Here is a 72,089-nt window from a genome sequence, read left to right as displayed (position 1 = left end):
GGGCTAAATACGATAGTTATAGGGCCAATCCCCCTTTTTAAAGTTTCTTTGCCATAGTTGTAAATGCTCTATTCCAATTAATAAAACATTCGAGTTTGGCAATTTACTTTGTTTATTTTCTTATTCTTGCTTCTTTATTCGATGTTTACTTCATACAACGTTGGCTTATACGTTTTTAAGTATTTGTCATTTACCGTTATTTGTCGATTTCGACCTCCTAATTCTTTAATCGAATAAGCGTTGTGTAAAAGTACTTTCTCGACTGTGAAAGGGCCCTCCCAGTTTGGGGCCCACTTCCCATAGCGTTTATCCCTTTTATCGACTGGTAATACAACCTTCCATACGTAATCACCGGGCATAAAAGATTTAGCTCTAACCTTTTTATTATAAGCTTTAGCAACGCGATCCTTTTGCCTGGTTAAGGTATCCAACGCCAATAGTCTTTCTTCGTCGAGATTGACTAATTCATCAAGCATCATATTCCAATAATCTTCACTTGGAATTTCCTCTTGCCTTTGAATTCTGCATGATTGTAAATATACTTCTGTTGGTAACACCGCTTCTTGGCCGTACGCTAATCGAAATGGCGTTGCCCCGGTAGCTTCTTTAGGTGAATTCCTGTAAGCCCAAAGCACTTGGCCCAATGTTTGATGCCATCTTTTAGGTTTTCGACCAATATGTTTTTTAATTAAGGAGATCAATGTTTTGTTGGCCGCTTCTACCTGACCATTCGCTTGAGCGTAATAGGGAGTCGAGGTTAGGAGTTTTATGCCCCAAGATTCCGCGAATGATGCCACTTTTTGGCCTACAAATACTGTGCCTTGGTCTGTAGTAAGTGACTCAGGTAACCCGAAACGATACACTATGTGATTCTGAATGAAATCGATCACCGTGTCCTGGGTAACATTTTGTAGAGGAATTGCCTCTACCCACTTGGTAAAGTAATCTATAGCCACTATTATGTACCTGTGTTGCCTTGAAGAACATGGGTTAATTTCGCCAATTAGGTCTAAAGCCCATCCCCTGAATGGCCAAGGTTTAATGATTGAGTGTAATTCACTTGCTGGCACATGTTGTATCCCTGCGTGTCTCTGGCAATCTTGGCACCCCTTGGCATACTCCATACAATCTTTCATAATAGTAGGCCAATACATCCCTTGTCGAAATAGGATCCATTTCATCTTGATCCCTGCCTGGTGGGCACCACATAACCCATCGTGAACGGCCGAGATTGCTATGAGCGCGTCGTCTTCACTTAAACACTTCAGTAGTGTTCCGTCGACGTTTTTCTTGAATAGCTCGTTTCCCATGATGACATAGCTCATTGCCCTGTATTTCGTCTTCCTGTCTGTGGTACCCACAGGATTTTGCAAGTAATCGACAATTGGCTTTCTCCAATCCTTAGGTGCCATGTTGTTAATGACTAGGACGTTGAGGTCAGAGGGGTTTAGTTTTTCTTTGACTTCGATAAGCTCTTTTAGCCTATATTTATCGACCATATATCCTGACGCGATTTGTGCCAATTCATTGGCCTCTTGATTGTCTATTCTGGAAACATGGCCTAGCCTAGCGTCGTCGAATTTGGCCAACAGATTATTAGCTTTCGTGTAGTACTTAGCTAGATTTTCACTGATGCATTTGTATTCCTTGGTGAGTTGCTTTATTACCAACTCAGAGTCTCCTTTTACGACAACGTTCCTTGCCCCCAAGGCTATTAGGATTTCGAGGCCTGATATCAAAGCCTCATACTCGGCCTCATTGTTCGAGCACTTCTTCTTAATCCTAAACTTGAACTTCGTGGGGATGCCCCCTGGGGATACTATGAACATCCCGATTCTGGTGCCATTTTTATGGCTGGAACCGTCGAAAAATAGCTTCCAAGGTTGGACACCCATATAGGTTACAATTTCTTTAGGCAAAGTATGATCTACTAGGAAATCAGCGACTGCTTGCCCCTTAACTGCCTTTAGTGGGGCATAAGTGAGTGAATATTCGGTTAGGGCCAAAGCCTATTTGCCAATTCGACTGTGCAAGATCGGTTTAGATAACATGTGCTTTATTATATCATAATGAGAAAAAACCATTACATCAATTGGCTTTATATAATATTTCAGCTTTACACAAGAGAAGTACAAGCATAAGCACAATTTCTCGATCATGGTGTATCGAGTTTCTGCATCATTCAACACCCTACTTAAGTAGAATATGGCTCTCTCCTTGCTATCTTCATCTTCTTGAGCCAACATGCTTCCAATGGTTCCATCTGTGGCGGAGATATACAGCTTCATTGGCTTTCCCCCTATAGGTGGTGCCATTACAGGTGGACTGGACAAGTACGCTTTGAGTTCATCGAATGCTTTCTGGTGCTCTGCTTCCCAGCGGAACGTGTCTTCTTTCTTGAGTCGAAGAAGTGGGGAAAATGATTTGGTCTTCTCGCTGAGGTTGGCAATAAATCTCCTTAGGAAGTTAATCTTTCCTAACAATGATTGCAGTTGTTTCTTGCTGGTTGGTGGATTTGTGTCGAGAATGGCTCTGGCTTTGTTCTTGTTGATCTCGATGCCCTTTTTATGCACCACAAAACCCAAAAAGTCACCTGCAATAACACCAAAGGCACATTTAAGGGGATTCATCTTCAAGCCATATTTTCTCATCCTCTCAAAGGATTTCCTTAGATGCAACAAATGGTCATCCCTTGATGGGGATTTCACCACAATGTCATCAATGTAAACCTGCATGAAAGTTTCGATAAAATCATGAAAAATGGTATTCATTACCCTTTGGTAGGTCGCGCCAGCGTTTTTCAATCCAAATGGCATGACCACCCACTCGTATGTCCCCAAGGCACCAGGACATCGAAAAGCTGTTTTCGACACGTCCTCTTCTGCTATGAAGATTTGGTTGTAACATGAGTAACCATCCAACAAGCTTAAATATTCGTGACCAGCAGCTGAATCCACCATCATCTCAGCAATAGGCATGTGATACTCGTCTTTTGGAGTGGCAGCGTTAAGATCTCGGAAATCGATGCAAACCCTCATCTTTCCATTCTTCTTGATCACTGGAACCACGTTGGCTAGCCAGTCCACATATCGAGCCGTTCTGATAAATTTACACCTGAGGAGTCTTTCAATTTCTTCCTTGATTTTCACCAACACATCTGGATGGAACCTCCTGGGCAATTGCTTGACTGGTTTCTTGTCTTCTTTGATGGGTAACTTCAATTCCACCAATTCTCGACTGAGGCCAGGCATTTCATCATAATCCCAAGCGAAACAGTCTTTGAATTCCTTGAGTAATTTCACCATCCTGTCCTTCAACTCTGGGTCAATGAGAGCACTGATGTATGTTGGCCTCTTTTCTAAGCCATCTCCCAAGTCCACTTCTTCCAAAGGGTCTTGTGCTTCCATTTTCTTGGAAATGTCGACCACTGGCTTTTCGAAACCTAATGGACCGTCATCATAGATGCAATCCAGTCTCAAATCGCGAAGATCCTCGAATTCGCATTCATCGACTCTCTGCTCGTTTTTTCTTATGCACGTGTTATCCTTATTTGCTGTTGCCTCCTCTTGGGATGTCATTTCGACAGGCAGAATTGAGGCATTGGTTTCTTCAGTAGCCATTTCTTTGGCTATTCTTGCGGCTTCTAAGGCCGTCCTTATTCTGTTTTCGGCTGCATAAGCCGAAATTCGAGCTAGGCTCGAATTAATCATCTTTAACCTCATTTTGCCACTCAGTTGTGGCATCCTTTTCTTCATCGCTGTGCCATCCACTCATGGCATCAGGTTTGTATGCTTCATTAAGGTTCAAACCCCTGATGGGATCTAATGTCACTGAGTACTCCGAGTACGGGTTGAAATATTGAGAGGCCACTGTGTCGAGAGGAGCAATTGTGGCTAAACTTTTGTCGAAATTCTTTTTGCTGACGTAACCTGTCTCCGCTAAGTAGTAGCTCTGATCTGCTTGCACGTTCTCGACGACTCCATCTGCTTTCCAAATGGAAATACGTTGGTGAAGGGTTGAGGGCACTGCCCCCACGCCGTGGATCCATTCTCTCCCCAATAGCAGGTTGTAGTTGGCTTTTGAGGGCACCACGATGAACAATGTGGAACAGGCCACCGTTCCTACGGTTATGTTTAACATAACTGCTCCTAAAGAAGAACCTGTTTTCCCTTCGTAGTCGGAAAGGACCATGTCGTGAGGGATTAGGTCTGCTTCAGTTTTGCCCAACTTCTTGAGCATGAACTTAGGCATTAAATTGATTGTGGCTCCTCCGTCGACAAGAACTTTATTGACTCCTTTTTCGTCGACTTTTGCCCAAACGAACAACGGCTTCAAATGGCTTTTCATCTGCTCCGTTGGCCTCTGGAAAATAGCTCTTTCGTCTTCGACGGATCCTTTTTGCATCACGTAGTAGCACAAGGGGTTGTCATCCGGCTCTTCCTCGTCGTAGTAGTCCTCTTCATTCTCGGTTACCTCCGAGATTCTATCGAATTCAGCGGGTAAGATAGACACTATGCAGATGATGTTAAGATCTTCCCCATCACTGTCGTCGAAATCGTCGAGCATGTCTTCATCCTCATCCTCAACCACATCTTTCCCTTTTTCTTTGGCCGGGTTTGGTGGCACAACTGTTCCTTGTTTGATGGCGTGGTCGAGCTGGTTAATAATCGACGCCACACTAGGTTCATTGCGAGGGTTATCTTCTGGCTTTATGTCCCATAAGGAACGGAACTTGCCACCTCTTTCTCTCTCAGCTTTTCTTTTCCTCAGGAAACGTCTGAACTGAGTTCTGGTCATTTGCTCAGGGGCATAGTAGTTTCCAGAGCCATAGGAGTAGCTCCGTGATACGCGGGAGTTATTAATATAGGAAGACCCCTGGCCCAAATCGATCTTCGACCACTTCTGGTGATGCTTCGGTTTTGGGGGTGCTGGCCTGAACCATTGATTCTTCGGCAAACCCGCATCAGGGACATAAGTCTTGTCCTTGATTCTTGACTTTTGGCCTCTATTGCCATCGAGTCCTTGATCCCTTTCAATCCACTCCTCGTGGGGATATTTCAACCTTCTGGATACAGGCATTTTGCTATGGTAATACCTCTTCATCTCAGAATCTTGATAGGCTTTAGCTGCTGACTTGTCGAAAACGGCACTACATCGAGGACAAAGCATGACCTCTTTCTCGCCATCTTTGCTTCGTGACAAAAACTCAACAAGAGTTTCTCCTACCTTGGGGTAAACCTCCTCTAGGCTCACCTCTTTCGCGACCTCTGGTTCTTTGACAGCCATGTTTTCCTCCTTTGCTTCCTCGAGTGTTAGGCCCAGATTTAGTTTCTCAGAAATGTCGACCATGCCAATGTAGAAAGGTTCCACGTAGTTGGCTTCAGCTACCTGTAGTGGGTCGGAATCAATCTTCATTTGGCTTTTGGCTTTCTCGTCATACTTGAGCCTTCCCGAATCCAATGCCCCCTGCACAAGATCCCTAAAACGAACACATTGTGAGGTCCAATGACCAAAAAAGTTGTGATATTTACAATATTTCTTCCCTTTCCTTTGTTCAGGAGAAGGAAGTTTTTGGTCTTTAGGGACCACAAGCAAACCATCAGACACAAGTATATCATAAATTGCATCACATTTGGTCACATCAAAAGTATAAGTTTTCACAGCAGGAATCGTGTTCTTGGGGTTTTGCTCCCCAAGTTTGTTTTCACGTGGTTTCAATGCTTTACAAACATAAGGATCCCCTGGCTGAAGTTCAGCCAGATTGACATCATTTAATTCGACGTCTTCAGGAACTTCTCGATAGACACATGAACTTTGACATACTGGATCCGCATCTATGTACGCTACCTTCTCCTTCTTTGGCCACTTAGTAGTCTTGGCCCTTTCCTCAGACTTTTCGGCCTTTAGCAATTCGATGTGCCTCACTCTATCTGCGAGTAAAGACATATCTCGAATATACTGAGTGTCGATTTTCTTTCTAATGGAATACTCTAGACCACCAGCGGCTAAGACAACTAGCTCGTGTTCAGGGACATGGGTGAAACATCGAGATTTAAGCATCCTAAACCTGTTTAGGTAATCATCAATTGACTCTGCTGGCTTTCTTTTAACACTAGCCAAATCTTTCAAACTCACCTTGCACTCTCCCCTAAAGAACTGTTCATGGAAAATCCTTTCCAATTGGGCCCATGTATGGACTGATCTAGGAGCGAGGGTGGTGAACCAGGTAAATGCATTCTTGGTTAAAGAACTCGGGAAGTACTTCATTTTTAAATTTTCATTGATGGCTAGGTCACCTGCTTCGATTTGGTACCTGGCTATGTGTTCTACAGTGGACTCTCCTGAATCCCCCGAGAACTTAGTGAATTTGGGGACCTTCCAGCCTCGAGGAAGTTCTGATTCGAGAACCTTCTCTGTAAAGGCTGACACAAAATGGGGTCTATTCGCGAAACCCACGTTGAAACCATGTTGGTTCAACAATTGCTCTACCACAGCAGCAACATTTTGTTGCCCCCCAGCGTTCTGGTGTCGAATTCTTTCTAGCACACCATCAGCGTGTTCTTCCCTGTTTACCATATATACATTTTGCAATGGCGGCTGCACTGCCTCGTACAAAGGGTTTACCCTCATCTCTTGGTGTTGCGGCGCCTGATAGCGCACAGGGGCAGGGACATGGTTAGGCAACGGGATTTGGTTAATCCCTGGTGCCGGTTGGATTTCGACTGGTGCCCCCAGGGCTGTCGCCAAACGATCCATCTGTCGTGCCAAATGCTGGTTATTGGCATTATTATTTTGGAGCACAGGGTTGATTAGCTCGCCTATCTGTCGAGATAACATGTTAACCATTTCATGGTTACTGTCATCTACCTGTTGCCTAATGGCTTGAAGTGAACCAGTATTCATACCTGTAGATAAATAAACTTGTGAACTAGATCCAGGAATAGGAGGGCTAACTCGACTCCCCAAATTTAGCATTGTTCCATTTGCCCCAAAAGGGGGTATGCTGAATGGGGGAACATTTTCAGGGAACGTCAAATACGTGCCTTGTATGCCTTGCATCATGGACGTAGGCATACCATAAGGCATGTTTTCCCTCGTAACTGTTGGAACAATTTGTGCCTGCACTGATGTAGATACAGGCATTTCTGCAACTGCAGAAATTGCTACATTCTGGGTTGGCATAGTGGTGCCATGCCCCATTCCAGTAGACACTTCTTCATTATTGTTACCACTACTTCCCCCAGGGCTGCTCTAATTACCCACGTTAGACCCTTGAGGAGAGGTTCTTCCTCGATTGCTCGCCATACTTATAGTCTTACCATTTCTCAGGTGCATATAAATCACAATCAAGGCAAGTAACAAATACCAAATAGCATGCAGCAAACAAAACACACGAAACGCTTCTGTAAAACTTAGTTTTCACAAAAACGGTCCCACTGGGCGTGCCAATTTGTTTACGGGGTTTTTTGGTAAACAAATATCCTCTTAGTTCGACTAAAGGAAGTTTAGATTCGGGGTCCTTTTGAGAAAACGCTTTGCCAAAGTATTGCGTGTGTGAGTGCTTTTTTGACAACACCAAGTTGGTTTAAACAGAACTGAATTTCATTAAACACGGGTCAATTACAAAGAAGTCACATACATCAAAATAACATAAAAACTGCAAGAGATGAGGATCTCGACAGGGAAATGCATAGAAAAGTTGGGGAATTAACAAACTTAAATGCAAGAAAACTAAAGCGTTGGTTCTGCAACATACTCCTCCATCATCACGTTTTGCTCTCTGAGTCTCATTGATGCAGACGTTTAGAGCTTTTTGGTGAACTTTCAGAGTTTTGAGTTGGGAACCCTTCTTTCTGCTGCTGCTTCTTCTATTTATAGTGCTGTCCTTGCCCACGTTCTTGGCGGTTTTTCTTGGATGCATAATGGCTTCGTGGGTTTTGAATTTTGGCGCCATGCCCCACGTTTAGCCGCTGGTCTTCGAGCACGTGACTCTATTGCCACGTGGATGGTTCTGAGTCGTGGGCAACCATTGCTATTCGTGGCATCGTGGGTATATGCACGTGCTTATAGTTGCTTGTTACTCGGTAACTGCCTCTTCCATTAAGATGATCGAGATTTCTTCATCTGCTGAGTTTGTCGAGATATAACTCTTACTAACTTGACTTTGAGGGGCACCGTATGCTGAGTTGCCGGTTTCGCCATAACCCTTGCTGTCAAGAAACCCCCCTTTGCACCATGATGTCGAGAATCGTAGTCCTCGTAGTTTTTAGCTTAACACAAAGATAAGAATGAATTGCAAGAGATACCCTCCAGGAAACTGTTGGACCCATGAGCCACGATGAGATATATAAAAGCTGTAGTTTTTGCCATGGGCCCAACGGCCTTAACCCACTCTTCTTTCAATCACAGTGGAAGACAATTGGTCATTCTGTGGTTAGCTTCATCCAGGGGTGTGTCCATAGCCCAGAGAAGATCCGTGAGGTCAATGACACGTTGATAGTGCTTATTCCCAAGCTTGACAAGCCTCACCTTCTTTCTCAGTACAGGCCGATTGGACTATGTAATGTGATTTATAAAACCCTTACTAAAGTTTGCTAATCGCTTGAAGGGAGTCCTTGGAGATCTAATCTCTCCTAATCAGTGTAGCTTCATCCCAGGTAGACAGAGCTCTGACAATATTATTTTGGCCCAGGAAGTTCATCATTCTATGAGATCCTTGAGAAGGAAGAAGGGATGGGTGGCCATGAAAATTGATTTGGAAAAGGCATATGACAGAATTGATTGGAGTTTCCTGAAGGACACTCTTTTAGAGGTGGGTTTAGATCATAATTTTTGTGATTTAATCCTTAACTGTGTTTCCCTCAGTTCTTTTCAGGTTCTGTTCAATGGCAGTAAAACTGAAAGATTCTCTCCTACCAGAGGCATCCGCCAAGGAGACCCTCTCTCTCCTTATTTGTTTGTGCTTTGTATTGAACGTCTGGCTCATATCATTCAGCAAGAGGTTGATCAATCCACATGGAAGCCAATTGTCCTCTCAAAGGATGACCCACCTATTACTCATCTTTTCTTTGCTGATGACCTTCTCCTCTTTGGGGAGGCCTCCACTGGTCAAATGGAGGTGATGATGAAATGCTTGGATGGTTTTTGTAATGCTTCAGGCCAGAAGGTCAGTAAAGCAAAATCTCGTATCCTAGTTTCAAAGAATGTTCATCGAATTAGTAGGCTGTCTGGAATTTCTCTTACCACGGACCTTGGTAAATACCTAGGGTTACCTCTCCTTCATAAAGCTCATACTCGAGCTACTTTTGATTTCATTCTAGACAAAACCCAGAAGAGGTTGTCCGCTTGGAAGACTTCTACACTTAGTCTTGCCGGTAGAGTGACCCTAGCTAAATCTGTTGTGGCAGCGCTCCCTTCTTATTGCATGCAGACTATGCTCATTCCCAAAGGAGTTTGTGATAAACTTGACTAACTCCAAAGGAACTTTATTTGGGGCTCGGAAAATGGTTCTAGGCGTCTTAGCCAAGTGAGCTAGGACATAATTTGTAGCCCAAAGAAGCAAGGGGGCCTTGGGTTCCGACGCTCTTCTGATTTTAATGAAGCTCTTCTAATGAAGCTGGGATGGGGCTTGGTTCACAAGCCTACCTCTCTGTGGGTTAGAGTTCTTTGAGGTTAATATGGTTGCAGCGATGGCACTCTTCCGTCAGTCAAGCGTTGTGGTAAGGAGTCTTTAGTTTGGAGAGGCATCAGATCGACTTGGAATCATGTTCTCTCAGGCTGTCGATGGCTCGTGGGTTATGGGAACTTAATCCGCTTCTGGAAGGACCCTTGGGTCATGTCGGGGCATGTTCTCCAAACGTTGGCTACTCGCATGATACCACAAGCTGACCTGGAGCTACCCTTATTTCACTTATATGAGCACGATAGAGGTTGGAAATCCCACTTATTTGAGTCGTCTCTCCCCCCTAACATGGTGCAGCAGATAATCGACTTTCACTTTATCCCTAATGATGGTAGCAAAGATGAAGTATCCTGGTATGGGACTCCCTCCGGAGTCTTCTCTACCAGCTTGGCTTATACACTTATCACAGAGAGTCAGGTTCAACGCCCAGAGGATCCAATTTGGAAGGCTATATGGAAAGTCCAAGGCCCCCAACGTATAAGGGTGTTTCTGTGGAAACTCTGCAACTCAGGGATCCTAACTAATGTGACCCGTGTTAGACGACACATGGATTCTTGTGACATCTGCCCTCTTTGTTTAGCAGCTGCTGAAAGCTACCTTCATCTCTTTAGAGATTGTAGTGCAATATCTGACTTCTGGGCAGCAACTTTGAGAGACTCTGGAAGTGGCAGTTTTTTCAGCGAGGACTGGGATACTTGGCTCTCCAATAACATCACAGGCAGGTTTCGTGGGGTGGTAGGTACATACTCGCCTCGCTTTTTTGCATCAGCTCTCTCCACTATTTGGAGAGTGAGGAATGACTGGGTTTTTAACTACATTCCTCATAGCACAATGCGTATTTGGGGTTTACTGAGATCTTTGGGCCTGGAGAACTTGTCAAACACGAGTGGCACTATGGCTCCTTTGTCTCGACTTCAAGGGTATACTCCCCAGGTCTTTGATGCTACAGGTCCAAGACTCCACAACTCTGGTTGGATCAAGCCGGATGAAGGCTGGTTAAAGGTCAACGTGGATGGTGCAGTCAGCCATGCTCTTGGTGAGGGCTACGGTGGTGTTGTTCGCGACCATGAGGGGAGATGGGTAAAGGGCTTCTCTCATAACCTTGGCCACCTCGAGTCTACTAATGTCTTCCTCATAGAGCTTCTTGCGGTGAACAGCCATGGAGATGATCATGGGTCTCGATTTACCTCAGGTAATTATTGAGTCAGATGCCTTGGAGGTCATTCACCTCCTGACATCCAGTGTTGTGCCAGGCCACCGATATGAGCATTTGGCTGAGGAAATTAGATGTATGCAAGCGGCCCATGAAGCTCTCTTACGCCAACATACACCTCGTGAGGCCAATTCTCTTGCTAATTTTCTAGCAAAATTTGGCTTGAATCTCCACTACGGAGAACACTGGTTTGACTCACCCTTTGGAGGGTGCCACTCCCTGTTGCTGATTGAAAAGAATTCTAGTCCCCATCTATTTGATGGTCTTGTAGTGCCTTAGTGCTTGTGGTTGTTTTCTTCCACTCATTGTAACAAAAAAAAAATATAAGAATGAATTTTATTAAGATCATTTACGGTGATAGCTCTTTATGGGCTATTGTAGATTTTATTCTAGTGTCATCTATTTTAATAGATGTTTCATTATGCCTATATTGTCTTTTTTTTCTTGAGCTTTTTATCATGAGCCGTTTGACATTTTCAACTCTGATACCATAATATAATTTTATGTTAGAGTCGTTTCCCCATAAAATCTTAAAGTACTCAAGGCAATGAGTGAATTGCTCTTTAAACTTATGTACTATTAGATTATGTACAATGGTTTTGCCATTCAACATCCTCCTTTTTCACTTTTTACACTCCACATCATCTTCTCTCCTTTCTACCTAATAATTTAACACACATTCAACTTTTACTCATTACAATAGTTTTGTTTAATACAATTCAACACCCTACTCCACCATTTTTATTTCATATTCGTATTTTCTTTTATGTTTATGTTTTTGTGATTATATATTAATAACAATTATCATCGATTTAAATAAATTAAAATAATTAAGGGTTTTTTTTCTTTCTAGTTTAGTTTTTTTTAATTTTTATTCTTAATTAATTTTTTCTTGCAAGTTTAGAGCAACAAACAAGAGTTTATTGGAGGCTAAATAGAAAAACTAGAGGGGGAAAATGTCTTTTCCAAGTCTCTATTTATAGACAAAAAAAATGATGAATTTTGGTGAAAAAAATTAATTTACTACGAAATAATTGACCCAAAATAATTAGAATGAGATAAAAATCTGAAAATTACAAAAACCAATGAGATTTTGTCAAGTGTGTTGAGTGTGCTCATTTACTATTCATTCAACTATGTTGAAAGTATTCAACATGTTGAACATTAAACATGCCATTCAACTATCCCATTGCACCTATTCTTTTTTTTTTTTTTGAAATGTGTTCAAATATATTGAAATCAAGCCGGCCTAGAGGCCAAAATGTCAGAACGAACTAAAGCATCAAGACCAGGAAGTCCCTCCTCTATCCAAACCAAAAAAGAGGAAGCACCCCGGGCCAACAAGTCAGCGGCACTGTTGCCGGATCTACGAATAAAAGAAACATCCAAATGTGAAAAAGCTAAAGCAAGCGTACGACAATCAGAAATAATTAAATCAAGGTAAGATGACCCTCTGGTTCTGCGGCGCCACCACTGGAATAGCTTCAAAGAGTCAGTCTCAAAACAGACATGGTGAAACCCCAAATCAATGGCTAAACGCAATGCCCATCGGAAACACAGAGCCTCTGCAAGTCTTGTTGATTGCATCAGAACCGGTGCCAAAGTTGCAGCTGCAAGAACTTCCCCCTCCTCATCTCTCGCCAAACAACCAAAACCAGCCACCTTGTGTCTCACCGACACATCAAAATTAATCTTGATCCAACCTGCCGGTGGTCGTTTCCAAGCTGTCGTTTCCTGCATGCGTGGCTGCGGGAGCCGCGTGGGCCTGGGAAGAGCACGGAGAGCTTCCAACCTGGGTAAAACGTGAGACACCTGCACCTCCTTCTGATAAAAAAACAAGAGCATTCCTAGCTTCCCAAATAACATAAACCAAAGTGAAAACCATTCCTACTAGCTCTTCATCCAACTGTGCAACAATACCATCCATAACCTCATAAAATGATCCAGTCCCGGAAACACGCAAGCCCAGCGCTGCAAACTAGAGGCACGAGACCACTGGGCACAACAACAGAATGTGACTCGTTGTTTCGTCCTCCGGCCCACACCACGAGCACGTCGGGTCAACATCAACTCCACAACGCTGGAGTCTGCTACGAACAGGCAAGAAACCAGAAGTCGCATGCCACACCAGCTCTTTGCACCTAGGTAAGGCGGAAGAGTGCCACACCTTCCTCCAAAACACCGTCGGAATCACCAGAGCAGTGGACGAGGATGTCGTCCCGCTAGCATGGTACCTACAGATAAACTCATACCCCGACTTGGCCGTGTACCAGCCATCACTAGTCTCGGGCCAGAAGAGAAGATCATCACACGGCTGAACCGGTAAGGGAACTGCGAGAATGCACTGAGCGGTGGCCGGGTTGAAGACATGTTCAATCAGGGCCACGTTCCACCTTCCATGAGTCAACAAATTAGCTACTTTATTCAGCTGCAAATCTTGCATGACATCCTGTCTAAAAATCAAAGGAGACCCATTAGGGAGCCAAGCATCATCAACATAGTAATAGATTCACCATTTCCCACTCGCCACCTACCCCCTCTCTCAAAGATCCAACTTGTCTTCAACAAGCTTGACCAAGCATAACTAGGTCTATACCCTTTTTTTTCCCCAATGAGATTGCCACTAGGGAAGTACACCGACTTGAACACCCGGCTAAACAAAGAGTTCGGGTTATTGTAAATTCTTCACCAATTCTTAGCAACAAGAGCTAAATTAAACGACTTGAAATCCCGAAAACCCAGCCCACCATCATCTTTTGTACGACATAGATTGTCCCATTTAGTCCAATGAAGACTCCGTTTAGAAACATCACCCCCCAATAAAACCTACTAATCATGCTCTCAATCTGATCACAAAAGCCATCTGGAAGAACAAAACAAGACATGACATAAGCAGGAATAGTGCAAGACCCTAACCTTTACTATGTAATGTTAAGTGATTTATTCAATAAAAATAAAGTTTGTAGTGAAGTTTGACTTTATTGCTAATCTGCCTGTGACCTTGTATGAATTTTTGAGAGGTCTTAACGACCTTTTCTGGAGAATCTTCCTTCATGAGAGTTGTAGCTCTCTGAGTTAGCTAAATTCTTCAATTGGTTTCGTGTCAATCCGATATCTGTAGCTCCAGATAATTGAATTTTAGTGAGCGAAGGTCTGGCTGTACAGTGCCAGCGATTTTTTGTTGAAATAATAACTTTTTAATTCCGAATTTACCTTTGATTTTAGAGAAAGGGGGAGGGTTTTATTTGGGTTTCAGGTCTGATTACTTGGAAATTAGTGGGTCAAGAGAGTTGACTTGGATTGGGCTTGGAAAAAAAAAGAAACCCTAGCCCATGAAGAGGGGGAGGCCGCGGGTTTATGAGGGTTTTGGGGGGTGGGGGGAAGGGTTTTCTTTTCACACAAATCTGAAGATAGAAACCCTGTGCACCTCTGCAGCACGTAAAACAGAAGAGAGAAAGTGAGAGAAGTCTCCTCCTTGCACCATTGCCGCCGCCGCTTGCACCCTAGCCACCGCCTGCCGTGTACGTGCGAGAGAGAGAAGGAAACGCGAGCGAGAGAGAAAGAGAGAAGAAGGGAGACGCGTGGGAGAGGAAGGGAAAAACCAGAATTCCACACTTCATCTTTCATCTCTTTGCACCACCCAAATAGCAAGGTAAGGGCTGGTCTTAGGTTAGGTAGAATGATTAGGTTTTTGCTATGAGAATTTTCATGAGAATAGATGTGTTATTGATTGTCTTGCATGAGTTCTATGATCATAAATGTTGCTGGACCTTTATGCTTGAAAATCATGTTTATTAGGGATTCTTGGCTTAGAGTTTGAATCAGGTTGAATCAAGTAGGAACCCTAGACTTGAACATACGTAAAGAAATTTTGAGGCCGAAGGGACGCTGCCAGTTTTCTGTGCTGGAAAGCGAACTTCGAGGTCCAATATCACTCAGTTCTGGCGTTCAAATGAAAATTCAGTGAACTAAGAAGTTGTATGAGTTTTAATCAGCTTTCCAGGCGTATAAAGAACGTAATTAGTAATGAGTCCTGGAGAACGTTTTTAGTAACTGATGTACCTGCTGTTTTTCCTGCGCTGGACAGTAAACTCTGTGGTCCAATATCACCTAGTTCCATTTTCAAACGAAAAAGTGGTCAACTAGAAAATTGTAGGATTTTAAATTCGCTTCCCAGATATGTGTAGAACGTAACTATTGGTTGTGAAATGAGTTCTGTAGAACATTTTTAGTGACTGTGGTTTCTGATGTATTTTTTTAGAAAACGAACGTGATATTTAATTTCAGAAAAACTTGTATCCATCTGCTATTTAGTTAGTTGTCCGTTGAAATTCTGAACATTTTGCTCAATGGTACTGTTTAACGTAATTGCCTGACTGAGATTTATTTAAGAAGGTCGTTCATCCAGCTGTAATCCCTTCTGCTGTTGATTATATTTCTTGTTGTTTATGTTTTATCCGACGTTGAACTGTTAAGACTCTAGGATGACTTTAGAGTCGGTAACAAAGAGAATGTGATTACTCGCTTGCAAGTGAAATGAGAATTAATAGAACATAGGTCTAGGTGAGACTATGTACCATGAGAACGATGATGCTGTTAGAGACAAACAGTAGCTTGCACGCGAGGGAGATTTTGTGGATCATTGCGGCTCCACGTGATTTGGTTGACTGCGGTCACCTTGGGACTTGTGTTTGTGGATCATTGCGAATCCACGTGATTTATACATCTGCGGATGTATGTGATTGGCCAAGGAGTTTTGGTGGGTTGTGTGATGTGAGGATGCGTTAGTCTAACTAACTAACTGTTGTAAAAATTATCCCATAAGCGAATGATTTATTGCGTTTAATGATAAGGTTTGTGATTATGTTATTTTTGTGACCTGACCCTTGCGCTACTTGTTTATTTGTTATTTGTGGGGGGTAGATGGTTGTGAAGATAACGGCGACGACCCATTCTTGGGAGCTGATACTCCGTGACGAGCCACTACCGGATGACGACTACACTCCTGATGAAGAGGAAGAAGATAAAGAGGAAGAGGTCAAGGAATAGGTTTGGGTTGAGAGACATCAATTTTCTCTTTGGGTTGAGAGTACCGAGTTCGGGAAGCATTGAACAATTATTTTGCTTTCATTTGGATAAATAAAGTTGATGTAATTTACTTTGGTTTTAGATGTATATTTCATACTTATTTTATTTAATTCAAAAGTTTTGGGATGATGTTTACTTCCGCGAGATTTGCAAAGGTTAATCTTTCAAGAGTTTCGCAATTAATGAACCTTTGTCATTAATTAAAGATTAATAATTGAATCGACGAAAATTCTTTACGAAAATTGGATTAATTGGTTACTGTGTGACACTCGAGAAATCGGGGCGTTACAAATAGCCTGAACTACAGCTTTAACAAGAACCTCCCTACCTGCTCGAGATAAAAATATCTCTTTCCACCCTTTGAGCTTCTTCCAAACTCTATCCTTGACAAAATTAAATATTTGGGTCTTAGACTTTCCAATGATCGTCGGAAGACCCAAATACTTATCAAAGCTCTCCACTGCCTTAACCCTCAATAGCTGTCTCAGCTCATGAAAAGAATTTTGTGGTACATTGCGGCTAACTGAAAGCATTGACTTGTCAAGATTAATAGCTTGTCCTGAAGCTCTCTTTTAAGAAGAGAGAATGTCTCGAATGCACTCCGCCTGTTGAACATCTGCTCTAGCAAATATAACACTGTCATCTGCAAACAGTAAATGTGAAATAACAGGAGCAAACCTGGACACCTTAACCCCTTGTAAGAGGAATTCAAAACAGCTCTATTAATCATAGCAGAAAAAAACTTCCCCACACAAAATTAAAAGATATGGCGATAGAGGGTCTCCTTGTCTCAGTCTCCTATGTGAGACAAACAGAGCCTGTCTATTACCATTAAGCAGGATGGAAAAATTAACAGTTGATACGCATCGCATAATCAAGTGCACCCAACTAAGTGGGAATCCCATAGAGATCATAACCTTCTCAAGAAAAAGGCCACTCAACCCGGTCGTATGCTTTAGACATATCCAGTTTGAGTGTCATAATGTCATTCCGGCTTTGAATTCGTTTCTTCATCTATTAAAGCATTATCCGTTATTAACCACCCCAGAACAAAAGCACTTTGAGACTCACAAATTAAATCAGGCAAAATTATCTTCAACCTATTTGCTAAACACTTTGTAATAATCTTAAAGATAACATTACAAAGGCTCTCATTGCACTTATTCAACAGTTGAATATGTGATTCAACTACCCCATTGCATATAATCTTATACCTTGCTTATCTCTAAAATGTAGGACTTCATTTAGTCATACTTGTTTCTTTAATAATGCATTGTCGTCTGACAACCATACAACTTTATTCTAGAGAACAATCCCTTAAATTAAAAATTGAGGTATAATCCTATATTTTAAATCTGTGATTGGAGGTTCAGTTCTTAATTATTGTGAATAAAAATACTCATTAGTCTCTGCTACTGGCTTATAAAATCTATTAGCCAAGTGGGCTTCTGCTTTTTTTTTTGGGCTTATTAAGAGCAAATGGATCCAAGTCCACAGAACACAAATGGCGCGGTGGCGGCCCATTGGAGTTCCTTCGCCGCGGTACTGTGGTGGTCGCTGAAAAGGAGCATGGAGGTTGGAAGCAAAACTATTTGCCAAAATGCAGAGGCTAGAGGTTCAGAGTTATTTTTCTAAAGGTAGAATGCTCATAGCATCACATTGCCAAAGCAATTCATCTAGTTCTGTGATTACTATATGAATTTTTTGCATTTGAATGGTGAATCAGACTATAGAAATGACCTATTACTGGTTTTCGTACAAATTATATTGATCCAGTATCTGTATACAACTCTTTGTCTGTTATGAAGATCACCTAATCTACAAGAAATATAAATATTTGTGAGTGCTCATTTCAAGTTCTGTTTAACTTGACTCTGCTTACTTCAATGTACTGTTGTTGGCCCATTTTATGAAGTGCTGACTAGTGCAATTCTACTTGATATAATTACTTTATTGTTTCTCCCATCATGATATCTTGAAGAAGCAAGATACTTAGATACAGATTCATGGTATTTAAACAACATGATATATCATGCAATGCACTTGTTATGTTTGAACTCTGGCTTTCAGTTGGGCTAAATTTAGGACTCTGTCTCTGATATTTGCCTACCTTATCTCTTTTGCTTTTCTAGGTACTTTTACTCAAACCTGGGAATGTTTTGCGTTGATTTCTTTGATGCTATTCTGGCACCTGGAACTGTGAGTGATCTTAGTTTGTTCTAATTGTGCTAGAGGTTGACTGTTCAAATTTGATGTAATGGGAAACATGAATGTGATCATTTTCTGGATTTATTTCTGTAGCGAGCAATAATGGCGGTTGGAGCATACGCATGAAGAACCAAATGCAGGTATGGTTTATGCAAAATAGAGGTCCTAAATCGGTGACTTCAAAGTTCAAACTACTCAAAATTTTAAATTGAACATATAATTTACTTTGTTGAGCAGGTATCAAGATTTCAGTAGCATCATAGGTTTATCTTTTATATGTTATAGATTATCCACTTTTGATTTGTTCTAAAGACTTAAGAGTATTTAGTTTCAGTATCTTCATGCTCCCTAAACAGTCAGCTTAATCACACATTAGTCATGCCTTGTGTAAATAATGTGTCTGGTTAATTCTGTTTTCACTTTTGTTTTCTTGCTTCCCCTGTAGACAAAGATAGGAAGAACTGAAACTGCGCTTGAAACATACCTGATTGTACTTTTGTGCCTGTGACAAGACACTCATAGTTTATTGTGCCTCCATTGTAGGATAACTTTGATCTGGACCAAAAAGTTTCAATTAAAACAGCATTGTTTATTGGCATACTTTTATGGTGAAAGAAATGAGCCCATCACCCCTTTACAAATTTGTGAAAAATCTTAAATACATACGACAGAATTATGCAGATTGAGTGAGTCATCATCTTAAATGTGTATCACATATTGGTGTCTATTTCATCTCAATAGTTAGGAGAGGGTGTAAAGAGCATTTTTTGCACATAGTCGTCAACTGTAAAACCGCTTTTATCATCTCCATGTTGATATATAACTTGAGCAGTTCTGGCCATGTTAAGAGAAGCTTTCACAATTGATGGAGGAAAAGAGATTGCGTTCATGGCAAGACTATTGAGCTCTGGCCACAAGTTCCCAATAAGGCTCCTTATATGTTTTCTGGCTTCATTTTCATCTGAAACATTATTATCTTTCATGAGGCATTGTATGCTGCAAGCATTATCCCCTCTTTCTTGTTCCTCCTGGACACAAAACATCAAAATTTCTCATCACAAAGTCCAATTTCTTGTTCTAATTTATCTATAATTAACTCAATTTTTTAGCATAAATACTATTGGAAATTTAGGGAATTATAAGAGAGATGTATGTTAATGTCTAAATATGATGAATATGGAGATACCGTTGAGGTTCCTAAGTCGTCCCATAGTCGAAGAATTTCCCCAGAGCAAGAGAAGAGCCTAGGATTTGACTTCATCATTGAAATGGTTTCTTTTGAGAGACTATCCCCAACAAGGAATGTTGCATGAACCATGGCCATGTATGATCCTGCAGAAGTAACCCCATTATCCAAATATTCTCTAAATTTTGGCATGTATCCACTGTTGAACCATTTGGCTTCTTCTAGAAATGCTTCGAATATGTCTATCCACTGCACAAATTAAACGCAGGCTCTCATTAACCTCTTACTCTTATAATTTCTTATGTACTTCAAATAATAGTTAGGATATTTATATTCTTACCGTTTTTTTCAAGTTAGAAACAACAGTTATCCCATGCTCTTTTTGAATTCTGTATGCAATTTCATGGGTGGTGTTATATAGTGCCATATAGCATATCTTCATATATTCAGGCAACTGCTCCATCGCCTCAAGATCCCACCTGTAAGTAACAGTAATTTTACATTTTGATTATAATTGTCAAATTAATTTTGATAATTAAGTGTCTATACCAACAAATTCTAGAAATATACCTTTTGATTGCCTCGTTAAAGAGAATAAGTTCATCGAATGAGCCATAAGTGTCAAAGATGTCATCCATAACTAGCAAAATGCAAATTGTTTTTGTAAGCTCAATGCGGCAATTTGAATGATGTGCTTCTGGAAAAATCCCTACTGTCCATAGGAAGCACTCTGATGGTCTATCTCTGGCAAAACCAAGTTTGCCAACAAGTTCCAACTCTTTCCACCACCTAAAGAAATCCAAGAAATTATGGTGTGTTTGTTGAGAATCAATGTTGGAGAATATAATTTTGAAAATAAAGTAATGATTACTATATGCTTGTTGAACTAAATTTTTCTTAGTCCAAGGTAGACTATGGTCATCATGTGCAGGAAAAAGTCACCTGGAGATTTCTGCTAATTCTCTTTGGTGTAGTGACTGGACCATGTCAAAGTCTAACTTTGCCAACTCGAGAAGAGAGGGTATTTGGCTGTTTGCTTGATTGTATTCTTCCATGTAATTTCTTGCTTCTAACCTGGCCATTCTTAGGTGCCTTGGAAGGGTCAGGGCTCTAGAAATGTGGCTGCCAACTTCAGGACTAAGGTGTGGGATTAACTGATGAAGATGAGCCCTAGAGAAGTGCATGGCTTGTTGTAATACTTCTTCTTCTTGGTCCCTTAGATATGATGCCTCATATAGGCTTAAAATTCCCCAAAGATCTTTTATGATTGGTTCCTTGAAGTTCCCACTCTTGTCCAAAAAAAATTTGAAAATGTCTAGCACCAATCAACAACACTTAACAAAATTAGTAGGCTTTTGTAGCAAGGAAGCCACCTATACAAAAGCTAGGTCAGAATGCTGGGAAAAAATTAATTTAATTCCTATGTTCATATAGTAGCATATATAAATTGCATATGTGTAAGAATATTATTTTAGAGTCTAGTAGGTTGACATGGTTTTAGAGTCTTTTTTTTTTATTTTGGTAAATGGTTTTAGAGTCTAGTAGGTCTCATGAATTGGACCAGTCCCACTCATAAAAAATTAACATGGTTTTAGAGTCTAGTAGGTTGATAATCCAAATAAAGTATCTGAGTGGGCCTATGAGATTCAAATGAGAGCTTAAGCCCAAGACAAAAATATTAAATTACATGGGTTTTGATATCTCTATTCTTTTTAAGGAAACAATGTAGATATGGTTTTTTGACCAAAAAAAAATGTAGATATGGTTCTATGGCTATGTTTGGCATGTTTAGCTGATAAGCTAGCTGAAAGCTGAAAAGCTAGTTGAAAGCTTATAAGTTAGCTGATAGCTGAAAGCTGATAAGCTAGCTGAAAGCTGATAGCTGAAAGCTGAAAAGCTATGTGATTGAAACAAAAGTGTTTGGTAAAACTAGCTGTTAGACAAGCTGAAATTGTAAAAAGACATAAAATGACATACTTGTATAATTATTTTTATATTTAACATTACTTTATTTTCACATTAATACCTATATGATATTAATATTAAAATTATTATCACTTTATATATTTTTATTAACTCAAGTTATTTATCATCTTAGTATAATATTTTTAATACATGTGGTGCACAGCGGTGTGGCGGGAACTGCATACGTAAGTGTGAAGGGAAAATATGTTTGGTGTTTTTATTAATATATAAGGGTAATGGTGGAATTTTAATAAAATAATAAGGATAAAAATGAGAATAAATTTAATAAGCTATAAGCTTTAAGCTTTAAGCTATAAGCTACCTGAGATAGCTTATAGCTTAAAGCTTTAAGCTACTGAAATAAGCTCCTTCACCAAACACTTTTGAAGAGCTTTTAAGCTAGTCAAATAAGCTTTAAGCTAGTCAAATAAGCTATAAGCTAGCTGAAATGACATGCCAAACATAGCCTATATGTCAGCATGACACCTAGATTGACGAGAGGAAGTTTAAGAACTCACCCGTCACCACGTTAATAAAATATTATAGAAAGTGATTAAAATTTTTAATTTGGCCGCAATTGTAGATAGGTTTTATCCTTCCATAACGCATGTTATGATGCATTAGTTATGCATTACTAAGAGCATCTCCAATGCTAGTTCTTCATTCTTAGTTCTTAGCATTATTCATGTGGGTCCGTACTGCCACATGTGCTTAAGCAACTCTCAATCAATTTTGCTCCAACCATGAGTTCTTAGTTCTTAGTTTTTAGCACTATTCATTTGGTCCCACCAACCACATTATTTATACTTTTTATTTTCATAAAGTAATAAAACAAAACTCATAAAGTAAAACTCCTTATATAAGAACCATAGTTCTTATTTTTAAGAAGTAAGAACTTCACGTCATTCCCTCCAATGGTTAAGAAATTCACGTCATTCCCTCCAAGGGGCGTGAAGTAGTTATTTTGACAAGAAAATTCTTATTTAATTTAATTTTCGCTCTTTCTCCTCCAAAATATTAGTGATGCATAGAAATCGAAAAAAGTAGGTGTTATGGGTAATTTTAGAAAGTTAAAATAAATTGAAACAAAATGTATATTGACTAGGGGCGTGAAGTAGTTATTTTGTTGTTATAATAATTAGGACAAGAAAAGTAATACAATTGTACCTGAAGAAGCAGGCAAGCCATTATGCCTTCTTAAGCGGAAGTGAAGGGCTGTGGCAAAGAGATCTTGAGCAGGGTCCCAATTCAATTCCCTGCCAAGCAGCACATTGATCTCTTCTTCAAAATGGTGCCCAATTCCCAACCGTTGGATGGTGTCAATCATCTTCAATGTTGCCACTGAATCACTAGACTTCAGTAATGCCTCTTGGCTTTTTCTTTTAACTTGCTCCAAACTTTTCGTCCTAGGATCAGTTTGAGTAGGAGCTACCAACTGTCATGAAGAACAATATCAAATTGTGTGTTCCTTAAACACTACTCATGATGAAAACAAATAAATCATTTTATAGCGAAGTTACCTTGTGAGGAGAAGCCACTGACATGATGGATAATTTGTGATGTAGGTTCCCAGCTGGTTTTGATGTTGGTAGCAAAAATGTCCTTGGTTGATACAAGGATGATGGTGAAATATGAAGAGCAAGTGATGAGGATGAAACTCTGATATCAGCTGCAACAGCAACAGCCATCGTATTTGCCGACATGGAAGACTACACAAGATGCTATGGATCGATGTTACCTCCCAGATATGAGAAATAGAAACAGATTGGCGATATTTAAATAGAGTTCTCTAGCTTACAAAATTGAATTATGTATGCTCACATTTAATAGTCTTAATCCGTTTGACCAGCAACATGGCAAATTGATGCACCGCCGATGTTTAATTATATATATATATATATATATATATATATATATTACTTGGTTGCGAAATTAGAAAATAAATTTTTAATTTAATTAAAAAAACATAACTATTTTTGAATTTGTGGTATTTAATTATTGAACGATTATGTAAAAATGTTTTAAAATGGCACAAATATCAAATTCTGAGTATGGAATAAATAGCATGTACATCGTATAATTTGGCAAGTGGATACGTACATGACATTGACCATCCACTTTCAGCCTCCAAAATGGATCTGCAGCCCACCCTCACTTAGTCCATTTCATATTAACTAATATAGGAGGTATCTTATGAAAAATTGAGAATTTATATTAGAAATAAGAGATTAATTTTTATGCACTGACAGTGTAAGTTAGTTTTACACAATGATTTAATGACATCTTTTATTTTATTAGCTCATAATTAATTTTGAATTTAATAATATTTAAAATAGGAAATGAAATGATATGATTGAATAACTGTGTAAAACTCTTTACACCGTTAGTGCATAGAAATTAATCTCTAAAAATAAATATAATCTTTAAATTTAATCATGAATGGTCAAAATTAAAGCATTAAATTATATGATGGTTTTAAGTGATCATGTATTATTAAATTATTTTAATATGATCAATCATGATAAAATATAATGGTTATGATTTATTTATATGTTCTCATATAGATGATCATTCTACGATACATCCCCTTTATTTTTTTATATATAAATAAAATTTTATTAATGAATTAATACAAAATGTGTTTAAAAGAAAGGTAGAACTGTGGCACAAAAGACAAAATGTCAAGCAAACAACCCCCAAGCAAACAACCTCAAGACAAATTAGGATGATTTTGTCTAATTTGTGCCTTTAAACTCCTAAGCAGTGTTATAAAACTCGGACCGGATCGGCCGGTTCGACCGGTTAAATCGGGAACCGGACCCTTGATCGGTCCGAGCCCTTAAATGGATCGGCCATACAATTCAACCGGTATGAACCGGTTTGGACTGGCCGGTTCAGGGAATAAACTGATGACTCGGCCGGTTTTAATGGACCGGTCTGTTTTTTTTTCTTTCTGTTTTTTTTTTGTCAAAACTGTTTTTAATGTTCAAACTGTAATTAATTTACATTCAATGTTAATTATTTGGTCAAATGATATTCAATTGAGAGTTATTTAAAAAAATTGTCATAGCTATGACTTGAACACAGGACCTAGAGGGAGGAAAGCTAATCCAAATTGACACTACACCACTTTGCTTCTTGTTAATAATAATGCATATTATTTTATATATATGATATACTAAGGTTATATTTTAAATTATTATAATATTTTAATATAAACCGAATCAAGCAATCGAACCAATGACCCAGTGGTTGAACCATTGACTCATTGACCCAGTGTCTCGACTGAGTCGATCACCGGTCCGAGTCTGATAACACTGCTCCTAAGCATTAAAGTTTCTGAGCCCCTAGGATGCAAACCTAATGCTTTGCCTTAGTTGTAACCTCATCGTCACCGGGAGCTGGCTCAAGAAAATCTTGCGCAACATAGTAACTATGATCTTTTATCTCGTCCTTCGTCAATACGATGCTTAAACCATAATTTCCGCACTCGTCCTCCACACACGCGCGCATACAGACACTCTGTAAAACTTCTTATACATATAACTATAAAATGTATTAAAAAAGTAATTAAATGTTAATTATCAATCTAAGAAAAGGAATAAGGCATAGTAATAGATTTTATATAAAACTACTACTTTTTACCCGTGCGATGCACAGGGGTTATTCATTTTTATTTTTGTGATATTTTTAAAATCTGTGTTTTTTTTTAATATTTTATAGATTAAAAAAATAAATTTATTTTAGATAAAGATATTATAAGTTTGTAAGTTTTTTGTACTGAATGTTTGTTTTAGTTTTTTCGAGTAGCTCTTTTTTTTTAAATATTTTGTCGTTTTTTTCCTAAATGCTCGATTTATGGTTTTTTTATATCTATTGAATAGTTTTTTACATGAAGCTGAAGTATATGTATTTGCTAAAAATAGACACTGAATTAATTTTTCTTATTTTTTACAATTAGAATAATTACATTGAGAATAAATTTGAGAATGTATTGTTCCATATTTTCCTATAAATAAGTATATTTTGTAATAATTAATTCAAATCATAATTTAAATCAAAATAATCTATACATCGATTGTGAGAAATAATCTATATTAGAAATGATTAATCCTAATTAGTTTAGAATTTAAATCATAAATCATCTATGTATTTACTTTTAAAATAAATACATCTTAAATTCAAATTAATTAAATAACATGAGAATTTACTTTTAAAATCACAAATAGTCAATGTAAGTAAATTTTTTAGCTGATCTCTTGCAAAATAATAATGCATGCAGGGTGATTATTAACACTTTAAAGTGAAACAATCAAGCATTTCTTAACGTACCCATTATTATAGAGATACCTTCTCCAAGATAATTTCTTATAAACCATTTGTAAACAAATACATTATTATTCTTGTGTGAGTTTTTAATTATCGTAAAAAAGTAATTAATTTGAAAGCAATAAATTCGCGTCGTTACACTTGTTTGGGTATGAACTATGTGTAACTGCTTGATTTATTTATTTATTTTCTTACATTTATGAGCATCAAGTTTTACGTTCACAAAAATGAACATCAAGTTTTTGAATTAGAATAGTAATATTAGTTTTAGATATAAGAAAATGTAAATTTGAATTTTTTTTGGCGATGAATGTGTTTGATTTTTTAAAAGCGTAATAATTATGTTTATTTTTCTTTATTTTATTTGTTTATCAAAAAGTTGCATTATTTGATTTTATTTTTATATAATAATTTAATATTTTATTGTAGAATTAGAAATAACATATACGCGCTAATAAGAGATACCGAGTAAATTGTTTTATTATTTATTTAGTTTTTTTGCACTTGAAATAATTACATGGAAATAGAAAAAAATTAGTTTAATGGGATAAACGTTTTTTATTTTGTTTTATAAAATAAGTTTGATTGATCTGAGATTTATATTGGCAAAATGAGTAGTTTAAATCTTGTATCATTGAAATTGGAATGCTTACCAAAATTTTTTTGAAATGGAAAGCTTACCAAATTAGGAACCAAATATCAACCTTATAGACTTGTTCATCCATTAAAGGCCGACGCCAAAGAGTCAAAATTAATGGTGGAGTTGGAACTAATGCTTAATTTTTACTCTAAAATGATTCTTTTAAAAATAATAAAAAAAACGGGTCTAAACCATTAAAAAAATGACAAAAAACCGGTGCTATTAAATGGGTCAAAATTGATTTGAAACGATTGTATTTGAAAAATTTCAAAAAAAAACAATTTTTTATTTTTATTGAGGCAGTATTATCCATTTTCTCTGTCACGGTTTCTTTCGTATTTAACTTATCTTTTGAAAGTATATGATTTGCACCAATTACATCATCATATATAATGCTGTTAGAAATGAGGGTTATTTCCAATAACTTCGATGAAAAAATTGTAAGGGAAGGACAAAAAAAGATAGTTAATATGGCTACCTATGATTAATTAGCACACTCTTCTTTTTAATTTACATATACTCTTCAGTGAACTTTGCTCATGAGCACACCCTTTTGTTTAATTTACATACTCTTTAGAGGACTTCTCAATTACCCTAAAAAGACCGCACAAAGTATCACGATAACATTTACAATCCGTCAAATATAACACAGAAATAATCTAGAAAGGTCATTTTTTTTAGTAGCAATCTAGAAAGGTCATGAATACCATCGAATCTGAAACCCATAAAATTCTTAAAAGTCAACTAATCTATGAAATAACCTTAAGTCCAAAGTCTGCAAATAAAAATCAATTTCAGTAAGCGTTGTAACCCAGGGGAAAAGATGGAAAAAGTAATCCATGAAATATCACTCAGCCTCTATCTTGTAATGAGGAATTCTATTATTCAATCACACATCCTACACATGCTCCATGAGATGGTACTTCATTTATTCAAGAGTTATTCATAATCAATACATAACACCTCAATTAAAAATCTTAAATAGGCATAAAGCTAATGCTATGTGGTTACATAACAAATAATGATGGTCCTTAAACACACTTAATGCATAACTAAAGACAATTTATTTTTGTAAATGTGAAACCTCAATTTTCTAATTAAAAGTGACTTTATAATTTCTTCTCTAAGCAAATGCTACCTGAGATGGTACTCCATTTATTCAAGAGTAATTCATAATCAATACATAATAACACCTCAATTAAAAATCTTAAATAGACATAAAGCTAATGCTATGTGGTTACATAGCAAATAATGATGGCCCTTAAACGCACTTAATGCATAATAACTCATGACAATTTATTTTTGTAACTGTGAAACCTCTATTTTCTAATTAAAAGTGACTTTATTCTTCCCTAAGCAGATGAATCACAATTAAAACTTTTGTTTATGCTCACCGGAAAGTTTAAAACTTGGTTTGAACAACAATATCCTTATGAAAGTTGAGAGATTTCAGAAACGAATAACTACTCTGAGAAATATTAGAGAAAATTGAAATAAGAGAATAAAGCACTTTCAAAGGATTTTCATTTTCCACTACTGCCGGAGAAATATGATAAAAAGAGTCAATCTCCTTCATAATCAATATCTACGATGCAAAAACTATAACCAAGATAAATGTTCTCAGTTTTAAGTAATATGGTCATACTCCTAAGAATAGAACCAATTAATTGGAAACATACATAAGACAGCATGTTATTTATTTAACAGTTTATAACAGAAAGCAAACCAAGTCAGCAACCTATGTTTTCATTATTCCCTTTTGCTTTTGAATCCAAATCGCAATAATCCAAGCATTTTTGGTTTTTAATCAGAGAAGAAAACTAACTATTCACATGCAAATCAATCTCCAAAACCACAGATTAAGGAGTAATCCGGAGAATCATTTTCTCGAGCACATACCTGAAAAATGAAGAAAATTGAAGAACTGAGAGGTTGAAGCACTCACCTACAGGAAAGACAAAGCAAATGAGCAAGGGAAAGAATCAAAGTTTTTAAGTACACTACTAAAATCATCATTCTTAATGTTTTAATTTTCCTGAGATAAGCATAAAGAAAGTCCCAAAGCCTACAACATACATTGATTACAGGTAAAATGGTCATTAAGGCACCAATGGCAGAGAAGAATATAGCAGGTATAAGCTAACACACAAAGGCTGATATAACAACTCATGAGTAGTTAAAGAAAGAGCAGAAAATGGCTATCTTATATCTATCTAAGACCCTTTATAAATGAGTCCACAAAAGCTGAAAAATTAACCAAAGAATAGTAGCTCTTGAAGACAGTAAAACTTTCACGAGTTTATTCCTGCTCATGTGTCATTAACAATGGGAAGCTTTCAAATCCTTATTCTTTGGCCAATCATGCAATTGCATAAGGCAGATTCGAGCAATGATGAGGATATATTTATATGGGAAAGAATAAGAAAAAAAATTGCAAGGAATCCCAAGGTCATCATAGTGTTAATATCCTTGATATTAATATCCTAAGTAAAGCAAGGGCATAACATGTAGAAATATCACACAGATAAGAAACGAAAGTGTTAATATCCTTGATGCCCAAGGAGATGACCACAATAACACATGACATAGAGGAATCAGGGAAACCCTTTTTATATCTTAAAAAAATGTAAATTTCCAGTAAGGACTTGACTTGAACAACCATTTTTCCACAAATTTAATAGATTCAAAACACACACAAAAAAATACTTATTCATGATGGTTTGGGGTTGGAGAAATAGTTTCTTAGATTGATCCCTTTTGGAAAAACATAAACCAACTTGCGAGCAGACAACATCAGCTCGTACCTATAAATCAATATCAAGTCTCATTTAGATCCAGGAGTAAATTTGCAGAAGAGGAAAGAGCAGGAAGCCATGAACCGCAAAGGCAAGGAAAAAAGCAGAATCTTAGTCTAAAAATGCCCAGATGAAAAAAACAAAGACTATTATTTTGGTGTGGTGGCACAGGATAAGAGAGTCATTGAGAAATCATAAGATAATAGGGAATGCCAACCTGCTGAATAGTTGTAGCTTGCCCAAGATGTACTTTGGGTTTGTTGCTCTTCAAATTGCTGGCAGTACAACCTCACATTTGCCTAAATTAATCGTGAACTGAGACATAAGCATCATAAATATATATAATGCAATGCACTTATTTCAAGAATGAAGCCAGCTAGATAGTACCTTATGTTTATAACCTGCAAATATGTTACTTCCTTGCAGATAGCTACCACATCAAGATACAAATAAAATTGATAATTGTTAATATGGTTGAATACGGGGAAAACAACCTTTTTTGGGATTAAAACTTAACCCAGGTTTTTGTTCCATCTAATAAGTGTTATTGTTGTAATAGATTAGTGATAAACTTACAGGATCGTGAGTCAAATAGGTATCGCGGTAATCACAATAGTACCTGCAAAATGGAGCAACAGAATGAATGAAGGATTGAAGAGTCATTTGCATACAATTAAGCTAAAATTCCAATAACAAAGTACCAAGGCAAGTCTGTATAACACTAATACTCCAAGACTCCATTCTAACTTCTAAGCATCTTGGGCGTTGAAATTTTCAGCACATGAATAGGAAACAAAGACCCACCTTTCTCTAACTTCAAAATCCAAGACGTTTCACCAAAGCACCCTTGAAAATTTCAATGGTGCTGCGTTATTGTTCTCTGGATAGGTATGAGCATGGTGCTGGGAAATCATAAAAGAAATTTCCGGTTCTGCTTCTTGTATATGCTCCACAAAGAGAACGAAGCCCTAGGCATATCAGCCGGCGATCGGAGGAGTGACATCGGTCTTGGCCTCGGAAGCAGCAGTCTGATCTGAGCAACAAAGGGGTCGCATTCTCTAGAATCCGCGGGTGGAGAATTCTTTGCCATTACCTCTTCTTCTCCAATGTTCCTCTCTCTCAGTCGTTCAAAAAAATTGAGAAGAAAGAGGCCAACACAGGAGAATAAAAAGGGAAGAACTATCTGACTTCGCTCGCTCTCTCTCCCAACCGTTCACGAAAAAGCTATCCGTTTCAAGAAACGCGACTGGGAATATAGGGGATTTGGGTTTGACACCCCACCTATTGGGTTTGGCACCCCATGTATTCAATACGGAAATTTAATTTCCGTTTTCAAAACGGAATTTAAAATTCCGATTTGTTTTTTATATGCAATGAACGTTTGAAAATGTGCCACATATGCTAAAATACATAACGGTTTTTTAATTTCCGTTTTTTTCGTATTAAAATCGGAATTTAAATTCCCGTTTTTAATAAAGTGGGGTGCGAAACCCAATAGGTGGGGTGCCAAACCAAATTCCCGGAATATAGAAGGGTGAAGATCACTGGATGAAACAAATCTAGGGTCATATTAAAGTACTCATAAATTTACATATTTGTCCATGAAATTTTTTCACTTATGTCAATTGATTTATTGAATGACCTATTTACCCTTAAAGCTTCAAAAACTTTCCCTTTATATATATTATAGATAGATAGATAGATAGATTATAGATTATAGATAGATAGATAGATAGATAGATAGATAGATTATAGATTATAGATAGATTATAGATATTAAAAATCTTAAATAATTATGTATATATTTTAATATTAATTATAATATTGTTCCTCGTTATGCTAGAAAATAACTTTAAATATATGTATGTGTATATTTAATTATATTATTTAAAACAAAGTGCATTGTATTAACATGAGAAACCCTCTCAAAAAGAAGGAATAAGGGCATACATGAAGCGCCAGAGACAAACATCTAACAACCTTAACTAACCCTTGCACTATTTTTGCGACAAAAACAACTCATGAATGAGCCTCATTAAAACCTCTCTAGAAAAAACCCAGTAGGAAAAACACTAGGGAAGGAAAAATATTAATTTTATGTGTGTTTATTTAATTATATAAATATGTGTGTATATTTAATTATAATAATTGATACTTTATTTTTAAAAAATATTATAAATATTATAAAAAATGTGCAACCCAAGGGTCTCATATTTGAGTAGAATTTAATTGAGTTTTGTAACACAATAGATATATGAGTAAAATTCAATTGAGTTCTGGACAGTTTTGGTATGCAAAGGAAGGAAAGAGAAATTTTCTCTCTCACTACAGTTATTGATAGAATTGGGTTCCAAAGGAAAGTTTGTATTATCAATTCCCTTTTAATGGTTCATTTTTGGAGTATCATGGTCATGATTGGCAGAGTTCTTATGACCTAGAATGTATGGACAAATTAATTGGCAACACGTTTCTATGTTTGGAATTGTTTCATATTATTGGGATTGGTATTCAATTTCTAATCAGTGGATCATAAACCATTTTCCGGGGCAGTCTGGTCATCCACAACAACTGGGTTATATTCAGAAAGGTACAACAAAAAAATCTCAGGGTGTGGTTGATGTTTCAAGCTATAGAGGAGGTGTTAGCAAATAAGGAGTTGCGATCATGTCTTAAGGAAGTCCAAGGAGAACAAGTAAGGTGCATAGTAAAATGGAGTGCGATGGTTTTGTTCAACATGCTCATGGATTGAGTGATGAAATCAACAGAGTCACCAGAGGTTGCACAATCATAGGTGACAGCAGGTGCAGGAAACACTTCACCAGAGGTTGCAACAGAGTCACTGGAGGTTGCATCATTGCCCACCAATCAGACTCTCTTATGAAGGGGACGACGTCGTTGAAGCAAGTAAAAGCAGACACAAGGGAAGGTACAGTGAGGTTGGAGAGGACTCCTATTTCAAATTCGGGGAAAGGGGATTTTAGTCATAGTCGCCCCAAAGGGAGCCGCAATAAGAAGGATAAGCAGTCACCAACTTTACTTGAGCAAGTTACCGACGATGAGGAGGTTACTACTAGAGTGAAGAGAGTCAGGTTGGAGGGCAAACAATTCAGTTTGCATCCTAGGGGCTCAAAGGAACTAATGTTTAGGTGCTTAAAGCTTGAGATGAAACAAACTCATCTTAAGTTGATATGAAGTTGTTTTGCTTTGGGGGTTTGTCTGGTAGGGGTTATGTTTTGTCGTTTGATTTTGCTTGGGTGAATTTGGCGGGGGTTGGGTGTTGCTTTAGGGTTCGCATGTTAAGTACATGTTTTTACAATTATTCTTTAATAGTTTTTTTCTTTAAAAAAATAATAGTGATAAGTTATTGATAACTACTTATTTGTATATATCAACTTTTTCAGTTTCATATACAAATAGGCAATGTATTTACTATTTAGTATTAAATAAAAATAATTATAATATTAATTATCAATTATAAGTTGAGAAATTTTTCGATGTACCAAAAAAAATATAAATTGAGAAAAAAATTAAAATTAAACTATGTAGTATTTTTTATATAATAGAAAATATTAAGAATTAATATCAAAACAGTATTTATTAATAAATATTTTAGATAAAAGAGTTTTAAAATTAAAAAAGGAAAATGATACATGTTAAGGAACCCATGGACAAGAAAGTTGAGACCTGAATTGTTCCACTTTCAACTTTTTTCACTCATCAGACATCACCCTAGGACTGTCAAGCAAGCGGTTTCGGGTCGCCAACATATATTTTTTCAAGTGAAAAACACCACTTATTTAGGACTGCCACTGTCCGTTCACTAACTACGGGCTGATCGGGTTCAGTTTTTCCGGGTGGCAGTTTTGTTGGGTGTGTTCACATGGATTGTGGATCTAGAAAATAATCAAAAAAGAAAAGAAAAAGAAGATGAAAGAAACATACCAAAAATCCAATTATCCATTAACAAAATGCTTACAAAGAGTAAAAATTAAAAAAAAAATCTTACAAAGAAGCTAAAGAACAGACCTACAAAAACCATCTTCTTGCTGCAAACGCCAGATCCAACAACTATCACTAGAACCTTGCATACGTCAGATCCAAACTCTAGAGGCGAATAATCTGGCAGAGCAAAGGGGTTCACCAAAACTTTGACGGCGCAACGTAAAAGATGGAGGAGTACAAAACCAGAGATGATCTTAAATACATAGATCCCAGAACCGCCCCCCATGACGAGATCCCCTCCTCCGTGACAAGATCACCTCATTTTCCAATGTGCAATTTCAACTCCTTAGGTAAGATAAAGGAGTAAAATTTTGAGGAGATATGGATGAGTAGATGAAGCTTCAACACTTAGATCTACGACAGGGAGAGAAAGGGCGAGGATGGCGTTGATGGTGGTGGTGTTGACGATGTAGACAAAAGAAGAGAAGGGTACATAAGGGATCTTCGTGTGGAGGTTGTTGAGTAGAAAAGAGATGAGATGGGGTGGTGGGAGAAGAGAAAGAGAGGGTGTAGCGACTTGTTCATAGTCGGATGAGGGTTTCGCTAGTGAGAGAAGAGTAAGAGAAGAGTGTGGTTGTTATGTCATGTGTTGGTGAGAATAAGTGAGTGAGATAGGTTTAAAATGCTAGGGTTTTGCTGGTGAGTAAGTTGAAGGGTTTTTTGTTTGTTCAAATAGGCGGTTTTTTCTCAAGGCTACGTGGATGGACTAGGCCTTCATAGGGTTTTTTTATATAATTATATCGGTCGGGCTTGAGCCCGGACTGAAACCGACCACTCCAAACCTTATTAAACCTTCTTATTCATCCAAAAACCACTCGTTCCGACCCAACCCGGTTAGCTCTGCTTCGGGCCGAGATGGTTCGCTATGGACACCCCTACTTCACCCAATCATGTGATCCTAGTGAGTGGTTGAAATTTCTGTTTGTAACTTTCATTCTGTAATAACTAGCAAAGCTCATTAAAAAATGTCGCTATGAAGTATTTATTATTAACAACAACGTATGTGTGTATTATTTGAAAAATAAAATCTTTAAATATAGTTTTTATCTAAGTAAAAATTACTTGAAAAACATAAAAGAGGAAAATATATATAGTTTTAGTATTGACCAAGGTATTCCGAAAGTCAGTCGTCGTGAAACTAATTTCGCGCCACACAAGCAATGCACTAAGTGGTAATGCGTTGTCCAAAGAATTTTTTCCAATTCAAAAGAACTAAGATTCAAACACCAACTACTTATTTAAGGGAAGTGTTGAACACTACCTTATTTTACATATTTGAGTTTGAAGATGGATATATATGGTAATTGTCCTATTCGGTAGTTCACTTTGAACACCGTCAGGTCTCCGACAACGGTGTTTAGACTAGGAAAGTCATTGTTGGATAACGCAGTACTGGTGCAACAATAGGCATATATTTTTTATTCATACAATAGGCATATATTTGGAGCAATTAACATGAAAGCATGACGTCACAACTTGCAAGTGGGTCATCGTCGGGGTTCTTCCCATCTCCACCACCATAATTACCTCATTGCAAGTGGGTCATGATTCAGAAGGATATGGAGCAATTAACATGAAGATAGATAATTTAAACTTTGGACGTCTTACTTTCAAAACTTTGATTATGACACTATTGCGTATGGAAAATCTATTAGACTTTGGAGGTCTCACTCCTTCTATCCTCATTTAATTTGGTCTCACTTCTTCTATCTTAATTTATAAGTTACTTTCTAAAAGTATAACTTCTTAAAATATAAATTATTTTATAATATTAATAAAGCATTTAATATTTTTTTTAAAGCTACCCTTATTTTTAATATGAAAGAGGTGGTGTGATTTTAAAAAGTTTTTAATTTGAAATGAGAAATTCATTGGTAATCCATGAAAATAAATAATTTTTTTTACAAATTTGTTACTAGTAACTACTGTTCGCAATTTTAAAAAATTAGGAAAAAGTGAATTATATAAACGGAGATGGATGGAGTAACATATATTTGCTCAAATTATTAGAGTAGCCCATACAAGATCAAGAATGTAAATACATAATATAGCATGTCTCCAAAGAATAACGCAAGTGGTACGAGTTGATGGACATATGGGTTGGGAAGAGAAAGGTACAAGGATCAAATCCCTAGAGGAGAAATTTGACCGACAAAAAAACATATATAATATAGCATGTCTTGTATCACAAATAATAGAGAATTATAAATAAATAAATAGGGTGTGTATCTTCTTCTTGTTAATGATGAAGAATGAGATACTTAAATAGGGTGTTTGAATTTTCGTTAAATTTAATATTGATCCATGTTTGGCTCAATGTGGCAAATGACTATTAATGTAAGAATATGAATGTGAAGATAGAAGATATTCGAAAGAGAAACCTAACAAAAAGAATAATTTTTAAGTTTTTTATTTTTATACGAGAGGTTGAGGTAGTCTTTAATTTTTATTTTGTTACCCAATATATTGTCACTGTCAGCAACTATGAGACTGTTCCCTCAAGACTCTGAGATCACATTAAGTAGGTAATCTTTGGAGTTCCTTAGCTGCTGAGGGTTGGCGTGGTTTCTTCTGTTCTTTTTTGGGTGTGTTTATTTTAGGTTGTTTTGCTTTGGTTTTGTTTTCCTTGTAGGCTCTTGTAGGCTTTTCTTGGCTTTTTCGCTCTTCTTGTCTTGGCTTTCCTTAGCTAGGTTTTTTTGGCTGGTTTAGGTGTTTTTTTTTTTGTCTTATTGTTAATTACCACCGTCGGTTGGTTTGTAATCTCTGCTTGAGAGTTTTTCTCTCAAGCCTTTTGCTAATATATATATATATATATATATATCTTTTACTTTCAAAAAAAAATAGGTAATCTTTAATCTTGATTCAATATAAAGTAGAAAGAATAAATGTTATTTTTTGTATATAATAAAAACTTACTCTATATATAATGGGATTTGTTTAAAATATATTATATTCAAATATATTAATATACTTTATATGAATTTATTTATTATTATTTTTTATATAGGGGAAAGATTAAATAAAACAAGTATAAAATAAAAATGGGTTTAAATATGTTCCAGATCCGTGACTTATCGGGTCGCATCTAAATAATAAGTCCTTAATTTTTTTTATACATTTTGGTTCTTAAAAAAATTAATATGAATAATTCTAAATCATTGTTTCGTGGTTGGTAGAGAGAATTAAAGTGAAGCCTATTCACCAATATGGTTTTTATTAGTACGAACAATTTCCTTCCGAAAGATGTGTGTTCGATTTCCGGGAGTGGAAAACACTAGATATAATGCACGGGTTTATTTACAACTTTTTTAACAATAAAAAATTATTATAGTTTAAACAAATAAATAAATATTAAAAAATTGACTATAAGATATAATAAAATAAAAATAATTGTGTTGAAACATTTTAATAAATAGTATTAGAGTTCTCTTTCTGTTTAAATAATTAATATTACTCAAATTTAGTAATTTTGATAATTAATAATTAGCATTGTAGAAATTTTAATAATTTAACAACTTATTCATTTAATAATATGAAAAATAATTAAGATAATATGAAATATTATTTTTTTGATTGATGGGAAACTTAATATGAAATATTATAAATCAATTAAAAGGTTTATAATAGCACACCTGTGTCTTTTGAAAAGAAGCCAATAATGACCTTCCTACTGCTATCACACAAAATATTATGTAATAAAAAGCTATAAAAAGTAATAACGTAAAATATTATGTAGTAAATTTAAATTTGTTCATGATCAATTATTTTCCTCTGTTATAATTCCCAATGCCATTTTCACTAATATATATAATATATCAAAAAAACATTTATAGAATTCTTTCAAATAATATACACGTTATAGTTAATAGTAATTAAATACGTCATAGCGAAATTTTAAAATTTAAAATATTTTTTATTTTTTATTAAAATATATTATTTTAGTATCAATTGGTTTTTTTAAAAGTATTATTAATTAATTTTAATTTACAATATATGTTTATCTATGTACAATCACTAGTTTAATTTTAATATTTTAAATTTATTTACTCAATTTATAATTTATAATTAATATTCTAACTATTCTAATTATTGTTAGTTCCAAAAAACAAACTTATTACTATTGTTATTTAGACAAAGTTCAAGTGAATTTTACTCTCATATCATACTCATGAATTGCACGAATTTTTATAACTTTTTGTAACTATATATGTTTTAAAATCACGTGTCAATTATTTGAATTAACATATGTTCTTGGTACATCATCATTATATATATATATATATATATATATATATGTGTGTATGTATGTATATGTGTGTATATATGTGTGCGCGTTTTTGTTTATCTATTTTAACAAAGATTAAGTGAGTTTTAACCATAACTTTTGGAGCTTTTCATGTTTTTGTTAGTGCATTTAATACAAAAATCAAGTCTGTATTACATATAAACTTGAGAAAAAATTCAAAAATAACTTTGTAAATGTAAAATTGACTTGAACTTCACATTAGTAACAATATTAATTAGTTACCAAAAACATTTTATATTAATTATTTATTTTACTTTTTTCAACTTTAGGTTGATAATTAATACTTAACTACTGTTTATTAGAGGTGTAATTGGACTGGATTTGTTCGGATTTAGGCAAATGCATCTAATACAAAAAAAAAAAATTATATATATATATATATATAGACAACGTAATGGGTTTGAGTGTTTGAGCTGAATGTAAATAACAATTCCCAATCCATTGGGTTAGTTCGGATTGATCCGTTTTCCAATTCCGAAATCTGATATCCGAACGGATGGTGGTCGGATGCAGTAAAAAAATCTGAACCGAACCGATGATCCAATCTAACCCACCATAATATGTTCGATTCGGATCGGTTTGATCGGATTCGCGGCTCGAACCGTACCCACTTACACCCTTACTTTTTATATTTTAATTTTTAGCTATATGCATAAGAAGTCTTACAATTAATATAAAAATAGCAATGGAAATGAAAAGAAATAAGTAATTAGTCTTCACTAATTTAAAACTAAAATAAACTTCTTGACATGATATTTAACTTTAATACTTTTATTTTTTTTATAGGTAAATGTTAGTTGTTAATTGTTAGTAAATTAGTTCATGCGCAAGGATTTGAACCCTAACCCTTCACGCTGCAAATCCCTTCAATTTCCTCAACTCACCAAGTAAGCTACCCTTATATATAAAAAATAGTAATAAGTTTCATTTGTTATTCTTTTAAATTCCTCTCCTCAACTTATGATTAATTTTAACTTTAATAGATAAAAAATTGAAATTTTTTTACATATAATTTTTTTCGAAAGCAAAAGGGATTAATTATTTACAATTAGTTATAAATATAAAAATTTATTATTAAATATCTAATATTTTTATTAATGTTAAGGTGGTTACTTTCAATTATGATCATTAGTATCATTATTTTAAAATTGTTCTCAAATTGTAATTAATGATTAAAGTTTAAATAATATTAATATTTCAATTTAAATATGAAAAATTGAAAAGTTTAACCATTAATAATTAATATAATGAAGAATAATGTGAATGTAGCTTTTTTTAGTTTATTTTTTACATCAAAAAGATAAATTGCATCATCCAGAGATCGATCTCTAGACCTCTCCATCCCAACTCATGTCTCAAATCTCTTACCGCTTGAGTTATTTTTAAATTTACTATCCAATTGTTTAATACAAATAAAAAATTTAATTATTTAAAATTTAATGTATTTAATGCTAAAGTTTAAATCTCCATTAGATATACATTGATATTAATATTGATGAGGGCTGCAATTGCATTTAATCGCGCATGAATAGGCATGCCATCATGATATGCTCACTTTTGAGTGTTTGACCATTCTAGAACAGTAGAACGGCTTCCCCTCGTCCAATAGGCATGTCTACAGAATTTTCTATTTTCAAAATTCATTGAACAGAGAGGATGTCATTTTACATAGAAATTAAATTTTTTTGGTACATCAGAAAAATAAGTTACACATCTTTTAAGAATTGACCTACGCATCTTCCTCTTTCCAACCTATATATCTTATAGTTCTTACTATTTAAACTATCATTCGGGGACATAAGTACTCAATTTGACTATAATTGAGAAGATAATTTAATTTCACTGAATTTGATATGTAGATAATATCTTATTTATTTTTATTTAAAATATTGATTTATTTAGATTAATTTCAGTTGCCTTAACAAAAAAAAAATTGATTATCAAACCGGGGGTTAAAAGAGAAAAGTTATCAAACTCAAGGGGAGTTGAGTTGCTCATCATGAAATATTTTATCTGTTTTTCATTTTAGAAAGTTGTCATTATCAAAAGGGATATTGTAAGGTTCAAATGAATAGTTCATAAAATCTCGAGTCCTAAGTTTTGAGTAATAACATTCTTAAATGATTGAGCCTTCAGAACCCATATCTACTCAAAGAATTTTCATATTTCAACTTTTCTGGGAAGTTAGATGGTCATAATCGTCGGCGTCCAAGAAATTAGTAAAGAGACTTCATCATCTTGGAAGGCCAACATGGTCCGAAGGCTGCATGGTCTGAATCTCTTAGTGTCTGCATCTTAGCGTTCAACATGCTACTTAAAAAGGGAACGTGACACTTAGTTAAAGAAACAAAATAGATCTGTTGGAGTAACTAAGTCAAAGTTCCAGGAAAGGAAAAATATCACGAGCGGAGCAAAGTAATAAGAAGAAAAAGGTGAAAGCACAGAGCTATCATATCAGATCAAATCGGACAGCCACCTATAAGCCCTAGACTCTCCTTCAGAAGATAGAAAATCCACTGCTCGAGAAATCTCACCCCGACATTCTGATCATTTTTTCGAAAGATCTTCTCATAAGCAAGTACAACAACGGGCAAATGTATTTAATGCTAGACAAGTGACAATTGTACTCTACAAAGGTATCGACGATCAATCTTTGAGAGTCATCAACAATTCATCGACATTCACATGAAGCAGTTAAAAGGAAAACTACACAACAGGAAGTCAAGAACTTCAACTATCATCTATGCTTTCAAGCCAACAACGAAAAACAAGTTCTTCACACCAAATCAGAGCATCTAAGCGTCATATCTTATCTGAAATACTCTTGAGCCCATTAGCGTCAAAACCATACATTTGTAAAAGAGTAACCTGAGTTTACAAACTCTCTACATCACTCTTTAGCAAGAGAATCAAAGTAGAACATAAATCTTGTTGGATTTCGGAGAAGTCCTATAGAATACTATGAGATGTAATGAAATAACACAAGAAATGAGGGTTTGAATTGTGTTGTTATAAAACTTGATTTTTCAAAATAATTATTAGTTTCAAAACCTTTTCAAAATCGTTCAGTGTAGCGGATAAATAATAAAGGTAAGAAAACGACTGAGACACAATATTTTTATACTCCCCTTAAACGACAGAGCTACATCCAGTCCTTGGCTATCACCAAGATTTCACTAATTACCAAGTATCAAGGAATTCTTCTTTACAAGTATTCTACATGACTTCTCCTTTACAAGTATTCTCAAGGACTTCTCCTACTCCAAGTTTTACAAGGACTTCTCCTAAAAGCATTTTCAAAATCATTTTCTTCTACAAGGTTCTCTTCTTACAAGAGTGACAGTAGAAAGGTTCTAAGCTCAAGAACTACAAAGTTTTGGATTTGAGTTTGATTCTAAGGTATACTTTTAGTTCTAGATTTGGAGAAAATAAGATGAAGAGGTTTGACTCTTAGGATTTGATCACTCTTATGAGCAGACGAAGTGGATGATGATATTTTTCTTAGTCTTGAAGAAGATTTCAAGGTCATATATTCAGCTTGTGTGTTCGTTAATCTTAGGTTAAAAATCTTCGAGTCTTCCTTTTATACTTCAAGTGCTTCTATTAGTGGTGATAGCCGTTGGAGCGTGTAGATCACAACAAGCTCTAGTTGCTGTATCAAAATGTCCTTTTGTCACATGCATTAAATGCATGCTACTTGTTTGGTGGATACTCTTTGCCGAAAAAGATGTAGCTTGTCAGCTAGTTGGTGGAACTTGAACTTCGTTACCTTCTTTGATGAGAATATTTTGCAACTTGATGTGACAAATTTTCACCTCTTTCTTCGGTCAACCTGCTTTGTAGAGAGTCACGTGATTTTTCTTCTTGACTTCTTCACCAAGCTTGTCAGAGATATTTTCTAAATCAAAGATCACGCCCATTCTCTAGACAATGTTCTTCGCTTGTTAGTTGGAGCTAGACGATATAAGTGACCAAACAGTAGAGTCTTCACTTTTGTTGAACTGTCTTGTTATAACACCCCGATTTCGGTGGCGTCACTTTAGTAACCAAAAAGAAAACAAAGCGGAAAAACGTGAATATTTTTTTTTTCGATATTGTTTTAAGTAAATAAAAGGCTTGTCGAAATAAAGCCTCATCAACGAAAGATAAACATGACTAATGTACAGATATATTTACAGCCCCCGCTGTAAGTAGCATGTCACGTCACGAGTAACCTCCAGTGACGGGAAGGTAGTGCCCGTGGGCAAATATGTACAAACCAAAATGAAAGGTCAAGTATTCAGAATACAGTCCTCCCAACAAAAGTAGGTCAGCCCAAAAACAGCCCGAAGACCTCCTAGTCCGACCAACTCTCTGTGATTCCCGTAAAGAGAACCACACAAAAAGCTAAAGGTCGGGGACCTACCCTGCCCCAAAATGAGAAACTGAAGACCAGAGCCACAACGCTACTCCTACCCTAATCCTGACTAGAGGAGCACACCACAGCACTCCCAACTACGCATCATCAAGGTCGTCGTCTGAATCTGAATCCAAAACGACTAGGTCTATGACTGCATCTGTCTCCACAGCTGGTCCTGCGAGTCCTGAACCCGATCCCAAATCAACAGCAGCCGCAACAGTGGGTGAGCTAGAGTCTGATGAAGTCCCTCCCACAGGCACCTCCTCCGAGGGGTCCTCGTCGTCCAAAGGCGACGATGGTGGTGGTACTACAACTCCAGGTCCACAGTGCACACCCGGCGGTAGGTTGAAGCTGACGGTGTAGCGTCTCAAAACTCCGTGCGTCAGGTTTCCCATCCTGTCGACGCGATCCTCCATTATTCGCCCTGAATAGATAGCTCGGTGGCCGGCGGGGTCGACCACCCATGAGCCCGGGGTGTCCTGATCCAGCATCTCGAACCTAGTCCCCCTCGAAGGGACGACCATCTTGAACCAATCCGCCATAGACATCTGACAAAAAGGGCATACATAGCCCCCCAAACACAGGTAGCACGCGCGAGGGTCAACTCAATGAATTACATAATAGTACATCCAATAGGTAAAGTTTAGCAGTAGCTACATAGGCTTAGATATGAATGACAACATTATAAATTTTATACCTTACCAAATGAAAATAAATAACGTTTGCTGACAATCAACATATCTCAAACAAGATTAACAAGTATCAAACACACGCGACAACTAAGTCAGTATGTATGGTGCATGAATGCAATGACGAGGAACAAGATGCAATCCGGAAGGATGGGCACCATCGAGTCAGCCCTAACACAGGCCAAGGTGGGACCATTTCTGCTCGTGTGTCTCTTATACCAAACAAAATGTAGTCAGATCAGCAGTGAACCCGCAGGTCTGCCATTTCCGTCTGTTACTAAGAATCACCGCAGTGTTCTTATGTGGAAATCCGGGTCTTATGATCATTTTCGGAATCCACCGAGGTCCGGCATCCCACCGTGTATTAACCTCAAAATGTGTGCATGAATGCAGAGTGATTAGCCAAACAACGTCTCCGACCTCACTCGTCACGTCGTCACGTGTTCTAGCTAACTTATTGTCTCTAAAAAGAATACCCTAAGGTAAATGTCGATTCTGCGACAAAAGACAATTAATTATAAAAAGTATCTCATGATGATTTCTCGAATCATCCGACTCATCTCCATCCGATGGTCAAAAACGGCTCAGCGAGCAAAGAGTACCAATATACTTGGAAACTATTCGTTTCCCGGCTTATCTTTTAGATAATCAAACAACAAAACTACTCATCGAGCAAAAGAGTATTAACATACTCAGAAACTTATCTGTTTCCCCAAAACTTGGACTCGGCGACAATTCTCATTTTCCAAAACTAATATTCAAGTCCTAAGCTCTTATTTGACATTGTGATCATTATTTAAAGGTTCAGAGGTTGTTTAGTGTCTTATGAATTTTCCTTGTGAAATAGTTTCCATTTAGTTTTGTCTCTAACCTTATGAGTTTAAAAGATCCCATAATCCCAAGTAATTCCCAGAGAAGGTCTCGATCCATCAAAACAATAACAAGGGCCCGAACCTCTGTTCGTCCCGTCAAACTTTCCCAAAATCTCATGATGAGTGTGGCATAACTGCTCGTTATCCTCACTCTGACGTACAACAGATATATGTGTATTTGCATAATCAAAGTAACACGATCCAACAGTCATGGCACATATATCAACACATCCTAGATTAACCATTTAGCACATAGCATGTGAATCAATATCAACACATCATAGATTAACCATTTAGCACATAGCATGTGAATCAATCTCAAAAACAATTCAAGCGATAAATGATTATCAATTGTCAGCCGTAGCCTCAGAAAACATTTTTCCCAGTCAAACACAATCAAGTGCATGAACAATAAATCTAGTCGAATTCGTCGACACCTAAAGCATTATCTAGTATTCAGTGAGTAGCCCTCACCTGTAACTCTTCCAGCGTGTTCCTCAAGCTTTCCTTCACAACCTTCTTCTTCAGCTGCACAGAATTCCTCAAACGAACCTTAGAGAAAAATCACAGAATTCAATCACAATGAGCTAGAAACTCAGCAAACAATAAGTACTAGGGTTGCACGAAGCATTATAAACTCCGAAGTACGATAATCTAACGCGTTAAGACAAGTTTTCGAAAAAAGAATTTTCCTCCCCCCTTGGAGGTGCTCTCGGCCACACACACTAATTGTGTGCACCGATTTTTCTTCGATCAAACTTGGTTCCTAGGCTATCATTAGTCGTAACTAAGGAGAATCAAAGCTCGGAAAAATTATCGGATCGAAAACTGTCGCAGGGGTATTTTGGTCAGTGTTTTTAGCTCGGAATTTCAAAATTGGAATTTCGAAAAACAAATTGGATGGGGACGTCACCAACGACGTTTATGACAACTAATCCTACTAGCTCTAAGCTAAGTCGAGAGTTTTCAGTCTAGAAGATGAAACTTTGGCTAAAAATGGGTTTTTCAAGCAGAATTGAAATTCGGCGGCATTTCGGCGACATTCGGCAAAATGTAATCCGCTAAACATGCTCTTGGGCATGCAGGGAATAAGTTTAGACAGAGAAATCGAGTTATTTGGACAGTTTTACAAAAAGCTCAAAACTTTGAGCACAGAAAGACATAGAGAAAAACGACAGAATTGACGATCAGAAGTGAGGGACAGCATCTATACCTCGATGTCTTCGAGTAGCAACGAACGGTGCAGCGATCGGGCAACAAACGGCGAAAATCTTTTTCCTCCTCCTCCTCCTTGGTGCTCGCAGGTTTGGGTTGCAAATGGTGAAGGGTTTTGAAAATTTTGATTTTTTTCAAGCTATTTATAGGTTATGGAAAATGCGGAAAAATGAAAATTTCGCGATTCCGATTTTTCCTGCGCATTCCTCTGTGAATTCTAAGATAGGTTCTGGCGACAGAATTCCAGAACTCAAAACAGGTTTCTTGGAATTAAGGCAAACGATCCAAAATCGGTGTGAATCGATTTATCCCGAAAAAACTACTTTTTGCAGTTGAAGTCGGATGAGAAAACTTCGTTCTGAAGAAAGATTCAAAACATCGACAGAAATAGGTGCACGCGTGTGGAATCTTCGTTTAAAGCTCCGAATAGAAAAAGTCTCCATCGTTGGTTGATTTTAGGGTTCTTGAACTATCAGGGATTTAGTTTCGACAAACTTCCGAGTATTGGAATTTGACATTCGTACATTCCAGGGTTTCGTATCGAAATGCTTGTCATGGAAAGATTAAGAGAAGTTCTAACATTTCTCTGAAGATTTTTGGAATTAGTTTCCATCGTGTCTTTAAGTGTAAATTAATCGTTTACGATCGCTCTCGTCCTAGATATAAGTGAGTACTACTTGCGCTATAGCTTACATCGACTTTAATACTATCCTTAGCCTTTCCCTTAACTTTCTCCTTTACAAATTAATTCCATTCGATAAACTTGTTCAGGTTTTCCTTCACGTTACATCGAAACTAATCGTGAATAGGAATTTTATTCAGTTTATTCTATGCTTAAAAACTTGGGTCTCACACTTGTAGATCTTACTTTCAGCTTTGACAAAACGATAGAGGGTTTAGATGATAAGTGATATTTCCTGAAAAACAAGCCATATGAAATTTTTAACTGTTACACTTATACCCTTGAAATTGTTATCATTCAAAATATGATAAACGATATGAATATGCATTTAAACTTAACATACTAGGAGGATTCCTGTAGAATACTTGTTGGGAGAAGTGCTGTAGAATACTAGGAGGAGACATGTAGAATACTTATTGGGAGGAGTCTTGTCAAATACTTGTTGGGAGAAGTCATATCAAATACTTGTTGGGAGAAGTCCTGTCGAATACTGGGAGAAGTCATATTTAATACTTAGTGAAAATCTTGGTGAAAGCCAATGACGTAGCCCGCCGATATTGGGTGAACAAGGATAAAAATCTCTTGTGTTGTTTTTTCTTACTGCCTTTTGTTATCGGTTAAAATCGTTTTAAAACAATTTGCCGCATAAAATATTTCGAAACGATTTGAGAACTTGTATTTTTATAAGCAAAACGTTTGAAAAGTTCATTTTCTTTAAGACACAATTCAAGTCTCCCTTTCTTGTGTCACTTCTATTTTTATCACTACCCTTATTCCATGAAGTCACTTTCTTTCCAATAAGATATTTTAATTCACTTCCAAGTCTATTGATAAGTTCTAAATTTACTTATTTTTCACTCTAAATTTAGGAACTTATTTGACTTGTGTGCTTAAATTTATATCATTTTAATCCCCAATTAGTTAGTCTCGTAAGTATTTTGGTTTATGTTAGGTTTTATGATAATTTCAATTCTAATCCCAACATTTTGATGCATGAAGTTTAAAGTTTTCCAATAAAAGTTGCAACCGCTAGATCGAGCTAAAATTTGGATATATAACTCATAAAACATGAACCTCTAATTTTAACGGTTGGATCCGTGAACAAACAAGCGTTGAGCAAGATTTTGCTAGCGCAGTGTGGATGGAAAACGGAGTAGCGCTTAGTACCAATAGTAGGGCCCGTGTAGTAGGGATAGAAAACGAAGTAGCGTGGCGCATACCGCAAGTAGAGCAGCCACAACACCTTTTTAAAAGAAAAAATAAGGCAGAACAAAGAGAGTTTTGAATTATTTCAATCCTTTTCAGGTTTTTGACTTCTGAGTTCTTTGAACCGAAACAAAGAAAACATGGAAGAAATATAGAAGCACTTGCGAGAAAGATTGGATGCTGAATTCAACGGCGAGTCATCGCGAAGTTTCAATTCTTCATTGCTCTTTTTCATATTTGTAAAGCTATCGATTTCCATGGATATCTAATCTTTCTTCTGTTGGGATTTGATGTAGTTTTATGATACTTATGTTTTCTATGTAATTGCAAAAGTATGTTTCTTGTTTATGATTTAGTGACTCTCTCTTGATCTTCATGTTATATCTTAGACTAATCTCCTATGATATTTTGCTTTATTAAACTTGTGAGCGAAAGCTACAAAGTTTTGAGTTCAAAATAGATTTAATCACCTAATAATCCTAATTTATATACATAGAGTTAGTTTTGTTAATCATTAAACGCTCAAACTTCGTGATAACTTTTTTTCTTAGTCATGTGAGAGAGACATCAATGTTTAAAATTAGAGATTTATTGATATCCACTCATGCAAGACACCGATGATGTAAGGTTGAACTAATGTAGATGAATCATTTGCTTAACATATTACGTGTTTGAATCACTAAAATACACAAAGTTCAAACAATGAAATTTAAGCCAAGAAAGTTCTCATACATGTTCTTTCTCCATTAACTTACTTGCTTTCTTTATATTTTCAAACAAACATCAATCTATTGTGCAATCATTATTAAAGTTTGAACAACATCCATAATCAAAACCTAGTAAGGTTCTTAAAGGCTTCATTCTCATCATCACTAAAACATTCCATTAGGAATAAAGGCAATTTTATCCTTTCAAGGATATTTCTTGAAGGTTTGTTTCGAACCTTCAATTTTTATAGAGATTAAATTTTTTCACCAAGTTGTGCCATATCTCAGTATTGTTTGTTTACTAGTATGTGAACCAGTGCTTTGCACGGAAATGTAGCATTAACAATTTTGTAGGGCAAAAGTTTCACCCACAGAACAGACAGTATGTTCCATAAATAACTCATAGAGGTACTGACTTCAGAATATATTGAATGAAACTTAAGCTCTGCCTATTGTTCAAACCGTTTCAAATGCCTTCAAGCGTGCATGTCTCAGAGTGAATTAATACATCAACAAAACCAATTTTTTCACTTGTAAAGAAAAATGTCAGCATATCGCCTTTCATCAATTCATGTGTGGTGCAGAAAGCTCTCCAACCTTTTCCAAACCTGGCATATTGATGAGCAATATTTTACCCATTTTATATAACCTTAATTTGTCATTATTAATGATTATTCGTAATTAATTGACCTTGCTTGACAGAGATTTCTATTATTTGGTCTAATTACGTTTATTCTTATTTTCAGGTTTTATTTGACATCAAGGGCATTTTGGGGAATTGCGGAATGAAGATTTGATTGTGCTGGAGTGAAGATTGTATTTTAGGAAATATTAGGATTTAATTTCGGAATAAATTAAGTTTGATATCTTTCAGATGCAAACTTATTTAGGTTGTTATTTTAAAACTCTATCTTTAGGATTTGTTAGGATTTGATTTTGATTAGGATTTGTGATCTCAGCTCCTATTTAAGGGTTTGTGCTGAGAGAAACAAGAACCTTTACCTTCTACATTATTATTTTATGCAATTTCGAATTTCAGTAATTATTAGAGTTCTGCTAGGGTTTATGCTTTTAATCCCTATTCTCTTCTCCAATATAATTGTTGAATTCGCCCCATCCATGGAAGGCTAATTTCCTTCGAACGAATTCCTTTGCAAAGTATATCGCGCTCTTGAGGTATAGTGCTTAATAGACTTCGCATGATTAGTTTTCTTCATCTCTACTTCTGGCTTAGGTTTGCTTAATTTCTTAGGTTCACGAATTAGAAGATGATGTATGTTCGCTTAGTTCATATTAGGGCGTAAAGGATTCTTAATCGCTTAGTTTAGGAATCTGTGAATTATTTATCGCTTAGTTAATTAATTCTCACGAACTAGGAAACTAATAACAAGAATTGATCTTTAGATACCCGTGATTGAGCAGCGATATACTGAACAAAGGGATTCGTCCGTCTTTACTTATCATATTAATCTTTGTTTACTTTCTGCTAATCTTTTGAACTGAATCACACCCCCCCCCCCCCAAGTGTGTGTGCGTTTAGGGTTCTTAATATTGAATCTGTGCCGAACGATAATCCTTGGGAAACGACCTAGGAGTCACTTCCTAGTTACTACAGTTTTGTAAATTAACTATTTGTATCGGGTACGGCCTCAATCAAATTTGGCGCCGTTGCCGGGGATTATCGTCCTTGCCAAAGGTTCAATAGAGTTAGTATTAGCATTAGTAGTATTAGTATTATTAGTAGTAGTATTAACAAGTTCGATCTCTGACGCAGGTACTGGATTTGTTGCTGAAGGTAAGGAATAGTGATTTTTGAAGGATAATTAAGCTGTAACTTCAAACGGCCGTATCTTTTGCTCCAGAACTCGAAATTCAACATATTATATATGTTTTTGGGGTAGATCGATTCTTAAAAACGCAAAAAAAGGCCTTCCGCCAAAAGTTTTTTTTAGGGTTTTGAAAAAAAAAATTTACTTTCATTCTTATTCTACTTGGGATACTTAGTGTTGCATGACTAGGGCAAATCCTGGGTTTGTGCATCCATTAATTTCTGAAATAGATAGAGAGTTTCATAGGTTAATTAGAGCACGTAGAGCTTTTGTAATTGATCCTCATTCAAGTGATTCTGATTCTGACCTTGATTTTGATTCTGATTTTGTTGCAGTTTTTGATAACATGGCTGAAGAAGGACCGCGAGAAAGAACATTAAGGGAGCTGGCTGCACCTGATTTCACCTACGAAAGCTTGTGTATCCAGTATCCTGAGGATGTACCATGTGTACTCAAAACTGGACTAATCCATTTATTGCCTAAGTTTGGTGGTCTTGCAGGTGAAGATCCTCATATGCATATCAAGGAGTTTCGTACTGTCATATCCACCATGAAGCCTCCTGAAGTTGACAAAGATCATATCTGTTTGAAGGCTTTTCCTCATTCTCTTCAGGGAATTGCAAAGACTTGGCTGTATATCCTGCCTCCTTCGTCCATTGCAAGCTGGGACGACCTGAAAAGAAAGTTTCTTGAGAAGTTCTTCCCTGCCTCTAGGACAACTTCAATCAGAAAAGACATCTCAAGAATCAGGCAGCTACATGGAGAGACTCTACATGAATACTGGGAAAGATTCAAGACACTATGTGTGAGCTGCCCCCATCACCAGATTTCCGAGCAGCTCCTAGTTCAGTATTTCTATGAGGGTTTGCTCAACATGGAAAGACATCTCATTGATGCTGCTTGTGGAGGTGCATTGAATGACATGACTCCTACTGAAGCCAGGCAGTTGTTTGAGAAGATGGCTGCTAATTCTCAGCAGTTTCACACAAGGAGTAATGATGCTGTTAAAACTGTTAATGAGATTGGGACAGATCCAAGGATGGACAAGCTTGAGAAGAGGATGGAAACCATTGCCAGCTTGGTTACTCAATTGGCCATGAACCAGAATAAACCTTCACAACAGGAAAAGGTTTGTGGCATTTGCACTAAAGACCATAATACTGATGTTTGTCCTTCTCTGCAGGAACCTACGGATGAGAATCCTGAAGCATATGCTGCCAACATTTTCAATAATCGACCTCAGCAAAATTATGATCTGTCATCTAACAGATATAACCCTGGCTGGAGAAATCATCCAAATCTTAGATGGTCTGATCAGTCACAACCTGCCCAAGCACCGTTTCAGAATAGAGCTAGACCATATGTTCCTCCTCCAATGCAACAACAGGCTAACAACCCTGCTGCACCGCAATCTAAAGAATCTTCATTGGAGGACATGTTGAAGCAGATGACAGCCCAAAACATACAGTTCCAACAAGACACCAGATCCTCTATTCAGAATCTGACCACCCAGATAGGACAGATGGCTACTTCAATAAACCAGCTACAGTCCCAGAATTCTGATAAGCTGCCCTCTCAGACGGTTGTGAATCCAAGAAATGTGAGTGCCATCACCTTACGGTCGGGGAAGCAAATTGATGCAAATCATGGACCAGAGCCAGAGCCTGAACCTGAAAAGGAGACAGAGACCACTGCCACAAGAACCTTCCAAGTACAACCACCTTCCATTCCTCTTCCATTCCCTCCGAAAGCTATGCCAAGCAAGAAGAAAGAAGAGGTAGATAAGGGAATCTTGGAGATATTCAAGAAAGTGGAGGTGAACATACCTCTACTTGATGCACTCAAGCAAATTCCAAGATATGCAAAGTTTCTGAAAGAATTATGCACTCAGAAAAGGAAGCTGAAAGGAAATGAAAGAGTTCGCATGGGGAGAAACGTTTCTGCAATCATAGGTAAAGCTGGTAAACCTGCTCCTGTTTCTGATGTTCCTGAAAAATGTGAGGATCCAGGTACGTTTTCTGTTCCTTGTGTCATAGGTGATACTAAATTTGAAAATGCCATGCTAGATCTAGGAGCTTCAATTAATGTGATGCCTATGTCTATTTTTAAATCACTTTCACTTGGACCTTTGAAACCTACGGGTGTTGTCATCCAATTAGCAAATAGGAGCACGGCACTGTAAGATCAAGTTTTGATCTAGTAGTACAACTCTATGTTTTGATGATTACAAGTTAACCTTTTGATATGAACAATTGTGGTACTCTAACGTGTTTTTCTGAGTGTGCTATTTACAGGCTCTGACCTCAACTCAATCTCACACAAATCAGAAGCACTGTGTATAAAGAGTGACCCAAGCAACGCTTTCGCATTCACCATGTTCAGTATGAACAGTGGAAAAGCTTCAGAAGTTCTGAAGCTATACAAACTCTGATGTGGACTCAGTCGCTAGAAGCTCTGAAGATCCAGAAGTTCTGATAACCAAGAAACACTGAAGGTTCAGAAGTTCTGATGGTGTAGAAGACTCTGAAGATCCAGAAGCTGAATAGTGGAAACTCTGAAGTCCAGAAGCAAGAAACTCTGAAGGCCATGTTCTTCCCTCTGAGTTCAGAATCAGAAGATACAATGGTCAGAGGATCTGTGCTTTCCCTCTGACTCTGATCAACCGGCTTCACAAGTTCCAATATGAAGTATTCCCCTGATCAGAAGTCTCCTAGGTTAAAAGGTCAAGTCGCTATCCAAGTACAAAAGCAAGTGTACCTTCCTGACGACCTACCTAACGTTCTCAGCCACAACAGAAGCTGGATTTTCCAGAACTGCCCTCCAACGGTAGCATTTCCCATGCAACGCTTAACCCTAATCCTTGGAGTATATATAGAGGCTGAAGATTGAAAGAAGCTGCGAAGAAACTGAGAAGAAGCAATACACACGCGCAAGATATTCAAAATATTCTAAGCTTTCTTTCATCTGAAATTCATTGTGTTTACTATTAGCTTTTTAGAAGCAAATCTCTTGTAAACATTTCTTTGATAAACAGTTTGTTTAGTTCCTTTAGGAGATCAAGGTTGATCGGATCCTAGAGAAGACTAAGAGAGTGAATCTTAGTGGTGATTCCTTTAGGAGATCAAGGTTGATCGGATCCTAGAGAAGACTAAGAGAGTGAATCTTAGTGTGAGCTAAGTTAGTGTATTGTTAGTCACTTGTAGGTTTCAAGTGCAGTTGTAACAATTATCTGATTAGTGGATTGCCTTCATTCTAAGAAGGAAGAAATCACCTTAACGGGTGGACTGGATTAGCTTGAGGGATTTATCAAGTGAACCAGGATAAAATACTTGTGTGCTTTTCTATCTCTTATCTTTAGCACTTAAGTTCTCGAAAGATTTGTCAAAATCTGTAAGGTGGAAGTTTTGTTCTGAAAACGTTATTCAAACCCCCCCTTTTCTACCGTTTTTCATACCTTCAATTGGTATCAGAGCCAGGTCCCGTGTTCGAATCCCACGGAAGGCATGCTGTGCAGCTAGTTTGGCTGGCAGGTGCTTGGGGGGGGATTGTTGGGTCCAGGTGGGCCAGCATCCTGCCTGCAGGTAGCATTCGAAACGGGGCGCTGTTTGCTACGCTATAAGAAATAACGTTTCGCCCTCACTAACACCAATTGGTTTTGGCGTAGTGGTAAGCGCGTGATCCTACAAGTGGTATCAGAGCGCAAGTTCTGATTACCACACCTAACAGTGTTCAGTGATCCGGGCCGGTGTGAAAAACAATGGCTGCCACCACCAGTGAAACTCAAAGAGATGGTTACAACGCAAAGCCTCCTATGTTCAATGGTCAAAGGTTCGAATATTGGAAAGATAGACTGGAAAGTTTCTTTCTGGGTTTCGATGCAGATCTCTGGGATATTATTGTGGATGGCTATGAGCGTCCAGTTGATGCAGATGGCAAGAAGATCCCAAGGTCAGAGATGACTGCAGATCAAAAGAAGCTGTACTCACAACATCACAAAGCAAGAGCAATTCTTCTAAGTGCTATTTCCTATGAGGAGTACCAGAAGATTACAGATCGTGAGTTTGCTAAAGGCATTTTTGATTCTCTGAAGATGTCTCATGAAGGAAACAAGAAAGTCAAAGAATCAAAGGCATTGTCTTTGATCCAAAAGTATGAATCCTTCATCATGGAGCCAAATGAGTCCATTGAAGAAATGTTCTCCAGATTTCAATTGCTTGTAGCTGGCATACGACCTCTCAACAAGAGCTACACAACAAAAGATCATGTCATAAGGGTCATCAGGTGTCTTCCTGAAAGTTGGATGCCTTTGGTGACTTCAATAGAGCTCACGAGAGACGTTGAGAATATGAGTTTAGAAGAACTCATCAGCATTTTGAAATGCCATGAGCTGAAGCGCTCAGAGATGCAAGATCTGAGGAAAAAGTCCATAGTCTTGAAATCCAAATCTGAAAAGGCTAAGGTTGAGAAGTCAAAGGCTCTTCAAGCTGAAGAAGAAGAATCTGAAGAAGCATCAGAAGATTCTGATGAAGATGAGCTGACTCTGATCTCCAAGAGACTCAACCGCATCTGGAAGCACAGGCAGAGCAAGTTCAAAGGCTCTGGAAAGGCAAAAGGAAAGTATGAGTCCTCAGGCCAGAAGAAGTCTTCAATCAAGGAAGTCACATGTTTTGAGTGCAAAGAATCTGGGCACTACAAAAGTGATTGTCCAAAGTTGAAGAAAGACAAGAAGCCAAATAAGCACTTCAAGACCAAGAAGAGTCTGATGGTGACATTCGATGAATCAGAGTCAGAGGATGTTGACTCTGATGGTGAAGTCCAAGGACTCATGGCCATTGTCAAAGACAAAGGATCAGAGTCAAAGGAAGTTGTTGACTCTGACTCAGAATCAGAAGGAGATCCTAACTCAAACGATGAAAATGAGATATCCTTGATAGCTCCACTGAAACACCAATCATGGTATCTGGACAGTGGATGCTCGCGTCACATGACGGGAGAAAAGCGTATGTTCCGAGAGCTGAAACTTAAGCCTGGAGGCGAAGTTGGCTTCGGAGGAAATGAAAAGGGTAAAATTGTTGGTACTGGTACTATTTGTGTAGATAGTAGTCCATGCATTGATAATGTTTTATTGGTAGACGGCTTAACACATAACTTATTGTCTATAAGTCAATTAGCTGACAAGGGTTATGATGTTATATTCAATCAAAAGTCCTGCCGGGCTGTAAGTCAGATCGATGGCTCTGTTCTGTTTAACAGCAAGAGGAAGAACAACATTTATAAGATCAGATTATCTGAGTTGGAGGCTCAGAATGTGAAGTGCCTTCTGTCTGTTAATGAAGAGCAGTGGGTATGGCATAGACGGTTAGGGCATGCCAGTATGAGAAAGATTTCTCAGCTGAGCAAGCTAAACCTTGTCAGGGGCTTACCCAATCTGAAGTTCGCTTCAGACGCTCTTTGTGAAGCATGTCAGAAAGGCAAATTCACAAAAGTCCCTTTCAAGGCAAAGAATGTTGTCTCAACCTCAAGGCCGTTGGAACTTCTGCATATCGACCTTTTTGGACCAGTGAAAACTGAGTCTATAGGTGGCAAGAGATATGGGATGGTTATCGTTGATGACTATAGCCGCTGGACATGGGTAAAGTTTCTAACCCGCAAGGATGAGTCTCATGCTGTGTTCTCTACCTTCATTGCTCAAGTGCAAAACGAGAAGGCTTGTAGGATTGTGCGTGTCAGAAGTGACCATGGTGGAGAGTTTGAGAATGACAAGTTTGAGAGTCTGTTTGATTCCTATGGAATTGCACATGATTTCTCTTGTCCCAGAACTCCTCAACAAAATGGTGTTGTTGAGAGGAAGAACAGAACTCTTCAGGAGATGGCTAGAACCATGCTCCAAGAAACTGGCATGGCTAAGCACTTTTGGGCAGAGGCAGTAAATACAGCATGTTACATTCAGAACAGAATCTCTGTGAGACCAATTCTGAATAAGACTCCTTATGAATTGTGGAAGAACATAAAACCCAACATTTCTTATTTTCATCCTTTTGGCTGTGTTTGTTATGTTCTCAATACTAAGGATAGATTGCATAAATTTGATGCTAAGTCTTCTAAGTGTCTATTACTTGGTTATTCTGATAGATCTAAAGGTTTTAGATTTTATAATACTGATGCTAAGACTATTGAAGAATCTATTCATGTTAGATTTGATGATAAGCTTGACTCTGACCAGTCAAAGCTAGTTGAAAAGTTTGCAGATTTAAGCATTAATGTTTCTGACAAAGGCAAAGCTCCAGAGGAAGCTGAGCCAGAGGAAGATGAACCAGAGGAAGAAGCTGGTCCCTCTAACTCACAAACTCTGAAGAAGAGCAGAATCACTGCAGCTCACCCTAAGGAATTGATTCTGGGCAACAAAGATGAACCAGTCAGAACCAGATCCGCCTTCAGACCCTCTGAAGAGACCTTGCTGAGTCTGAAAGGATTGGTGTCCTTAATTGAACCCAAGTCCATAGATGAAGCTCTTCAGGACAAGGATTGGATTCTGGCCATGGAAGAAGAATTGAATCAATTTTCCAAGAACGATGTTTGGAGCTTAGTGAAGAAGCCTGAGAATGTCCATGTTATTGGAACGAAATGGGTATTCAGAAACAAGCTAAATGAGAAAGGAGATGTAGTCAGAAACAAGGCAAGGCTAGTTGCTCAAGGCTACAGCCAGCAGGAAGGAATAGACTACACTGAAACATTTGCTCCGGTAGCAAGACTGGAGGCAATCAGACTGTTGATCTCCTTCTCAGTAAATCACAACATAGTTCTACATCAGATGGACGTAAAGAGTGCCTTCCTAAATGGTTATATCTCAGAGGAAGTCTATGTTCATCAACCCCCAGGTTTTGAAGATGAAAAGAAACCAGACCATGTGTTCAAATTGAAGAAATCACTCTACGGTCTGAAGCAAGCTCCCAGAGCATGGTATGAGAGACTTAGCTCATTCCTTCTGGAGAATGAGTTTGTAAGGGGTAAAGTAGATACAACTCTTTTTTGCAAGACTTATAAAGATGATATCTTAATTGTGCAAATTTATGTTGATGATATTATATTTGGTTCTGCTAATCAATCTCTATGCAAAGAATTTTCTGAGATGATGCAGGCTGAATTTGAGATGAGTATGATGGGAGAATTAAAGTACTTTCTGGGAATACAAGTTGATCAAACACCAGAAGGAACATATATCCATCAGAGCAAGTACACTAAAGAACTTCTGAAGAAGTTCAATATGCTGGAATCTACAGTGGCCAAGACTCCAATGCATCCTACATGCATTTTGGAGAAAGAAGATAAAAGTGGTAAAGTATGTCAGAAGCTCTATCGTGGAATGATAGGTTCTATACTTAACTGCATCTAGGCCAGACATATTATTTAGCGTTCACTTATGTGCTCGTTTCCAATCAGATCCAAGGGAAACCCACTTAACTGCTGTTAAGAGGATCCTAAGGTATCTGAAAGGCACCACTAACCTTGGCTTGATGTATAAGAAAACATCAGAGTATAAGCTTTCAGGTTATTGTGATGCTGATTATGCTGGAGATAGAACAGAGAGAAAAAGTACTTCCGGAAATTGTCAATTTCTGGGAGGCAATCTAGTCTCATGGGCAAGCAAAAGGCAATCAACCATTGCACTATCAACTGCAGAGGCAGAATATATCTCAGCAGCAATATGCAGCACTCAGATGCTCTGGATGAAACATCAGCTGGAGGATTATCAGATCCTTGAGAGCAATATCCCAATCTATTGTGATAACACTGCTGCAATCTCGTTGAGCAAGAATCCTATCTTGCATTCAAGGGCAAAGCACATTGAGGTAAAGTATCACTTCATTAGAGATTATGTGCAGAAGGGCGTACTTCTTCTGAAGTTTGTTGATACTGACCATCAATGGGCAGATATCTTTACAAAGCCCTTAGCTGAAGATAGATTTAATTTTATTCTGAAAAATCTAAACATGGACTTTTGTCCAGAGTGAAGATGGATCAGAACCTCTGACTATGATACTTCTTGATCAGAAGATGTCTAGTCCAGAAGGTAACTCAATCAGAGTGTGTGTGCCCACTGGTACTGACTCTGAAGCTGAGACAACAACACGTGTGTCAGAATTTCTGGTGCATAATTCCTTGTGCCCGTGTGACAGTCTGTTATGATTGCGTGTAGATATGCTTATCTCCTGTGTGTGATTGTGTATTTTACTATCTATCTTTAATTTTCAACCGTTGATCTTAAAGTGCTTTTTGAATCAACAACGGTTATTTGATAAAACCCACTATACACACACGTTCTCGTTCACTTCCGGTTTTCACTCTCGCACTCTCTGCTTTTCAAAACCGCCTCTTTCTTGAATTCTCTCTCGATTTCTCTTCATCCTTCAAACTTCATCTTCTACCTCAAACCTTCAACCTCTTCAAAATGGTGAGACAAACCAGAAGATCTGCTGCAGATGCACCTCAGTTCCCTCACATGGTAGTCGGTTTGGCAACGGGTCAAAGGGGCTCTGAGAACCCGGCACAAGAACAAGTTCAAGTTCAAGAGCAGATTGTTCCTATTGCAGAACGGGGCTGTGCTGTTCACTGCGTATTTGCTCCTGAGGAACTCCAAGTCCTGGCAGAATGGAGATTCAACCTCGATAACTTGGCTGCAAATGGGTTTGATCTTCGTCCTGAAGTCCAAGCTCAAGGTTGGGGAAACTACTTCAATCGACTTCGAGGACCGGTATATGAGAAATTGGTAAAGGAATTCTGGAAGCACGCAGACTGCGATGACACTCAAGTGGTCTCTCACATTCTTGGCAGGAAGATCATTATCACTGAGAAGTCATTCGTGAATCTGCTAGGAGCAGAAACTGCTTATGGGTATCGGTTCCAACTGACGGAATCGAAGCTGAAACCCAGCACCAAGGACATAGTCAATCAGGCTCTGTATACCACCTTCAAACCGGGCAAGACAAGCTACAAGGTGATGGACCTTCACCCCAAACTCAGGATCTGGCACAAGATCCTGCTCAACTGCATCAATCAGAGACCGAAGGGCAGTTCCCCAGATTACATCAACTTCAACCAGAAGGCGATGCTGTTCTTCATTCAAGACAAGGAGAAGATCTGCCTTCCCTACTTCCTGTTCTCCTACTTGAAGGAATGCATCCGAAAGTCCCGCACCACCGCCTCCATCAAGTCTGCAATCAAATATATCCCTTTTGGGAGGCTGCTCTCAGACTTTCTCATTGAAAGCAACTTGGTGCAAGACTTGATCAATGCTGGTTGCACAGAGGATCTGAGCACAATTGTCAGTGATGTCTTCACTGCAAACTCCTTGAAGAAGATGGGCTTAATTCAGAAGAAGATTGCTCCTGCTCGTGAAGACACATCCTCTGAGATCAGAAGCAGAAGGATGCCTCTGAATGACTACCCTCTGTGGACACAAGCAGACCATCCTGAAGCCATCAGATGCTATGTTGAAGACCTCAGGGCTCAAGGTTTCGAAATTGACCTTGATGATTTCGTCAGCAGACTACCGCCAGCTCCAGAGTTTCCTTCTCCTCCAAAGAAGAAAGCTCAGAGGAAGATGGTTCTGGAAGAATCCTCTGAAGAATCTGATGTCCCTCTGGTCAAGACGACAAAGAGAAAGCCTGATGATGGTGATGATGATGATAGTGAGGATGGTCCTCCCCAGAAGAAGAAGAAGAAAGTCAGAATCGTGGTGAAGCCTACTCGGGTGGAACCAGCTGCTGCAGTGGTCAGAAGGACTGAACCTCCTGCCAGAGTGACTCGATCATCAGCACATTCAAGTAAGCCTGCACTTGCTTCTGATGATGATTTGAATTTATTTGATGCACTTCCTATTTCTGCCTTGCTCCAACACTCCTCAAATCCCCTCACTCCTATTCCTGAATCCCAGCCAGCCGCACAAACCACCTCTCCACCACATTCCCCAAGATCCTCCTTCTTTCAACCTTCTCCTACTGAAGCACCACTCTAGAATTTGCTTCAGAGTCAACCCTCTAGGTCAGAAGAACCAACATCTCTCCTTACCATTCCATACGACCCATTATCTTCTGAACCAATCGTCCAAGACCAACCTGAGCCCAACCAAACAGAACCACAACCCAGAACGTCTGATCACTCTGCTCCCAGAGCATCAGAACGTCCTGCTGTCAGAACCACGGATACAGACTCTTCAACCGCCTTCACACCTGTATCCTTCCCAATCAATGTTATTGACTCTCCTCCCTCCAATACCTCTGAATCAATTAGAAAATTCATGGAGGTTAGAAAAGAAAAGGTATCTGCCTTGGAAGAATATTACCTTACCTGTCCAAGCCCTAGGAGATATCCTGGCCCTAGACCTGAACGTCTAGTTGACCCAGATGAACCTATCTTGGCCAATCCTATCCAAGAGGCAGACCCCTTAGTTCAACAAGCTCACCCTGTCCCTGATCAACATGAGCCTATTCAACCAGACCCTGAACCTGAACAATCAGTGTCTAACCAATCCTCGGTTAGATCACCTCACCCTCTGGTTGAAACTTCAGACCCTCACCTTGGAACCTCTGAACCCAATGCTCCCATGATTAACATTGGTTCTCCACAAGGTGCCTCTGAAGCCCATAGCAGCAATCACCCAGCCTCTCCTGAACCCAACCTCTCCATAATTCCCTATACTCACCTTCAACCCACATCTCTCTCTGAGTGCATCAATATTTTCTATCATGAAGCCTCTTTGAGGCTCCGCAATGTGCACGGTCAGACTGATCTTAGTGAGAATGCTGAAAATGTGGCTGATGAGTGGAACAATCTGAGCACTTGGCTAGTGGCTCAAGTTCCGATTATGATGCAGCTCCTGCATGCAGAGGGCAGTCAGAGCATTGAGGCTGCAAAGCAAAGGTTTGCTAGAAGGGTGGCTCTTCATGAACTAGAACAGAGAAATAAGCTTCTTGAAGCTATTGAAGAAGCCAAGAGAAAGAAAGAACAAGCAGAAGAAGCTGCACGTCAAGCAGCAGCTCAGGCTGAACAAGCCTGACTTGAGGCAGAGCGTCTTGAAGCTGAGGCTGAGGCAGAGCGACTTGCACCAGTTATATTTACTCCTGCTGCTTCTGCTTCCATTCCAGATCCTCAAGCTGCTCAGAATGTTCCTTCCAGCTCTACTCAGACAAGCTCATCCAGACTCGACATCATGGAATAACGTCTTGATACTCATGAATCCATGCTGATTGAGATGAAGCAAATGATGATGGAACTTCTGCGACGCACTGACAAACCTTAGTTTAGGATCTCTTCTTTTTCTTTCTTTTTATTTAACGTTATTTTATTCAAACTCTGGTTCTTTTTATTTACTTATTCTATTCTATTCGTTTGTGATTATATATGCATATCCTTATATATATTTGTGTCACATATGTTTGCGAAAATCTCGTTTTATTCATAATTGTTTTGTGTTTACATCATATTTCTTTACATCATATAAATCTAGAATGGAGGATCTCTCCTCATTCTTCTGCACTCCTGGCGCTGCTCTGACCTATCCTTCTCCAGACGCTCCAGTACATGCTGGATGTTGTTGAGTCTGACCTTTAGCTCATCCTTCTCCAGAATCTCTTCTGAAGTCCTGAGCTTATCTTCCAAACTCTCTTTCTCTTCCAGCAGCTTGAGTTCAAGCCGGCTGAGTTCTTGCACCTCCTCCACGAAGGCAAGAAATTCCTTCAGGTCTCTCTCCAACTCTGGACGCAGGTCCTCTTCCAGCAGTGTCCGTGTTAGCTCCGCGACGGTCGTTGTACCCTCTGGATGCCTAATGTTCAGGAACAAGTCCTCTTCAAAGGCCTTCTTCCTCAGCTCTTCTAGTGCTACGTTGTATGATGCCATTTTTTCTGAAACTTATTCGAGGTGTGAAGCTTACCTTTCTCTCCAACGCTTTTTATAGGCTTCACTTTCTCTCTGAAAGTTAATGCTCTTACAGTTTCTCGAGGTTAAGTTCTTGGTAACTGACCCTTCTATTTACTCACTTGACCGGTGGTAAACGTTCATCCTTTGCATTAACTCTTCTATTTATTGTCGCCTAACTCTGATTCTTACATCGTTTTCATTTTCTTTTAAACTTAGACCTTCTCTAAGGGGGAGTACCTTGTACTTCAAGCTAAGTTTTTCACACCCCAAGCTTTTTGCTTATGACAAAAAGGGGGAGTAAACCCAGTTTTTGATGTGTAAGATGTGTTAGTGTGATTTATTTTTCTTTTGGAGAATTTAAGAGTTCCACCTTCATGACCATAGATGTGTCACTGGGCAAATACAAGGAATACATTTCACTTCTTCTGAAGTGATTCTAAGTTGACTCTGATACCCAAGACTCTGATACCTTGTCCATGACTCTGATCACTTATGCGCTCTGATTATTCGTTTTTCATCTATGTCATAAGCTTTTCACTCTGAACTCTTATATTTTTTAGCTCAGAATCTAGACTTTACTAACGTTTTCATCAAGTATTAGATTCAGGGGGAGCTAAGCTCAGAATCAAGCAGTGACTTGAATTCAGAACGAGCAAGATAAACTATTCACATCAGGATAAGTCTTATTCTATATCTCTAAACTCTGAGTGAATTCAGTTTAATGTTTAAGAATTGTTCATCAAAAATCTTAGTTTTGTCATCATCAAAAAGGGGGAGATTGTAAGATCAAGTTTTGATCTAGTAGTACAACTCTATGTTTTGATGATTACAAGTTAACCTTTTGATATGAACAATTGTGGTACTCTAACGTGTTTTTCTGAGTGTGCTATTTACAGGCTCTGACCTCAACTCAATCTCACACAAATCAGAAGCACTGTGTATAAAGAGTGACCCAAGCAACGCTTTCGCATTCACCATGTTCAGTATGAACAGTGGAAAAGCTTCAGAAGTTCTGAAGCTATACAAACTCTGATGTGGACTCAGTCGCTAGAAGCTCTGAAGATCCAGAAGTTCTGATAACCAAGAAACACTGAAGGTTCAGAAGTTCTGATGGTGTAGAAGACTCTGAAGATCCAGAAGCTGAATAGTGGAAACTCTGAAGTCCAGAAGCAAGAAACTCTGAAGGCCATGTTCTTCCCTCTGAGTTCAGAATTAGAAGATACAATGGTCAGAGGATCTGTGCTTTCCCTCTGACTCTGATCAACCGGCTTCACAAGTTCCAATATGAAGTATTCCCCTGATCAGAAGTCTCCTAGGTTAAAAGGTCAAGTCGCTATCCAAGTACAAAAGCAAGTGTACCTTCCTGACGACCTACCTAACGTTCTCAGCCACAGCAGAAGCTGGATTTTCCAGAACTGCCCTCCAACGGTAGCATTTCCCATGCAACGCTTAACCCTAATCCTTGGAGTATATATAGAGGCTGAAGATTGAAAGAAGCTGCGAAGAAACTGAGAAGAAGCAATACACACGCGCAAGATATTCAAAATATTCTAAGCTTTCTTTCATCTGAAATTCATTGTGTTTACTATTAGCTTTTTAGAAGCAAATCTCTTGTAAACATTTCTTTGATAAACAGTTTGTTTAGTTCCTTTAGGAGATCAAGGTTGATCGGATCCTAGAGAAGACTAAGAGAGTGAATCTTAGTGGTGATTCCTTTAGGAGATCAAGGTTGATCGGATCCTAGAGAAGACTAAGATAGTGAATCTTAGTGTGAGCTAAGTCAGTGTATTGTTAGTCACTTGTAGGTTTCAAGTGCAGTTGTAACAATTATCTGATTAGTGGATTGCCTTCATTCTAAGAAGGAAGAAATCACCTTAACGGGTGGACTGGATTAGCTTGAGGGATTTATCAAGTGAACCAGGATAAAATACTTGTGTGCTTTTCTATCTCTTATCTTTAGCACTTAAGTTCTCGAAAGATTTGTCAAAATCTGTAAGGTGGAAGTTTTGTTCTGAAAACGTTATTCAAACCCCCCCTTTCTACCGTTTTTCATACCTTCAGGCACACCCTGCTGGATGGGTAGAGGATGTTTTGGTTAGGGTTGGTAAACTTGTTTTCCCTGCTGATTTTTATGTGCTTGAAATGGAAAAAGGATCTCCCCGTAATACAGTTCCTATCATTTTGGGGAGACCATTTTTAAAGACAGCCCGAACCAAGATAGATGTTTATGATGGTACATTGACTATGGAATTCGGTGATATTGTGGTTAGGATAAACATTTTTGATGCTATGAAACATCCACCTGAAGATTATTCTGTGTTTCATATTGATTTGCTTGATGAACTGCTTGATGATATGCTTGATGAACATGAATCTGATTTCCTACATGATTCTGATTATCCTTCCCTAACTGAGTCATACACTTGTCATACATGTACTGCTACTGAAATGTGTGATTCTTGCATTGATCAATTTTTGGACACTGTTGTTGTTGACTCAGATGTTAAGAAATCTGATTGCACTAACCCAGTTGTTGAAGTGCAGGCTGCAGAAACTGTATCTGCTAGTTTGGTTCCATCTGTTTTGCAGGCACCCGTATTGGAGCTTAAGCCCTTACCAGATAACCTCAAGTATGCTTACTTGGAGGATGATAAGAAGCTCACTGTCATTGTTTCCTCAACCCTTCATGAAAATCAAGAGGAAAAGTTGCTGCAAGTACTAAAGAAGCACAAGAAAGCTATTGGTTGGACCTTAGCTGAAATTCCTGGTATTAGTCCATCCATGTGCATGCATAGAATACTGTTGGAAGAAGGAGCGAAGCCAGTAAGACAACCACAAAGGAGACTCAACCCAGTGATACTTGATGTTGTGAAGAAGGAGATCACCAAGCTGCTACAAGATGGAATTATATATCCGATCTCTGACAGCCCTTGGGTGAGCCCAGTTCAAGTGGTCCCTAAGAATACAGGACTTACCGTAGTGAAGAATGAGAGGAACGAGCTTATCCCTACTCGAGTGCAAAATAGTTGGAGAGTCTGCATTGATTATAGGAGGCTCAATCAAGGAACCAGAAAGGATCACTTTCCTTTACCCTTCATTGATCTAATGCTTGAGCGCTTAGCAGGTAAAAGTCACTACTGTTTTCTTGATGGTTTTTCTGGGTACTTTCAAATTCACATTGCTCCTGAGGACCAAGAAAAGACCACATTCACTTGTCCCTTTGGCACTTTTGCCTATAGGAGGATGCCCTTTGGTCTATGCAATGCCCCTGGTACATTCCAGCGGTGCATGGTAAGTATTTTCAGTGATTTCTTAGAGAGTTGTATCGAGGTCTTTATGGATGATTTCACTGTTTACGGATCTTCATTTGATACATGTTTAGATAATCTGGATAAAGTTTTGCATAGGTGCATTGAAACTAACCTTGTTTTGAATTATGAGAAGTGTCATTTTATGGTAGAGCAAGGCATAGTTCTAGGTCATGTGATTTCTAACAAAGGCATAGAGGTGGATCCTGCCAAGATAGATGTTATTTCACATTTGCCTTACCCCTCTTGCGTGCGAGAGGTGCGTTCTTTTCTTGGCCATGCAGGTTTTTATCGCAGGTTCATTCAGGATTTCAGCAAGAGAGCCCTTCCTCTTTCTAACTTGCTGCAGAAGGAAGTGACGTTTGATTTTGATGAGAAATGCAGAGAGGCATTCGATTGCCTCAAGAAAGCCTTGACCACCACTCCTATCATTCAGGCACCGGATTGGACAGCCCCTTTTGAGCTTATGTGTGATGCCTCTAATTACGCATTGGGTGCTGTCCTTGCTCAAAAAGTAGATAAGTTGCCTAGGGTAATATATTATGCATCTAGGACTTTAGATTCTGCACAAGCGAATTACACAACCACTGAAAAAGAACTTCTAACTATTGTGTTCGCTCTAGATAAATTTAGATCATATTTGCTAGGTTCTAGAATTATTGTGTATACTGACCATGCAGCTCTAAAGTTCCTGTTGAAGAAGGCTGAATCAAAACCTAGGTTGATCCGATGGATGCTCTTACTCCAAGAGTTTGACTTGGAGATTAGAGATAGAAGTGGAGCACAGAATTTGGTGGCCGATCACTTGAGTCGGATAGCGAGGGATGCTGATACTCTACCCATTAGAGATGACTTTCCGGATGAGCGGCTCTTTAATGTTTCAGTTTCTTTTCCAGCACCCTGGTTTGCTAATATTGTTAATTATTTAGTTGCTTCTGTTTTCCCTCCATTTGCTTCTCGAGCTCAGATTTCTAAGCTTAAGAGTGATGCTAAATATTATTGTTGGGATGACCCCTATTTGTGGAAGTTTTGTACTGACCAGGTTATTAGGAGGTGCATTCCAGATCATGAGATTGAGTCAGTCCTTCAGTTTTGCCATGCTTCTGCAGTGGGTGGTCACTTTGGACCCCAAAGGACAGCACGCAAGGTGCTTGATTCTGGATTTTACTGGCCCACCATCTTCAAAGATGCGTCAAGGATTTGCAGCACTTGTGAGCCATGTCAGAGAGCAGGCAGTACCATTTCTTGGAGAAAAGAGATGCCTCAACAGTCCATGCTGTTTTGTGAGGTTTTTGATGTCTGGGGTATCGATTTTATGGGTCCTTTTCCTGTTTCTTTTGGTTTTTACTATATTTTGCTTGCTGTTGATTATGTTTCTAAATGGGTGGAAGCTAAGGCCACCCGGACTAATGATTCTCGAGTTGTTGTGGATTTTGTTAGGTCTAACATCTTTTGCAGGTTTGGCATTCCTAGAGCAATCATTAGTGACCAAGGCACCCACTTCTGCAATAGGTCCATGCAAGCTCTTCTCAAGAAATATGGGGTTGTTCATAGAATTTCCACACCATACCATCCTCAAACAAATGGGCAAGCTGAGAATTCCAACAGAGAGATAAAGAGGATCTTGGAGAAGACTGTCCAGCCTAACAGGAAGGATTGGAGCAATAGACTTGAGGATGCTCTTTGGGCCCATCGTACTGCTTACAAAGCACCCATCGGAATGTCTCCTTATCGCGTTGTTTTTGGTAAGGCATGTCATCTCCCTGTTGAGATAGAGCATCGTGCTTATTGGGCTGTGAAGACTTGCAACTTGGCTCTTGATCAAGCTGGTGGCGAAAGAAAGCTTCAATTGAGTGAGTTAGATGAGATCCGCTTGGAAGCCTATGAGAACTCTAAGTTCTACAAAGAGAAGACCAAAATATTCCATGATAGCTTGATTTCTAGAAAAGACTTTTTGGTTGGACAACAAGTGTTGTTGTATAACTCTAGGCTTGGCCTAATGAGCGGTAAGCTTCGTTCTAAGTGGATTGGTCCTTTTGTTGTTACTAATGTGTTTCCTTATGGTACTGTAGAGATCAAAAGTGAATCCACAGATAAGAGCTTCAAAGTTAATGGTCATCGCCTCAAGCATTTCCTCACTAATCCTTCTCTTGTGAATGCTACCATGGACGATGTTTCCTTGGTTGTTTCCACCCTCCGCCCGCCATGAATCAGGGAGTTTTCTTTCTCCTTCTTTACTTTTATTGCACTTGTTCAATTCCATATTTGTTATGCTTCATTGGGACAATGTGTAGTTTAAGTGTGGGGGGGAGATTACCGTAGGTAGAATATTTAGTTTTTGAATAAATTAGGTTGATCCATGCTTTCTTTGAATTCTTAGGTCTTGTTTAGAATATGGGCATTTTCTTTCTTTGAACTGAGTCATGATATCTTGTGATGTGAATCCATGCGTTCTTGTTGTCAAGTTACTTTTGAAAATTGAGGGGTTGAAACAATCATGGTAGACTTAATTCCCCTGTGAGAGTTTTGAGCCTTAACTGTAGGTGGTCAACTGTATGCCATCTCTAATCTTTTTCTTGTGTGATTGCACTCTTGATTACTTGCACTCTAGAACTTGACTTGACGCTTGTTTCTACTTGATACTCACATGCACATATTGAAGTGATTTTAGGCATTTTCTTCTTTTAATTAATAAGCCACTAGCCATATAAGCCTACCTTGAATGAATTATCCTTTGATAGCCACTTTGAGCCTTTTTACCCTTCTTTTCTTTAGCTCATTACAAGCTTATAAGTGAAAAACCATGATTGACCTAATCTTAGGGAATTTTGGAGCTTTGGAATTGTTTTGGGAGTAAGTACTAAGTGTAAGTGGGTAAGGGTGCATTGTTCTTTAATTCTTCCAATTCTCGGTTATGCTTAGTTGGTTGTTGTAAATAGTATGGTGGTGCTGTTTTTCTTACTAGTTTTGTTATTCAGTAAAAAAAAAATGGAAAAAAAAGGAAAAAAAACAGAAAAGGAAAAAAAGAGAAGGCCAAGAGAAAAAAAAATGAATGAAAGGATAAAGGATGAAAAGTTGAAGTGTGGAATTGGAGGAAGAATTGCAAATCTTATGCTATTAAATTGGGTTGATGTTGACTTACTTTTTACTTATTCCCCATTGCTCCTCTATTTCCTAAGGTTCTAGCTACTTATCCCATATTTTATCCTACCTTGTCCTTGGCCCCATTACAACCTTTAAAAGCCCTTTTTGATCTTTATGTGCATGTGTTTTTGATTGTTGATGTTAGCGTCTTGTCAAGCCTATGGTAATGTTTGTTCTCATGAAGTGCCTTGAGCGTAAACACAAACCTTAAACACTTGAGTGTAAACACTTTGAGAGCATAACTTGTGAGGTTCTATCATCTTTGTTCTCACCTCTTGGTTTGATTGGTTACTTTACATGCTTGGATGTTTGGATGATATTCATGGATTTCTTGTCTTTTTTATTCTCACTTGATTTTGCCCATTTCTCTACATTTCCTAGGATTCATTGTTAAGTATGTGATCTTTTAGGTTATTGCATGATTCACTTCCAGTTACAAATTGGTTTTCATGTTCTTAATTCTTCATTTTGCCCAGGAGTGCAAAAGGCTAAGTGTGGGGGTATTTGATGAGCAATATTTTACCCATTTTATATAACCTTAATTTGTCATTATTAATGATTATTCGTAATTAATTGACCTTGCTTGACAGAGATTTCTATTATTTGGTCTAATTACGTTTATTCTTATTTTCAGGTTTTATTTGACATCAAGGGCATTTTGGGGAATTGCGGAATGAAGATTTGATTGTGCTGGAGTGAAGATTGTATTTTAGGAAATATTAGGATTTAATTTCGGAATAAATTAAGTTTGATATCTTTCAGATGCAAACTTATTTAGGTTGTTATTTTAAAACTCTATCTTTAGGATTTGTTAGGATTTGATTTTGATTAGGATTTGTGATCTCAGCTCCTATTTAAGGGTTTGTGCTGAGAGAAACAAGAACCTTTACCTTCTACATTATTATTTTATGCAATTTCGAATTTCAGTAATTATTAGAGTTCTGCTAGGGTTTATGCTTTTAATCCCTATTCTCTTCTCCAATATAATTGTTGAATTCGCCCCATCCATGGAAGGCTAATTTCCTTCGAACGAATTCCTTTGCAAAGTATATCGCGCTCTTGAGGTATAGTGCTTAATAGACTTCGCATGATTAGTTTTCTTCATCTCTACTTCTGGCTTAGGTTTGCTTAATTCCTTAGGTTCACGAATTAGAAGATGATGTATGTTCGCTTAGTTCATATTAGGGCGTAAAGGATTCTTAATCGCTTAGTTTAGGAATCTGTGAATTATTTATCGCTTAGTTAATTAATTCTCACGAACTAGGAAACTAATAACAAGAATTGATCTTTAGATACCCGTGATTGAGCAGCGATATACTGAACAAAGGGATTCGTCCGTCTTTACTTATCATATTAATCTTTGTTTACTTTCTGCTAATCTTTTGAACTGAATCACAACCCCCCCCCCCTAGTGTGTGTGCGTTTAGGGTTCTTAATATTGAATCTGTGCCGAACGATAATCCTTGGGAAACGACCTAGGAGTCACTTCCTAGTTACTACAGTTTTATAAATTAATTATTTGTATCGGGTACGGCCTCGATCACATATGTCCGATGCGGAACACCAAGAATTATACAATCAACTTGCTTGCCAGTAGGTCCCCTCAAAATCCACTTGTATAGCTCTCCTTGAAGCAGATACTCATAAACATGTCCAGGCAAGTTCTGCATTCATAAAAACATAGGTTTCATAAAATAAATCATTAATCAGAAGTACCTAATAAAATTGATAATCAATACCAGTTGACTCGAAGAAACTTGATTTGGAGAGAGTCTGGAAGTGAAAAAGCATGGATAAAATATCCATTCCTCTGTCACAGCTTTGGGCACCGTTGTGCATTGACCCTGTGATGAAATTTGTGAATTACTTGTTGGAGTTGTACTTGGCGGTAATGACCGAGTAAGGTAACAAACTTCCTCAAAACTGTCTGTGTAGATAAACAAATCGAAATTCGAAAATCCATGGTATTTGAGAAGAAACCGGTTCATCCCTTGCAACGAATAGAACTTTCGAATCTCCAGCAAACCTTGAAACAAATATGGTTGCTCAGAATTGCTTTCGTAAGAGACTAAGTGTACACTTCCAAAAGGATCAACCAACTTCCACTGGCGGCCAAGGTCATGAGCATAATCAACGGCAAATTTGCGTGATACAATGGCAATATCCTGGAAATTGCAAAGAAAACAGTATATAATTCATAATGCATTAATTCAAGTAACAACAAATGAATTTCAAAACATTGTTAACACCTTATCAGGTAATGAGCCAATAGCAATGGAGTCTCTACAGCGTAGGATGTCATCTGCATCACTAAAATCCATCTTTCTTGGCAGTTTGTTTGAAACTCCTTCGCGGGATAGTAAGATCTCTACCAATGGTGGTTGTATCAAGCACCTTTTACCTTATTATAAGCACTTGAAAATGGGTGAATGCTTGGGGGAACCTACTCATAACACGCATAATTATTACCACACAACATAGCTGGACTACTACTTGTAAGGTTCAAACTCATCATATCGTTTATCATGTTTTGAATGATAACAATTTCAAGGGTATAAATGAAATACTAAAAATTTCATATATTGTGTATTTCAAGAAATATCATGTCTTATCATCCATACCCGTTATGTGTACTGTCCAAGCAAAAATGCAAAATCTGCAAGACAGTTCAAATCCTGAAGAGGTGGCCAAAGTCAATTGTCTAGTCACAAGACCATCTGAGGAAAGAAGACCATCTGAGGAAAGAAGACCATCTAAGGAAAGAAGACAATCTAAAGCAAGAGGACCTTCTAAAGGATCAAAGAAAGTTTATCCAACGGAGCAAGCTGCGAAGTCTACAGATTAAGCGTCATCTTCATATTTGGAAATATCTTAGACTACTTGGTGAAGAAGAGTTCAAGGATCAAGCCAAACAGGACAAGCTAAAGCATGGAAGAAATTTCAGTGCATCATCTGAAGCCACTGTGAAATGAGGAAGAAGAAGAAAGAGTGATAAAGCTTGAGATAGACAGTTCAAGTCATAAGCATGGAAGCACTTCCATGGGATCATCGTCGTTAACTGATCAAGCTAGTAGAAATGAAGCCAAAGACAAGTCTCGCCAAACAGTTCAAGTTAAAGCGTGAAAGGATTTTCACGGCCTCATCATTAAACTGTTCAGACAAGGAGAAGGAAAGTCAAAGCTTAAGCCAGACAGTCAAAGCAAAGGCGTGAAAGATATTTCATGGCATCATCACAAACTGTCCGAAGAAAGAGCTAGACTGTTCAGACTACACTATGCAAAGTTTCATTCGTTCGATGACTACCGTTCGATGGGTACTGTCATCATCTTACCGTTCAGGACAACGAACCGGGAAAATTCAAATTGAAAATATCTTCTGATCAAAAAGGGGACTTGTCAAATCAGCTTAGAGAAGAAGCAAAGAAGCTCACGTGATTTCTATCTCTACACACTCTACAATGCACGAATTACAATGTTGTCATAAAAGTACAAAAAGGAAGAGAGAGAAAGTACCACTTTGAGCAAAAAGTCAAGGGGAGCAGGTACAAGATATTTAATGCTCAAGAAAAGAGCTTTTGGAGCAACAGTTAGAAAATTGAAAGGCTCTCAATGTGCCAACACATCACTATCCACTAGAAGCCTTTAAGATATAAAAGGAAGACTTGAAGACTTGTAAGTGTGAGAGAGAGTGCAGCACAATGTAGCTAAAGAGAAGAAAAGAATGGAGAAATCACTTAGCATTCCAGCCATCCTTCATTTCAAGTGATCTTCATCCTTCGAAGAAAAGCTAAGAGTCAAACACTTCTTCTTCTCAACCAAGTAATAGAGAACCAATCTTCGAATCCTCTCCAAGTACTTAGCACTCAAAGTATTGAGCTTAAGAGTTATATCTTAGAAAGAGAGCACAGATCCAAAAGAGTCAAATCCTCTCTTAAGTCTCTCCAGATCTAGAACACAAAGTTTTCTAAGAGTCAAATCTGTCCCAAACACTTTGTAGTTCAATTGAGCCGAACTGTCTACCTCACTCTTTTAAGAAGAGATCATGTAGAAGAAAAACATCTTGCAAAAGATTGTTTTAGGAGAAGTCCTAATAATACTTGTAAGGAGGCGTCCTGATAATACGTGGGAGGAGTCCTGTAGAATACTTGGAGAAGTCCCTGATAATACTTGTGGGAGGAGTCCTGTAGAATACTTGGAGAAGTCCGTGATAATACGTGGGATGAGTCATGTAGAATACTTGGAGAAGTCCGTGATAATACTTGTGGGATGAGTCCTGTAGAATACTTGGAGAAGTTCATGATAATACTTAGAGAAGTCATGTCTAATACTTGTATTGGAGAAGTCCTTGAAACTTGCTAGTGAAAATCTTTGTGGTAGCCAAGTACTGGACGTAGCCCAATCGTTTAGGGTGAACCAGTATAAATCTCTGTGTGTGTTGATCGTTTGCTTAACTCTTATTATATTTCCGCTGCACTAAACAGTTTACGAAAAGTTTTCAAGAACTAATATTCTTTTCAAAAGCAGGACCGTACGATCTCGCCTGACAGAACGATTGCAAAAATAATTTCAAACTTATAATCGTTTTGAAAACCAAGTTTTTAAGTGCACACAATTCAACCCCCCTTCTTGTGTGCATTATGTTTTTATCACTACTATCTTCGAATTTTATAGCCTTGCATAAGTTTTTCCATTCCTATGTTAAGGCTTTG

General features: G+C 37.9%; 2 protein-coding genes and 2 long non-coding RNA genes across 4 annotated transcripts; 2 read left to right on the top strand and 2 right to left on the bottom strand.

Annotated features, from left to right (window-relative positions):
- Positions 1 to 17,508: 17,508 nt before the first annotated feature.
- On the top strand, positions 17,509 to 18,641 carry LOC130742396 (uncharacterized). The gene is made up of 3 exons (XR_009021142.1): positions 17,509 to 17,620; positions 18,116 to 18,182; positions 18,285 to 18,641. It is a non-coding gene; the product is annotated as an uncharacterized LOC130742396 (long non-coding RNA).
- Positions 18,642 to 18,759: 118 nt separating this feature from the next.
- Positions 18,760 to 23,164, bottom strand: LOC130742394 (probable terpene synthase 11). Its single transcript, XM_057594496.1, has 7 exons — positions 22,863 to 23,164; positions 22,510 to 22,777; positions 20,320 to 20,692; positions 19,948 to 20,166; positions 19,718 to 19,856; positions 19,378 to 19,626; positions 18,760 to 19,219 (listed from the first exon to the last, which is right to left on the bottom strand). The coding sequence occupies exons 1-7, from the start codon at positions 23,043 to 23,045 to the stop codon at positions 18,926 to 18,928; spliced, it is 1,725 nt and encodes a 574-aa protein (XP_057450479.1). The 5' UTR covers positions 23,046 to 23,164; the 3' UTR covers positions 18,760 to 18,925.
- A 3,609-nt stretch (positions 23,165 to 26,773) lies between these two features.
- On the bottom strand, positions 26,774 to 30,381 carry LOC130749490 (uncharacterized). The gene is made up of 5 exons (XR_009022936.1): positions 29,911 to 30,381; positions 29,683 to 29,725; positions 29,494 to 29,536; positions 29,324 to 29,405; positions 26,774 to 28,256 (listed from the first exon to the last, which is right to left on the bottom strand). It is a non-coding gene; the product is annotated as an uncharacterized LOC130749490 (long non-coding RNA).
- A 1,434-nt stretch (positions 30,382 to 31,815) lies between these two features.
- On the top strand, positions 31,816 to 66,446 carry LOC130743880 (uncharacterized). The gene is made up of 7 exons (XM_057596100.1): positions 31,816 to 32,195; positions 49,203 to 50,321; positions 50,421 to 51,186; positions 62,991 to 63,634; positions 64,061 to 64,336; positions 64,892 to 64,961; positions 65,343 to 66,446. Exons 1-7 carry the CDS (start codon positions 31,816 to 31,818, stop codon positions 66,444 to 66,446), a joined length of 4,359 nt encoding a protein of 1,452 aa, XP_057452083.1.
- The last annotated feature ends 5,643 nt before the right edge of the window (positions 66,447 to 72,089 follow it).

The sequence above is a fragment of the Lotus japonicus genome, chromosome 3, assembly GCF_012489685.1.
Source record: "Lotus japonicus ecotype B-129 chromosome 3, LjGifu_v1.2".
In the NCBI taxonomy this organism is placed as follows: Eukaryota; Viridiplantae; Streptophyta; class Magnoliopsida; order Fabales; family Fabaceae; genus Lotus; species Lotus japonicus.
Note: the sequence above shows the minus strand (reverse complement) of the source record. Positions and strands in the feature narration are given on the sequence as shown.

Excerpts from the sequence above, each read along its gene's own strand:
- LOC130742394 (XM_057594496.1), bottom strand. The coding sequence starts at position 23,045 with ATGTCGGCAAATACGATGGCTGTTGCTGTTGCAGCTGATATCAGAGTT. Across the intron at positions 19,857-19,947 it reads TTTAACGAGGCAATCAAAAG|GTGGGATCTTGAGGCGATGG; the intron begins GTATATTTCTAG and ends TGTTACTTACAG. Across the intron at positions 19,627-19,717 it reads TTTCTAACTTGAAAAAAACG|TGGATAGACATATTCGAAGC; the intron begins GTAAGAATATAA and ends TAATTTGTGCAG.
- LOC130743880 (XM_057596100.1), top strand. The coding sequence starts at position 31,816 with ATGGAGTGCGATGGTTTTGTTCAACATGCTCATGGATTGAGTGATGAA. Across the intron at positions 51,187-62,990 it reads AATTAGCAAATAGGAGCACG|GCACACCCTGCTGGATGGGT; the intron begins GCACTGTAAGAT and ends TCATACCTTCAG. Across the intron at positions 64,337-64,891 it reads CTGGATAAAGTTTTGCATAG|AATTATTGTGTATACTGACC; the intron begins GTGCATTGAAAC and ends GCTAGGTTCTAG.